Source organism: Sorghum bicolor, chromosome 7 (assembly GCF_000003195.3).
Source record: "Sorghum bicolor cultivar BTx623 chromosome 7, Sorghum_bicolor_NCBIv3, whole genome shotgun sequence".
In the NCBI taxonomy this organism is placed as follows: domain Eukaryota; kingdom Viridiplantae; phylum Streptophyta; class Magnoliopsida; order Poales; family Poaceae; genus Sorghum; species Sorghum bicolor.
Window position 1 is genome coordinate 49,224,946 of NC_012876.2, and position 72,089 is coordinate 49,297,034.

A 72,089-nucleotide genomic window follows, 5' to 3' on the forward strand; every position below is an offset into this window, starting at 1 on the left:
GGCCCGGTGGTTGTGGGGCCATCCGGTCCTCGTCGCTGTCGTACCGTCTGCTGCGGTGGGCGCTGTAACCGCGCTCCTCTGCATCCCCATGTCGACGGCGACGATACTTGTTGATGTCGTGTCATGCACTGTGTCGTCGTTGATTATCGACGGGGTGGTTTTGGACAGGGGCTGTTTTCTTTTCTCGAGGGGGTGGTTGCTGAAGGACCGACACCTCCCTTTCGTTTTGGACCGGCTCGTCACGCTTCTCTGACGCTGCCCCTCGACGTCGAGAGGCCGAGCTCTCGGCTTGCTGAGCTGCCGCCACTTGAAGCAGACTTTGCACCTCGTCTCGAATGCGTCGTGCTTAGGAGTTCTAGGATTCAGGCATGTTACGTAGCAGCATGGTCGTTGCCATGACGTTCTGGCCCGCTCGAGGGAAACGGCTGACGGGTTGTTCTAGTTCCCCGTCTCTGACAATCTGTCGGTGTACTTCTCGAGCCCGTCCGCGCGCACCTCCGCCATGCGGGTATTGTTGGTCCTGCTCGAGGACCCACTCGAGCTGGGCAAGGCGCTCACGATCTTCATCAAGCTTTGCTTTGAGCTCTCTTAACTGTGCAAGTTGCGCGGTTTTGTCTTCCTGAGGCGGAGGGTCGACCTGACCGCTGTTCCCAGGTGTCCTGGGGTCCTCCCTCGCTACAGGGGCTCGGCCGCCAACGACGGCGTCTTGTGTTTCGTCTGTGGTTTCTGCCTCTCCGTCGATATTGAAGCATTCCCTCGTAGGGTCGTAGCTATCGGACTCAGAGTCGGGATCTGGCTCTGCGGCGTCGAAACATCCGCGTCCTTCTTCCGACAGCCGTTGCCTGAGTGAGGTGATCGTGTATCGCCCATGTCCTAGGCGTCGAAGGCCTCATACCTGGGAGAAATCCGGCAGTTCAGCTGGTTGCCTCTGTGCTCCGGCGTCGCATGGAAGGACCATTGGTCGCTCCACGTACGTTCGGGCGTTCGGACATATCGTCCTGGCGAGCGATGCTGCGGCATTGTCCAGACCGAATGGGTGCGTTCTCCTAGGGGGCGAACATCCCATGCGGTAGTAGCATTGTCGAGGGCAGGAGCATGTAAAGAGCGTCGTTGCCCAACGTTGCCGTGCGGCCATCATGACGTGGGGCTGCCGTATACACGGTTTCGGCGTGCGGGGTTGTCGACTCCTGCACCACCATTCGCCTAGCACGAGCCAACGACCGTGAGGAGGCAGAGGCGTGGTGGCGGCGCTGTCCACGCCTCTTCTTGGACGGGGAGGCGTGGTGGCGAGGCCGTCTTGTAGCCCTCAATCGTGCGGGCGCAATGCGAGCTCCACCCAGTCCCTTGACCGAGAGCAGGATCATGTCATAGCCGAAACCGGTAGACATGAACTCGAGGCTCCCGAACCAAATCATCGTGGAACGCGGGATTGGTGAAACGAGAGTGGCAATCTGGAAAGAGGTGGGAAGTCGTCGAAAAAACACGTAGGACCCCTACCTGGCGCGCCAACTGTCTGTGTTTTTCCCACAAGGGGTCACACCAACGAGTAAAACTTGTGTGCGTGTTCCCTTTCCCAGATGGTGATGCAAGAAAGACGCAAAGATTTATCCTGGTTCGGGCAAGAGAAGGCCCTACGTCCAACGAGGGGAGATGTTTCTGTTATCTTGCACCTAAGTGCTTGTACGGAGGTGAATACAAGTCGGTGTTGTGAATTCTAAGTCCTAGACCGGGGTGATGTATCGTTGTTTTTCTCTGTATGTCCCGTGTCCCCTATCCCCTTCTATAGTTCCAAGGGGAGACCTAGGTTACATGGCGTAGGTGATAGAGTAGGGGTCAATAGGGGCGTGGTGCGCTGACCTACTCGAGGCTTCCATACCCAGTGCTTGGGTGATGATTACGCCTGCCTCTGAATCCTGCTCCTGCGCATCGTTCTAGATTGGCTTAACCGTGGGCACGCCTGTACGTCGTGGCTTCAGTCGCGTCAGAGTGGTTGAGGTGCTGTCTTTCACCGCCTGACACTTTTTTGGGAAGGAACATGTTCACTCGAGGGTCTGATGCTGCACAAAGCCCTGCTGACCGGAGCGCTGACTTTGGGCATCTCGAGGGGGGCCGTGACATGACGTTCCGACCGTCTTACCGTGCTCGGCCACACTCTGGCTCTTCTAGAGGGATAAAATTGCAAAAAGGGGCGATTGGATGGGTGCTTGCTCCCTATCACGTTTCTCGTGCCTGTCGGGTTAGGTGAGAACACGGCAGGCGCATTAAATGCCCTGGTTGCCATAACCGCGTCAGGCGGTGGACGGCGTCCTTGCGCTTGAGGCCTGTCGATTCGTACGAGCCAGTTCCGTATTCGACGGTCGCTGTTCAATTGAGCCTCGGTCGATTCGCATGACCTTTTATCCGTGTTCGAGGCTAGGGTCATCACCGTGTTTTGCGTGCGAACAGGGGGCGTCGAGTCGAGGGCCTCGATTTACATACGGGTCCTCTCATTATGTGCATCGGTTAGGGTACCCCTTACTGACACCCTCGACAAGATCCGGCTCCTCCTCCGCTCTCCTCTTCTCTCTCCCTATTTTCTAGATTACAACTAGAACTAACTAGAACTAGAACTAGATGAACTAGAACTATAACTATAACTAGATGAACTAGAGGGATCCTCTCTACTTGGATGAATAATTGAAACCCTAGCTTTGATTCTGTAGAAGACGTATGTTCTCCAGGGGCCAGGGGGCCTACTTATATAGCCCTTCCAAATGAACGTGGGTCGTCGGATCAAACTGACCTTAATCGCATGGTTTTCCTTGATCCTCAAAGGCGGTGGAGCACAATCCGCGAGACCTGCCCTGATTGGTCACCAGGGCAGGGCGGGCGCCCAAGGGGGTAGGGCGGGCGCCCTGCCCCCGGGCCCGCTCGGCCTCCCGTTCGTTCCCGAGGCTTCTGGAGTCTTCTAGATGATAGAAAATTGGCGCACACATTAATATCTCTATGTAAACCCGACCCGTGGGCCTTTCCTCCATATTTCCTGAGAACCCCCTGTAGAAATAGACAAACACCAAAACTCGTTGAATTCTGTCAGATAAGACCCTAGGTCTGGGTGTTGATTGCATTTGGATCCTTTTCCATGATTAGTTGACGGTTCAGTGTGATCATTAAGGACCGTCAACAAAGGCAAGTACATCAAAGACATGATCAATAAGTTTGGATTGCAAGAAGCTAAACCAATGAGCACACCTATGGGCACAAATGATCAATTAGGTAGTGATGCAAGTGCCAAGATGGTAGATCAAAAGCTATATCTATGTTTGGTAGTTTGCTCTATATTACCGAATCAAGGCCGGATGTGATGTTTAGTGTGTGCAAATGTGCAAGATACCAAGCTTCACCTAGAGAAAGTCACATAAAGGCAACCAAAAGAATATTAAGGTATGTCAAGGGCACTCATAATGCTGGATTATGGTATCCCAAGGGTCTAACTTTGAGTTGATTGGATATTCAGACTCCGATTATGGTGGATGCAAGATTGATAGAATGAGCACAAGTGGCACTTGTCAATTGCTAGGAAGGTGTGCAGAACCTCCTAAGTAGTTGGGCCCACCGACACCTATCATTGTCCCAAAGACCTCTGACGGTGATGCCGAGGATCCAGCTACTCTAGAAGTCCGATGAGCGTCGCAGGACACCCATTCCACTGCTACCTGTGTGTAACAATAGAATTCGTCCTGACCACTAGCAATGGTCAATTAACGAAAATTTCTTCTTCTCGCGCTTATAGGATAGCAAGTGACCACATTAACACCAAGATCATTCATGGCAAAGACATTGTAGTATCACAAACAGGAGGTAACCAAAGTAGTATTTTAGAGTAAAACAGTAGATGCATTATGTAACTTAATTTACAAATGTAGTTCATCAAAGTAAGACTTAGATAAAATGTTATTACAAGCCAGGTCCAGCGGAGCAACTGTAACCATATTACAAAGATTACAAATTTACAAACCCAGCCCACGGGTCACGCTCACTCTTCTTAGTCGTCAACCTCGACGACGGTCACACAACAGGGTCCGAAACAAGTCGGCTCCTAAACTTCACCTGCAACAGGGGTTATAAAACCCTAAGTAATGGAGTACTCAACAAGACTTACCTGACAGAAAAAGAGGATAAATTAGGAATGCAAGCCTATGGTAGACAAGGAGTGGCTGAGTAAGGAGCCAAGTTGTTTTGCATAAACGCTTACTAGTAGTGCATCCTTACTTTCGAGTTATAGCCACGAATTGCTCACCTCAAGAGTCCGAGGAATTCGAGGATAGTCTATCTAGTTGCTTTTCACAGACAAGTCTGTGAATTCTTAGTCCTTAAGAAAAGTGTTATTCATTCGACGGCCATAGCTTCATGTCACTCTGAGTCCGAGAATTGGGATCCGAACTCCATGGGACATTTCCCTTTTCCCCATTTCTTAATTCAGTTGCATTATTAACTACGATGAGGGTCGAAGGAATTGAGTCTCCCAATCGGGGAGCAACGACGATTCGAATCGCTTAGCAATCCAACTAGAGTTCCTAACCACCCGACATATGTAGAACTAAATCTTGCATATGTCAACCCAAATCTAGCTCTCCCAAGATCTGACCGGGTTTACGGCACCCGAGAGCACAGTACTCCACTGTCCAACCCATTTGCTAGGAGGGTACACGCTACTCTCGCCATCGCTCCACGCCCAGTGCGCGAGTAGCCGCTCTCGTCGAGGAATCACAAGACCGGGCTTACCGAGGGCAAGTGGCTTGTACTATAAATTCTCAACTCAGGAGGCAATCAACGGACCGGTCCTTAATCGACACAGTTGGAGACACTACTTTAAGACTCCATTCTTAAAGCAAGTCCACCGACCGGTCTCAAGTTGAAACATCATTGACCATAAGAGTATTCCACAACAACCCTTCAAACTTTCTTCTTTGAGAACCTATCTAGTAAGCAGGGCTAAGCATCACTACGCAGTTTTAAAATAAAACAGGTGCCAAGGACAAGATAACAAATATCAAGGTAGTAAATGCAACAAGTAGGTTAAACCCAATTCTTGAATACGTAATGTAGCATTTTTAATTCATAAGTGATAAAAGATTTAAAATATTCAAGGAGGGGTTAAATGTATCCGGGGCTTGCCTTGGTTGCAGAGCTGCGTGGGTTCCTCGGATACTTCCCAAGTCTTGGATCCAACTTCCTCAAATGGAATACCAACCTCGGGGTTCGGCTCAACGGCCGCTCCTTCAGTCACGTGCACTATACACAAAATGATGTATGCTCATGATATGCTTAAGACAATACATAAGAAGGATCGAGGTTAGTACAACCTTCCTTCTCGGTGCAAAGACAGGCTAAACAGTAATTAAAGTTGTTTATTACTTTAGTGTTTTTACCCAAGAGGTTGCATCAGTAAGCTAAGACCTTTCTTAATTTACAATTATTCTTAATTAACTTATTATTAATCCTTTTTATCTTAATTAATCTTTAATTATTTATTAATGAAAGTAATTAAGTATTAACACCAAACAATAATTAAATGCCAAAGGTCATTAAGGTTAATGACCTCAGGTCATCACACAATCCCAAAATCACTCAAACCTTGATTTAAGAAATTAAGCTAATTATTATCTAATTATTTTAGGGTCATTACTTAATTACTAATTAAGGGTATATTAATATTTTATGCAAACATTATCCAAATGCCACCAAATTTTGTGGGAAGCCAGGAAATAATATTCAGAGACATCTCACAAACTTTGGTGATTTTTGGACATATTAATAAATCCCCAAAATTTATGGAAGTTTTATTACTAAATAAAGGATACAATTTTTATACATGTTCAAATTATCAGAAAATGGAATTTAACATTTTTTCTATGTTCTACACACTGCATAGAACATACCCAAATATTTTCACTATTTTTGGATCAGCACATAATTTTCTATATAAATTCAAACATAAAACACTTTTAATGTAAAAAGAAAAAGGAGACTTTTAATGGAACCGGGACAGGCCCAGTGGCTCGGCCCGCAGGCCGGCCCACCCGTGCTGGTTCCCGCCCTCTTTTCCCTCTCTGCAGGTCGCTGACGGGGAGGTCCCACCCGTCAGTCCTTTCTTCCACCTCCCGCCACCGGCCCGGCCGAGCCCCGGCACGCCGTCAGCGAGCCTCCGGCCCTCGTGGCGGACCGGCCTAGCATCTCCAGCTCCTCGCGCATCCCTTGGGACACTCAGGCAACGCTCTACTCCCTTCTAAACCCTCCGGCCGCATCCATGGCGGACGGCAACGTCGGCCGTGTGAACACCGGCCGCTACAAGCAAGTAAAGCATCAACCAAAGGGCGCACAAGTATCAGTAGCTCACCGTGACTTCAACGGAGTAGACAGTGGCGGTAGAGAGGCTCGGAGAAGAGCTGGCCACGGTGAGGCGCTTGCGGCGGCGTTTATGCCGGAGTAGGTAAAGACGGGCTCGGTTGGAAGCTTCAGGGGGTTAGAGCGTGCGGTGAGGGGTCCAGGACGTAGCTGGGTCGCAGGCGAAGGACGCTGCACATTGGGGAGGTGAAAAGGGCGTGTCGGCGGCGAAATTCGCGGTGGCGCGGGCGCGGCTCATCGGTGCTCTCAGAGGCAAATGAAGGCGCGTGGGCCGGTGGAGCGGCTTTTAACATGAGTGGAGAAGACGAGGAGCTTCCACGTTAGCGGGTGACGTAGGCAGGCAGGCAGGTGCGTGGTGGCCAGGACGCAGCGACGCTGCACACGTGGCGGCCGCGCGGGACCGGAGCCTGTGATCCACCTCGGATCACTGTAGTAGGCCCTATCCATTCCTTTTTGTTTTTTTGCAAAGTACTTCCAAAATTATAACTGAAGTCAAAATTCTGATAAAACAAAAGTTGTTCAGAATTTTAAAAGCTACAAAATATCTTTAAGGGTCTAGAGTTGATTTTGAGTGGAAGAGCATGAATTTGAGGAAAACTGTTTGAAATTCAAAATTCCAATTTGGGGAGAATTCCAATTTGAATTGGGGCAAGTTAGAAATTCCAAAATTACTTTTGATTTTTTTCAATAACTTGAAAAATTCCCAAAATATATGTTGTTCAATTTTATGAGCTCTACAACTTTCATGTTGATCACTTTTCATGATTCCAAATAGATTTTGAATTAGGGATTCAAATTGGAAAAGGGGACAATTTCTAGAAATCTATATTTTCAAAATTACTTTGAATTTTGTATTGAAACTTCAAAAACTCAAAACACTAAAGCTGTACATCTTGACAAGATCTACAACTTTGCTTTTCAACTCATCCTCAAATTTTGCTTATTTTTTATGTTGCACAAAAAGGGGCAAAACTAGGGTCTTAAAATCAGGGTTTTCTCCCACCTTTCCCCGGAACCTTCGAATACTGGGTATTACACAACCACACAGGCATCATTTCATAACATAAGCACACTTTCGTTCCCTAAGCACAAGCAAACAAATTGAACTTGTTTTAAGTTGATGCATCAGAATGTGCTCAACAAATATGCTATGCAATGCTTATGATGACATTTATCCAGTTTAAGTGTCCGTAACATCAGGGATGTTACAGCCATTCCCCCTTAAAGAAATCTCGTCCCCTAGATTTAAAGCCTTAGGGTAATGGAAAAGGAAATGTGTCAAGCTAATCTATCATTAGACAAGCGGTTGGGGAAGAACATTTCATCACAAACAAATATGTACATTAGGTACATGGCTTCGGTTACCCTTTACCCACTCTAAAGTACACTTCTTCTTATTAGACGGTGTGTTAAAGAGAAGTGTGAAACTTAGGAAAGTTCTCCATCAGATAGTCTTTAGTTTCCCATGTGGCTTCTTCCTCAAAGTGCTGACTCCATTGCACCTTGTACCACTTGGTAGTTGTTCTTCGGGTAACTCTATCTTTTTGATCCAGTACGCGGATAGGATATTCTGCATAAGTCAGATCTGGTTCAACTTCCACATCTTCAAAATCTTGGACCCGGTCCGGTTCTCGAAGACACTTCTTCAATTGGGATACATGAAACACATTGTGTACCCCAGATAATCGTTCGGGCAAATTAAGGCGGTAAGCTACCTGTCCACACCAATCGATGATTGGAAATGGAGCAATGTAGCGAGGTGCTAACTTGCCTTTTACCCCGAAACGATTCACTCCTTTCGTTGGGGATACCTTTAAATACACATGGTCACCCTTAGTAAATCTCAAGGGTCGACGTCTTCTATTGGCATAGCTCTTTTGTCGAGATTGAGCAATTTACAAATTATTTTGAATCTGTCTGACTTTGTCTTCCGTTTCCTTCACCAAGTCAACCCCAAAGAACCATCTTTCACCGGGTTCAGACTAGTGTAATGGAGTTTGTCGACGAAAGCTAGTCGGCAGTCTACCTTGGGGTATACCCACGGTAGTAGTTTATCGGTAGGCGGTGCGCAAGCTACAAACTCGATGGTGACGCAAGACACGGACAAGATTTTTATCTAGGTTCGGCCGCCGTGTGGGCGTAATACCTACGTCCTGCTTCTGATTGTATTGCTATGGATTGTGTTGAGTTGAGATGAGATGTCCTAGGGAGGTCCCTTGCCTCTCCTTATATAGTCCAGAGGGTAGTGTAACACCCTAGGTGTTAAGCATGCACTTAGTCTCATCAAAGTCATGCATAAGCATTCCCATCAAGCATAAGCCTCATGAGCATGACACTCTTTTCAAATTATGATTTTATGTGCTTCACTTCATGAGTTATAAATATGTCAAAAATATGATGCTTGCTTCTAAAATTGTGAAATATTCAAACTAGGTTGATTTATGTGTAAGAGGAATTTAAAATATTTTTGTACAATTTTTTGGAGCCATGGAAATTGAGAAAAGGAATTTATACAAAATATCCAAAATAAATTTATTTAAAAACCTAGAACTAAGCTTTAATTTGTAATTCAAATTCTATTTAGAATTTGGTCTTACTTATTAAAGCAAAGTTGTAGAGTTTTTAGTTTGGAACAACTTTGCCTTTGGGGGAAAGTGGTGAAAATGATTTGAAAATGGCCAAAATGAATTTATAAGAGAATTTGAGAAAAGAAATTCAAAAAAAATAGGAAAGGGGAAAAGGGGGCGCTAGCAGGCCGCGGCCTCACTTCTGGCCCGCTGGCCGAAGCCGGCCTGGCCCGCCCGCGCCTTCCCCTTCCCCCTCCCCGCGCTCGTGCCCGCGTCCGCGCGCGCGGACGGCCTCGCCGTGCCGCCGTGGCGCGCCGGCAGAGCCTGGCCGCCGCGTGGCGGGCATGTGACGGCGAGGAGAAGCCCTGGTTGGCCACCAGAAGCCCCTGGTGGCGTCCGCCGAAGCCCACGCTCCCATTTGCGCCCTCCACCGCTCGCTCTCGCCTCTCTGCTCGCTCTCGCGCAGCGCTCGCCGCTCCGCCGCACGCCATAACCGCCGACGGCTCAGAGCTCCTCTCCCGGCCAGGTCCGGCCCTCTCCTTCCTCTTCGCGACCACCACCGACTCCGCCTCGTCCTTCCGCGTCGCGTGCTTGCGCTCTTCCACGCTCGGTAAGCCCTGCGTGCCCGCTAGAGCTCACCGGAGTGAGTCGGAGCTCCGGCGACCTCTCGGCTCGCACGGTTCTCCCTCTCCTCTCTGTCTCTGCTTGCGTTCGTAGGTGCTTTGGATCCGCCTTGGCCTCGCGCACCTTTTCCCGCCGCTAGCTTACGCTCTACCGCCGCGAAACGGCCGGACCACGGCGAGCAGCGCCGCCGCGTCCGCCATTCGCGACGGCGAGGTAGTTCCGGTGCTCGTCCGGTGCCAAAGAGGGTACGGTTGGACTCGTATCGTTCTCGTGAAGCCGTAGGTGCTCACGGTGTCGCCGGAAACCTCACCGGCGGCGAGATTCTGGCCGATCTTTGGCCGCGGGGTCACGGGGTGGATGACAGGTGGGGTCCCCTGACTCGCGTGTCCCGCCTGTCAGTGACTCCGAGGGTGTGAATCCGAGTGCGCTTAGCGTTTTAGGTGGCTTTCCGTTTTAAAAGTTTTTCCAGGAAATGATTTAAATGTTCAAAAATCCATATCTTGATGAATATAGCTCCAAAAATTGTAAAATAAATTTTGGTGTGTTCCCTGTTTCCAGATCTATAGCCTAGTATGTTTGCATGTCATGATTAAGTAACTTTTCTGTGTGAATATATTTAATCCATGATTTTGTTAAATTTGGAAAATGCATAGTAAATAGAATATGGCTCTGAAAAATGTGAAACTTGTTTTGTTAGCTTTGCATGAGTATTTACTCACTGGAAAAATATTACTACATATTATTTGGTGTAAAAATGAATTTATGGTAATTTAAATGCTTGCATGGCAGTGATTTATGATTTTTAATAATTAATTGGATCATGCAATAAATCTAGAAAATTTTGTGGGTGTTTCTTATGATATTAGACAAATTGTAAAAATATGAAATCTGTTGTTTGACACTTATATCACAGTAGGGTGATTATACTTACCTTATTAATTAATCTTGTGATTTTTTTTGTGGCTCAAAATAAGTAACCAAAAATTATGAAAAATTTACAGTAGACTTTATGCTTAGCTGGTAGTCTCCTGTAATTTTTGTGGAATTTATTAATGAACAGAATTGCATGTGATTTTTAATGGGCCTAGAAATGAATAAAGAAAATTATGAATGGTTGTGTATGTAGGTTGAATTGAATAAGTTGGGTTTGGTGTATCTTTGAAGCATCATGGGGGTTGCTGGTTGCATTTGAAAAATATTTGTAGAAGAGAATGCAATAGATGCTTGATTCAGTCAATTGTTCTTGGATGATGTTGACTACCTTGTATTAAGCATGACCAAGTACATCACCTATGCATCATGTCATGATTCCTTTAGTACTTTCTCATACAAGCATCCCTCGGGCATCTCGCACTCCACTCATGAGCACACATGGATCATACAGGCTCGCAGGAGAACGAGGTGGGACCCGAGGAGCCAGAGGAGATTCAGGAGCAGGAACCTCCGGAAGTACCGGAACCCGGAGAGGAACTGTAGGAGTGTCCAGATCACCGACCCAGCACCTTTGAGAAAGGCAAGCCCCGGAGCATTCTAAGTCTCCCTATTCTCGCTAACTTACAGGATACACTCTGCTTGCTCTACTATATTGCATTTAAGTGATAGGAGTTGGTTGATACCGTTGATGCATTGGTACTCCTTGATATCACCCCTCGTTTACCTACCTTGTCCTATGTAGCTAGGTGCGAAGTCTATGCTTAGCTTGCTTAGTCCGGTAAAAGTCGGGTGATTTCCTGTCACCTGCGAGATATAGGTGGATACTTACATATTTAAGCAGTGATTGCTTTGGGAAAAGAATAACCAAGTGTGGAATGAAATTGGAGACCGGGCAGGGTCTTGTGGTGGGTTGACCATAGTGCCCCTGCCTGTGTCGATTAAGGACCGATCGTTGACGGCCCTCTTGTCATGTTGAACGCATGCCCCACACTTAGCTGGAAGGATAAGTCGTTCTGACCGCGAAGCCTGAACACTATCCGGGCCAGGAATCGAGCCGCCATGCGCTGTATTGGTGATGGTTGAGGAGAACGACGAGGGCGCCGGAATGGTCCTCGGGTACTGGCGGTGCCTGCCGAACCCGCGATTTGGTCCTGGATAGTGTAATACGGTGATCTGTAGCTCACTTGATCAGTGGGTGTGGTTTGTGTGGGGAATACCTCGCCAGCTGGTTAGAAATCGAGTCGAATTGCGATCGCTCCTGGATAGTGAGCACTTGACATGAGCCCTGTCCACGTAGTAAGGACTATGGAACACTTGGGTTATAATGATGAATAGTTTTAAGAAATGCTATGATGAGGTACTATCATAGTCTCATACTTGCTTGTAATAGTGCAGGTGCAAACCTAGATAATAGGTAATGATACTTTCAACTTGAGCAGATTAAAAGAAGAGATACTTATGTAGGTTATGATAATGAAATACTGCGGTTTTGGCAAATGGTTGTCAGCTACCCCACTATATAGCCTTCATGATCCTTGATGAGTCTTTATTTTAAGTTTATGTCGGGTAAGTCTAGCTGAGTACCTTCTCGTACTCAGGGTTCTACTCCCATGTTGTTTTGCAGATGGTCAAATCTACTATGGTTATTGCATCCTCTGTCTGTACCCAGCCATGGGTGATGACTAGACCAAGGGTGATGGTCACTCCGTCTCTTCTTTTGCTTTTGTGGGAATGACCGAACTATGGCACTGTATCAGACTAAGCGTGGGTGTCGTATTTTCGAACTATGAAGCTTCCGCTACTTGAAGAACTTGGTTTGTAATAACTTTAAGCACTCCGATGTATTTTATGAATGTTGTAATCTGGATGTACTTGTGGATGGCGACCGCTAAACTTATTACGATCTTGGCTGTTATGCGATGTGTGGCTTGAAATCCTTCGAGATTTCACGGACTACCGGGATTATATGGGCTTAAGCCTGATGGTTTGACTATGCAAATGGTCGCAGTTAGGCTTAATCTCTTATAATTTGGTCGGTTCTGTTACAGCTGGCATCGGAGCAAGGTTTAGCGAGTTACTGTTCATAAGTACGTTCTAAACAAAATCTAACCGGTCTAATAAAGGATTTTATTAATTAATAATGATCAAGGTGTTAAACTAAGTTTTGGAAAACTATCTAGTGTGCCATGGTCATATCCTTTGTGCCCAGTTAAGGACTCTAAGGTGGCTAGTTAAGTACTGACTTGGGGGGTTAATGCATCATATTTCTATTTCGTCGCTCATACGACGTGCAATAGTATGAGTACCATTCATTTGAGTGGTAATGTATGGATCAATTTTTCCTCTACGCCACGGTAAGTGGGAGCTGTGAGAGCATGATCGGATACACTGCCGGTCTAGGGGAGTGTTGTTAGGTGCTGTGTCATGCACCCATGTTTTGGTGTGCCTTGGAAACAGTACCGCATGTTGGGAGTTCCGTCCTGAGAGGCGATGCCGTCATTAGGGCGATGATGTGGGTAGTAACACCTCACATGCATGGACGGGTGTCAGTGTATGTGAAGTGCATAGTTTTAAATTTTTGTTTTGCATTAGCATACTGTGGGTGGGCTGAAATGAGTTTTCTGCAGGTACCCTAACCACGTTCTCGCTTAGAACGCTAGTTACGTTATGAGAGAACGTTGTGTGCCACCGCATATACCGCTTAGTGTTAACCCTTATTTCTAAGTTTGTGAGATCGTAAGTTCGTGCATGCATCATGTTCATGTCATATCATTGCTTACTTTCCCCCTTAATTTAATCTATCCCAATTCTAAATAAAGTAACTAAAGATAATCCTTGCTCTTACCCACGGTATTTCATTTGCAGCAGATGGCACGCACTAGGCTCACCGCTCGCAAGTCCACTGGTGGGCGGGCCCCTCGCCATCCGTTGGCGGCCAGGAGCTCACGATATAAGAGCAAGTTCCTGGAGGAGTTCGGGATGCCCACTTTGCTTTGGAGAGTGCTTAGCTCGATGGGGTATCCTGAAGGAAGGGAGCCTCGCTACTATTGGGATAAGGAGCCACTTGGTGACGAGACCCTGGTGGGGATCGAGGCAGTTGTCCCTACCAGTGCAGGAGACCCTGCTTGGGGCGGCTGGGTGTACGAGTCCCGAGGTGCCACACCTTTCCACGGTGCCAGCAGGGCGGCTTTCGCAGTTCTGAGGGACCTCATGGAGAGGTTTCCACAGGAGCTGGCCCACGCCTTCGCTGGGGTGTTTCCCCGGGGTGACCCCTACACTTCGGTGTGGGATCAGTCCGAGGTGAATGCTCTAGAGAGGAGTGCGGATGAGGACCAGCACAGTGACAGTGCAGCTATGAGTGGCATGTACGCGTTGATGAAGACCTATGGAGGCCTAGAGCGTTGTTTGGGTCGCTTGTCCAGGTCTCTTCTCACCGTCCAGGATGAGAAGCGTCAGTTGCAGCGTGAGTTCGACTCTGAGGTTGAGAGGCTACAGGCAGAGTTGGCCCGTGTGACCAGGGAGAGAGACCAGGCAGTCCAGAAGAACAGTGAGCTGAGTCAGGACCTGCTTGCGGTACGGGAGCAGAAGGACAGGGTGACTACTGCTCACAGGAACTGCGAGCACATGCTAGTCCATGTGCTTGGACAGAGGAATGAAGCCTGGCACGAGGAGGACACTTTGAGGGCCCGACAGCTGGAGCTAGAGCAGCAGCTAGCTAATGCTGAGGAGTACAATGAGAACTTGCATGAGGAGATCCACCAGCTGCATAACCAGCTCCACCCTCACCACCTGCCTAGAGCAGCTGAACTAGACTCTGAGGACGAGATGGACGCGGATCCCGAGATAGGAGCAGCTGCTAGTGGTGATGAGGATGAGGATGGCTCCGGCATGGACAGTGACCATAGCGAGTAAATGCTAGGGGTCTAGAGCTAGTCCTTCTTCCTTTGTGATGTATGTTGCATGGCATGTCGTGTACTTTTGGACCTGGGCTATGTAAGACTTATGAGTTAATGCTGAAAGTCCAGTGTATGTATGCTGGCAAGTTGGATGTATGCGCACCTTGTTGCGTGAATGTTAAGTAATCTGTTAGTGATGTTGTGCGTGGATGATGAGTTGTTGTGCCTTTGTTTATTGTGTGAATTTACTTCCTCAGTAAATTCAGTACGGCACGATTTTCCGCATTTTCTACCGTTGATGGCAACTCCTAATGATTGCTTATCATTGGCGTATGCAGATGGTGCAAACACGTGGCGGGGGTAACAGCAATTCGGGCCTTGGAGCAGGTACATCCGGAGGTGGGGCTCAACGGAATGAGGACAGAGCACCAACACCGCGACCACCACCGCCTCCTCCGTACACTGCAGACGTGTTTTTCACGCAGTTTCTGGGGAGCCAACGCAACATGGAACAGATGCAGCGCAACATGGAAGAAGCTCTGCGCAACATACCTGACAACACCCGTCGTGGGGATAATCAGGGTGGCCGAGAGGTCAACCAGTACAGTTCGTTCAAGGACTTCATGGATACCAAGCCACCAATCTTCAAGGAGGCTTTGGAACCGCTCGAAGCAGATGAGTGGATCAACACCATGGAGCAGAAGTTTCGCCTTCTTCGGATGACCGAAGAACTTAAGGCTGTGTATGCGGCCCATCAATTGCAAGGACCTGCTGGGATTTGGTGGTCCCACCATCGTACCACCTACCCAGAGGGGACCCCAATCACCTGGAACCGCTTCACCACTGCCTTCCGGGGAAATTATATTCCTCCTGGTGTGGTTGAAATGAAGGTTGGGGAGTTCATGAGGCTGTCCCAGGGGACGAAATCTGTGAAGGAGTACCTACACGCTTTCAATAATCTCGCTCGCTATGCCCCCGAGTTTGTGAACACGGAGGCCAAGAAGATTGCTAGTTTCCAGAGGGGCTTGAATCCAAAAATGCTGAAGACCATGGGTACAGGGGCCAGGGCTACTTTCAATGCCTATATCAGTGACTGTCTGACCAAAGAGAACAATAACAACAACTACAGTGCATCCAAGTCTCGTAAGAGGGCTTTTGAAGCCGGATCATCCCAGTCCAGGGCACCAGTGGCAGGGCGACAGCCGTATCGTCCTCCTGCCCCAGGTGCTAGATTCCGACCGCCGCAGAGAAGGAACACCGGACATCCAACACAGCAGAAGCCGTACAAGGTGGCGATAGCCCCTGCCAAGCCGAAGGCAATCCAGGCCACAGCACCTGCCGCCAACAATGCGCCCAAGGGTCCATGCTACAACTGCCACAAGATGGGGCACTTTGCTAAGGAATGTCCCTACCCCAAGAGGCAGCAGCCAACCTATCCAACTCGTGTGCACCATACCTCGATCGAGGAGATCCCGAAAGGATAACCGGTAACAGCTGGTATGTTTCCTGTCAACCAACATCTCGCAGTTGTTTTGTTTGATTCTGGATCATCGCATTCATTCATGAGCCAAGCATTTGCACAAAAGCATAGTCAACCAGTTACAGATCTGGGTTATGGCTACCGCATCAGCTTAGCAGGGGCAGATGTGTTGACTAATAGAGTGGTCCGAGGGGCAACCCTGGATATAAGTGGCCGAGTTTTTTGGGTAAATCTAGTGGTCATGCCTGGGTTAGTTTTGGATGTTATCATGGGCATGAACTGGATGAGAGAATGGGATGCTGTCATAGATACTGGGAAGAGAATGTTATCCCTCAGAGAACCGCAGAGCAATCGCTCTTTTCAAGTGCCTCTGCCCCGTCGTCTTGACTTTGCTGGCATCTCTTGTGCTACGCACGTGGTTCCTTTACCACAGATCCCAGTAGTCTGTGAGTTCCCTGATGTTTTTCCTGAGGAATTACCAGGACTTCCTCCAGATAGGGAAGTAGAGTTTGCAATAGAATTGATACCAGGTACAGCACCAATATCTAGAAGGCTGTACCGGATGCCACCAAACGAACTCGTTGAGTTGAAGAATCAACTAAAAGAGTTACTAGATAAAGGGTTCATCCGGCCAAGCTCGTCGGAATGGGGTTGTCCAGCATTGTTTATGAAAAAGAAGGATCAGTCATTGCGCATGTGCGTGGACTATCGCCCACTCAATGCAGTGACAATCAAGAATAAGTATCCTTTGTCAAGGATCGATATCCTATTTGATCAGTTGTCCAAGGCAAAAGTGTTTTCCAAGATAGATTTGAGGACCGGGTATCACCAAATCAAGATTCGTCCGCAAGATATCCCAAAGACTGCTTTTTTCACCAGATATGGGTTGTATGAGTATCTTGTCATGTCCTTTGGGTTGACAAATGCTCCTGCATACTTTATGTATCTGATGAATTCAGTCTTTATGCCAGAATTGGATAAGTTTGTTGTGGTGTTCATCGATGATATCCTGATTTATTCAGAGAATGAGCAAGATCACGCCGAGCATCTGAGAATTGTGCTGACACGATTGCGAGAGCATCAGTTATATGCCAAGTTCAGCAAGTGTGAGTTCTGGTTGAAGAAGGTTCCTTTCCTAGGGCACATTCGGTCTGAAGAAGGGATTGCTGTGGATCCGTCAAAAGTGCAGGAAGTCATGGACTGGAAGGCACCAACTTCTGTCTCGGAAGTTAGAAGTTTTCTCGGTCTGGCCGGGTATTATCGTCGATTCATACCTGACTTCTCCAAGATTGCTAAGCCAATGACAAGTTTGCTACAAAAGGATCACAAGTTTGTCTGGACGGAAGGGTGTGAGTTAGCCTTCCGCACCTTGCGAAAGTTGCTAACCACTGCTCCCGTTCTGGCGCAACCTAACATCGAAAAGCCTTTTGATGTGTTTTGCGACGCGTCGAAAAGTGGCTTGGGGTGTGTGTTGATGCAAGATGGCAGAGTGATAGCTTATGCTTCCTGACAGTTGAGAAAGCACGAAGTCAACTACCCAACTCACGACCTTGAGTTAGCAGCAGTGGTACATGCCTTGAAGATTTGGAGACACTATCTGCTGGGGAATAAGTGTCACATTTACACCGATCATAAGAGTTTGAAGTACATCTTCACTCAGTCCGAGCTGAATATGAGGCAACGACGGTGGTTAGAGTTAATCAAGGACTATGATCTGGAAGTTCATTATCATCCGGGCAAGGCTAATGTAGTAGCAGATGCGTTGAGTCGGAAACCGCACTATCAAGTGGTTCAACCGTTGTTTGAAGATGGGTTCAATGTCATGCATCCTGAGGTCTTATGTCACATACAACTCAGTTGTTCACTCGAGAGTCAAGTCATTGAAGGATAGAAAACAGACAAGGGTATTTTCTACATCAAAGAGAAGATCAGAGATGACCCAAAGACTCAATTTCGAGTTGATGAAAAAGGGGTACTGTGGTTCCAACATCGGTTATTAGTTCCGAAGAATCGTGAATTGAAGAATCGTATCATGGATGAAGCCCATCTCTCAAAGCTTTCTATTCATCCCGGCAGCAGTAAAATGTATCAGGACTTAAGACCCCACTTTTGGTGGACCAAGATGAAGAAAGAAATAGCCGCATATGTAGCCCGTTGTGACACGTGTTGCAGAGTTAAGGCCATCCATATGAAGCCTGCAGGTCTGTTGCAACCGTTATCAATTCCAGATTGGAAATGGGAAGAGGTCAGTATGGACATTATCACGGGTTTGCCAATGACAAGGAAGGGGAATGACTCGATTTGGGTAATCATAGACCGATTGACCAAATCGCCCATTTCATTCCTGTGAAGACTCGTTACCGACCTCCTGAGTATGCCGATATATATATAGCTGAGATTGTCAAGTTGCATGGTATTCCCAAAACCATCATATCGGATAGAGGACCACAGTTCACCGCTCACTTCTGGGAGCGAATGCATAAGAGTTTGGGGACCAGTCTGATAAGAAGCACGGCGTATCATCCCCAGACTTCAGGTCAAACCGAAAGGTTAAATCAAGTGCTAGAAGATATGCTGAGGGCATGTGTGCTATCATCCAAGGGATCATGGGAATCATGGTTACCTCTGGCTGAATTCTCCTACAATAACAGTTATCAAGAGAGCATCAAGATGGCCCTGTTTGAAGCTTTGTATGGTCGAAGATGTAGAACTCCGTTAAACTGGGTTGAACCGGGTGAATGAAGATACTATGGTATCGACTTTGTGAATGATGCCGAGAAAAAGGTGCAGATCATATAGCAACATATGCAAGCGGCACAGTCACGACAAAAGAGTTATGCGGATAAGAGAAGAAGACCACTTGAATTCAACGTAGGTGATTATGTGTACCTCAAGGTTACGCCCATGAAGAAAGTTCAACGTTTCCGAGTTCGAAGCAAGCTTGCACCCAGATATGTGGGACCGTACCAAGTGCTAGAGAGGAAAGGCCCAGTGGCCTATAAGATTCAGTTACCTGAAGAGATGAGCTCGATCTTTCCGGTCTTCCATGTGTCGCAACTGCGGAAATGTTTGAAGGTGCCGGAGCAAAGAATTGAACCTAGGGGGATCAAATTAAAAGCAGACTTGGAGTATAAAGAGCAGCCAGTGGAAATTGTGGATACCAAGGAACGCGTAACCCGAAACAGAGTTGTTCGAACATACAAGGTGGTGTGGAGTCATCATGACGATAGGGATGCCACCTGGGAAACAGAGGATTACTTAAAAACAGTTTATCCAAAATTTCATAAGAAATGGTTAGTAACCCAAAATCTCGGGACGAGATTTCCCTAAGGGGGAAGGGCTGTAACACCCTAGGTGTTAAGCATGCACTTAGTCTCATCAAAGTCATGCATAAGCATTCCCATCAAGCATAAGCCTCATGAGCATGACACTCTTTTCAAATTATGATTTTATGTGCTTCACTTCATAAGTTATAAATATGTCAAAAATATGATGCTTGCTTCTAAAATTGTGAAATATTCAAACTAGGTTGATTTATGTGTAAGAAGAATTTAAAATATTTTTGTACAATTTTTTGGAGCCATGGAAATTGAGAAAAGGAATTTATACAAAATATCCAAAATAAATTTATTTAAAAACCTAGAACTAAGCTTTAATTTGTAATTCAAATTCTATTTAGAATTTGGTCTTACTTATTAAAGCAAAGTTGTAGAGTTTTTAGTTTGGAACAACTTTGCCTTTGGGGGAAAGTGGTGAAAATGATTTCAAAATGGCCAAAATGAATTTATAAGAGAATTTGAGAAAAGAAATTCAAAAAAAATAGGAAAGGGGAAAAGGGGGCGCTAGCAGGCCGCGGCCTCACTTCTGACCCGCTGGCCGAAGCCGGCCTGGCCCGCCCGCGCCTTCCCCTTCCCCCTCCCCGCGCTCGCGCCCGCGTCCGCGCGCGCGGACGGCCTCGCCGTGCCGCCGTGGCGCGCCGGCAGAGCCTGGCCGCCGCGTGGCGGGCATGTGACGGCGAGGAGAAGCCCTGGTCGGCCACCAGAAGCCCCTGGTCGCGTCCGCCGAAGCCCCCGCTCCCATTTGCGCCCTCCACCGCTCGCTCTCGCCTCTCTGCTCGCTCTCGCGCAGCGCTCGCCGCTCCGCCGCACGCCATAGCCGCCGACGGCTCGGAGCTCCTCTCCCGGCCAGCGCCGGCCCTCTCCTTCCTCTTCGCGACCACCACCGGCTCCGCCTCGTCCTTCCGCGTCGCGTGCTTGCGCTCTTCCGCGCTCGGTAAGCCCTGCGTGCCCGCTAGAGCTCACCGGAGTGAGACGGAGCTCCGGCGACCTCTCGGCTCGCACGGTTCTCCCTCTCCTCTCTGTCTCTGCTTGCGTTCGTAGGTGCTTTGGATCCGCCTTGGCCTCGCGCACCTTTTCCCGCGGCTAGCTTACGCTCTACCGCCGTGAAACGGCCGGACCACGGCGAGCAGCGCCGCCGCATCCGCCATTCGCGACGGCGAGGTAGTTCCGGTGCTCGTCCGGTGCCAAAGAGGGTACGGTTGGACTCGTATCGTTCTCGCGAAGCCGTAGGTGCTCACGGTGTCGCCGGAAACCTCACCGGCGGCGAGATTCCGGCCGATCTTTTGCCGCGGGGTCACGGGGTGGATGACAGGTGGGGTCCCCTGACTCGCGTGTCCCGCCTGTCAGTGACTCCGAGGGTGTGAATCCGAGTGCGCTTAGCGTTTTAGGTGGCTTTCCGTTTTAAAAGTTTTTCCAGGAAATGATTTAAATGTTCAAAATCCATATCTTGATGAATATAGCTCCAAAAATTGTAAAATAAATTTTGGTGTGTTCCCTGTTTCCAGATCTATAGCCTAGTATGTTTGCATGTCATGATTAAGTAACTTTTCTGTGTGAATATATTTAATCCATGATTTTGTTAAATTTGGAAAATGCATAGTAAATAGAATATGGCTCTGAAAAATGTGAAACTTGTTTTGTTAGCTTTGCATGAGTATTTACTCACTGGAAAAATATTACTACATATTATTTGGTGTATAAATGAATTTATGGTAATTTAAATGCTTGCATGGCAGTGATTTATGATTTTTAATAATTAATTGGATCATGCAATAAATCTAGAAAATTTTGTGGGTGTTTCTTATGATATTAGACAAATTGTAAAAATATGAAATCTGTTGTTTGACACTTATATCACAGTAGGGTGATTATACTTACCTTATTAATTAATCTTGTGATTTTTTTTGTGGCCCAAAATAAGTAACCAAAAATTATGAAAAATTTACAGTAGACTTTATGCTTAGCTGGTAGTCTCCTGTAATTTTTGTGGAATTTATTAATGAACAGAATTGCATGTGATTTTTAATGGGCCTAGAAATGAATAAAGAAAATTATGAATGGTTGTGTATGTAGGTTGAATGGAATAAGTTGGGTTTGGTGTATCTTTGAAGCATCATGGGGGTTGCTGGTTGCATTTGAAAAATATTTGTAGAAGAGAATGCAATAGATGCTTGATTCAGTCAATTGTTCTTGGATGATGTTGACTACCTCGTATTAAGCATGACCAAGTACATCACCTATGCATCATGTCATGATTCCTTTAGTACTTTCTCATACAAGCATCCCTCGGGCATCTCGCACTCCACTCATGGGCACACATGCATCATACAGGCTCGCAGGAGAACAAGGTGGGACCCGAGGATCTAGAGGAGATTCAGGAGCAGGAACCTCCGGAAGTACCGGAACCCGGAGAGGAACTCCAGGAGTGTCCAGATCACCGACCCAGCACCTTTGAGAAAGGCAAGCCCCGGAGCATTCTAAGTCTCCCTATTCTCGCTAACTTACAGGATACACTCTGCTTGTTCTACTATATTGCATTTAAGTGATAGGAGTTGGTTGATACCGTTGACGCATTGGTACTCCTTGATATCACCCCTCGTTTACCTACCTTGTCCTATGTAGCTAGGTGCGAAGTCTATGCTTAGCTTGCTTAGTCCGGTAAAAGTCGGGTGATTTCATGTCACCTGCGAGATATAGGTGGATACTTACATATTTAAGCAGTGATTGCTTTGGGAAAAGAATAACCAAGTGTGGAATGAAATTGGAGACCGGGCAGCGTCTTGTGGTGGGTTGACCATAGTGCCCCTGCCTGTGTCGATTAAGGACCGATCGTTGACGGCCCTCTTGTCATGTTGAACGCATGCCCCACACTTAGCTGGAAGGATAAGTCGTTCCGACCGCGAAGCCTGAACACTATCCGGGCCGGGAATCGAGCCGCCATGCGCTGTATTGGTGATGGTTGAGGAGAACGACGAGGGCGCGGCGCGCAACCTTGGTATACCTTGGATACCTCGGTCGCCGGAACGGTCCTCGGGTACTGGCGGTGCCTGCTGAACCCGCGATTTGGTCCTGGATAGTGTAATACGGTGATCTGTAGCTCACTTGATCAGTGGGTGTGGTTTGTGTGGGGAATACCTCGCCAGCTGGTTAGAAATCGATTCGAATCGCCATCGCTCCTGGATACACTACAAGAAGGGTGTGGCTTTTTGACGTTCTAATAGGTCACAATATATAGAATTTACGTCATTACTTCAATTTTTTGACATCTAGATGACGAAAATCCAAACGTCAAAAAGCCACAGTCACAAAATTATTATATGACATTTGTTTTGCTTAACGTCATAAGTATATGACGTCTCATTTCAGTGTCATATATTCGTATGACATTGGTTTAGTGTCATTACACTACAAGAAATGTGCAGGTTTATGACAATCAATTTAAGTCATAATATATAAAATTTGTGTCACATATGAAGATTTGTGACACCAGTATGATGAAAAAACATATGTCAAAAACCGTGCGCCTTAAACCATCTTATTGATTTTGATATAACCACTCACTCAACAATTACACAATCTTGACAAAATCCCAGGTTGCAAAAAAATATAGTCAAACTCATACATCCAGGTAGCAATATACATCACGCTACATCTAAGTCACAAATCCAAAATTACAAAGAACATAGCCCTTTCAACATCTTGAATATTCATCAAGCTAACTAAAAGAGTTGTAGCTACCCCTAAACATTAACTCCACTGAGACATTCTCCAGACCACATTATTAACCACTCTGAAAAATGCAAACTATAGCCAAATTAGTCAAAGATATAAAGATTAATGTTAGCTCTAGGTCCATGCATAGTCAAAGATATAAAGATTAAAGTTAGCTCTAGGTTCATGCATATCTATTGGACAGAACCAAGCTCCCTGGTCAACATATAACACTTAATGAAACAAATCTATCCACAAAAATAATACAACTACTAGGTTCATGCTCGTGCGTTGCAACGGGAGCTAAGAATTATTTTCATGGCAGCATTTGAGAGACGCAAACCAAATAATCAAAGGGCAACATGTAGCCTACGTGATCATTGATTATTAAAGACAAGCATACAATCATAAGATCTCTAAAGTCTATATACAAGAGAAGCAAGCTGAATCTCAAACCATCGTATCTGAAACAGTAGAACTCTCCAATTTACATAGCAAACTAAAAATTATGTAGTTTGATAATAAAAAATTATTTCTGATACAAATAGTCAAATACAGCTATGTTGCCATTTTTTCTCTTCTATAAGATTTCAAAGATAGAATGGCAAAGCACACACAGCAAAGGTATTAGATTATTCTTATGTCCAAAGCGATCCAGTCAATTGTGCTATTGCGGTTCAGGGAGCGCATGTCTGCTCCCTCCAGAGGTTAGCATGCCAATCAGCAAGCACTACTCACCTGTGGCCTGAAGAATAGGAGAGGTGTGCCCTGACCTTTCAAAGCAGCAATATGTTTTCATACGGTTTAAAGCCTATTTATCATAGAGGAGAGTTGGCTGAGATCTGAATGATATGTGGTTTAAGTCCTCATAAAAAAATCCAATTATATTCTGCAGCTTGGTTATGATACAAAAATAAGTGATCGCTAGAGCTGCATATGTCACAAGTTTCAATGTGTAAACTAAAGGCAAATTTTCACCATCATAAATCTTGTTTTGGCCAAGTGACAATTTTTTTAATAAAGTTTGTCGGGTATAGTTGTTTCCTACAGTATAACTTGCCAATCTCTTGACGGCAGCAAAGGGTTACTTAAGTTTCTGAAACCTTCAGGAACTACTTAAGGCTTTATATTTTACTGATGTATCATTGTTCAGAAGAAGCGTGTATGAACCTCACATTTCTCCTAGCCCAACATGATCTGAGTATGACCTGGCCTTGGACTGGATGCTTCATGGGGAAACAGAAAAGCAAGATGATTATTTCAGAATTCTTCACAAGGTAGGCACAATTCTATTGAAGATTTGTATCCATACTATTGCCTTATGTCCCAAATTCAGGCCTCAAGGAAGTCAGTAAAATTTGCAAGTCTAGGCCTCAAGGTTTTAGAAAAAGAAAAGTGTAGCTACAGTTCAATTTGGGTTTATGAAAGGGCTTATAAGAATTTCGTCCCTTTTGCAGGTCAGGCAAATTTATGCATATATGTATATCTATGCAATTTATATATCACACAACGATCCTAACAGAGGCAGAAAATATCCTTTTGTATCTAATAATTCAAATGTTTTGGTAGTTGGGCCTTTGCTCCTTCCATTTGAAAGATGGCACATATCAGGTAAGAGAACTGCCACTCACAAATTCAATAGCCATACCCATGCTTATATTAGTCATTATCTGGTTTTGCAGGATGTTAAATTAGGTGCTGGAAATTGCTACCATTGTTTATCTATTGCGTGAGACAACAATAGTCATTGTCAGGAAGAATCTGTTGCATATGTAAACTTCTTTGTTGTTGATCTGTTGTGTTGTGTATCTATTTACAGAAGCAAGAATAATAGAAAAACATAGATGAAAAACATAGATGTTTCTACGTATCCTATGCATCCAATTAAAAAAAACTTGATCAATTAGCAAATATGAGTTCAATAATCATCAACCCATCCTTCAGATTTGATCAAAAGCAAACAACAACCACAAGAGAAGACAGGGAGGAAACAGACACTCACCTCTCTTCTGACCTGCTGCCACTTAGTTCGTTGCCACAAAGGAGCCCAGATTGTTGTGCGGGCTGCACGTATACGGCCACTGGAGCCCATCCGCCTTGTGCGACCTTCCTGCTACCGCAAGCCGTGACGGCGGCCGCGCGTGGGTCAATGAACAGCGAGGTCGATGTGCTCTGCATCTGCATCTGGGCGCAGCGTGGATCTGCTCTGCCCCTGCACCCTGGGTGCGGCGCTGGCTGCTGCTATGTGCGGCCTGCCGCCGACCGGCCGAGCCTGCAACCACTGAGGGGAAGACTGGAGAGCCAAGCCGACGTGCGGTCGAGGGTCGCCGGTGCCTGCGCCGTGCCTCTACGAGCTCGTTGGGAAGCCGCAGTTGAGTGCAAGGTCATGCCACCGGAGGGGGCGCCCTTGCTATCGCAGATGCGCGCCGCTGGGGCCTCATCCCGTACCTGTCTGCGCCGCCAGAGGAAGGGAGCAGGAGTTGTGGAGGACTGCGAGACGGCGTGAGGGAGAAAAGAGAGAGTGAGGACCTAGGGTTTCGACTGCGAGAGTAGAAGAGCCTGGGTTTTATTCAGCATTTTGCGAATCTCAAGCCGTTCAAAGTCGATCCAACGGTAAAAAGCCGGTATACTTTGGCCTAAGCTGAAACAGGCCGAATCACTGATGGGCCAAATATAAAATAACTTCATCCTTTACTGCCTCATAATGATTTGTTATTTACTCTCTTTATTATCAAATAAATAGATAAGGCACCATACAAAACAACTTAAGAATATCTTTTACAATCTAATTTTTTTATAAGCAACAATCTATGTATACGTAGTGGGGTAGGAGTTTCAGAAATTTTCAAACAGATTTAATATTTTCTATAGCTTAAATTAATTTCTACATGTATGTTAAAACTAATTCCAAATTGAACTGCCTGTAGCTCCAAGTTAGATAAAATTTATAAAAATGTATTTTGGATCATACATTTCATTGAAGCCAATATCTTGGAGTTAGACAAAAAACACATTTGTTTGCTTGGAATAATTCATAGATCTATCTCAAAATTACCATAATATAATTGGTAGTGGCTTCTTTACCCAGGTGGCCCAACTAGAATGAACAAAAATAGTTGGACTAAAATAAACATCTAAAAAAATAAAAAAATCTGACGTGGCAACAAGGCATGCCAACATCAGAAATATTATTCAAAATAACTCAATAAATATTTTTGTGACACAAAATCTTTGTCAAAGACTCATAACACTACAAAATATGCCTGATGACGTAGAAAATAGTGTCACTAAATGAACGTGAAATAGGTGTATGACATATATTGTGACGTACAATTTTCAAAGGTCACTAAATTGAAATTCCTAGAAAATAACGTCAAAAAATAGATAATATAGTGACGTAATGACCATCGTCATACTAAATACGTCAAAAAGCCACACATCTCTTGTAGTGATAGTGAGCACTTGACATGAACCCTGTCCACGTAGTAAGGAGTATGGAACACTTGGGTTATAATGATGAATAGTTTTAAGAAATGCTATGATGAGGTACTATCATAGTCTCATACTTGCTTGTAATAGTGCAGGTGCAAACCTAGATAATAGGTAATGATACTTTCAACTTGAGCAGATTAAAAGAAGAGATACTTATGTAGGTTATGATAATGAAATACTGCGGTTTTGGCAAATGGTTGTCAGCTACCCCACTATATAGCCTTCATGATCCTTGATCAGTCTTTATTTTAAGTTTATGTCGGGTAAGTCTAGCTGAGTACCTTCTCGTACTCAGGGTTCTACTCCCATGTTGTTTTGCAGATGGTCAAATGTACTATGGTTATTGCATCCTCTGTCTGTACCCAGCCATGGGTGATGACTAGACCAAGGGCGATGGTCACTCCGTCTCTTCTTTTGCTTTTGTGGGAATGACCGAACTATGGCACTGTATCAGACTAAGCGTGTGTGTCGTATTTTCGAACTATGAAGCTTCCGCTACTTGAAGAACTTGGTTTGTAATAACTTTAAGCACTCCGATGTATTTTATGAATGTTGTAATCTGGATGTACTTGTGGATGGCGACCGCTAAACTTATTACGATCTTGGCTGTTATGCGATGTGTGGTTTGAAATCCTTCGAGATTTCACGGACTACCGGGATTATATGGGCTTAAGCCTGATGGTTTGACTATGCAAATGGTCGCAGTTAGGCTTAATCTCTTATAATTTGGTCGGTTCTGTTACAGGTAGGGTTACAGATATGGAAACTAATCCTAGCCAGTTACAATTGCCATAGATAGTACGATATCAATTCCTATTCTAACCGACTAGAATCCTGCTTGATCTCTACGGCTTGTTTCCTTGCACGAAACTCCGAGCAGTCGGATCAAGCCTCAAACTCGTCTCGTAATGGGCCAAGCCTCCTGGCCCAAGTCTAGCCGTAAGGGTATAGGGGTTTATACCCCCACAGCTAGTCCCCGAGCACCGTGTATTATGATGTAACACGTTGTCTTGAGCTTCTTCGACCAACATGAAAATTGCCCAAACAGTTGCAACGGTATTTTGTCCAACTCAAAAATCAGTTGACCAACCTCGATATCATCGAAGAAGCATGTTGTTCAAAGAATGCATGGTGCTCTCAAATAAAAAAGATTTCTTTCCTGGTGAAGTGTGCCCACTTTACTTTTCTGAAAAGTCCGGTTGTTCAAAAAGTAAGCATGTTCACCGCAAGGTGAAGTATGCCCACTTAGTCCCCGAGCTTGGTAGTAGGTGACGTAGACACGTGGTGTCAGGGTTTAAAAAGAAAATCATCTCTAAAGCTTTGATACTAAGATGCATCGTACCGATGTAGTCCCCGAGCATGCTGGAAGGCGAAGTATGAGCCTTGTAGCAAGGTCTAAAAAGAAAATTTAAATTACCGAGCTGAAGCTATACAATTGAATTTACCAGTCCCCGAGCACATCACGCTCGTCTATGGTAAAGCAGCCTGGTCAACCAATTCCCAAGCATATCATGATCAGTGATTGGTAGAGTCCCAAACTCTCAAACGGACAGACTGGCCGACCAGTCCCCAAGCATTTAACGATCGGTGGTCGGTGCAGTTCCCAGTATGTCAAATGGGTGAACTGGTCGACCAGTCCCTGAGCATATAATGCTCGGTGGTCGGTACAGTCCCCAGCATGTCAAACGAGCGAACTGGTCAACCAGTCCCCGAGCATATAATGCTCGGTGGTCAATACAGTCCCCAGCATGTCAAATGAGCGAACTGGTCGACCAGTCCCCGAGCATATAATCCTCGGTGGTCGGTACAGTTCCCAGCATGTCAAACAAGTGAACTGGTCGACTAGTCCCCGAGCATATAATGCTCGGTGGTCGGTACAGTCCCCAGCATGTCAAATGAGCGAACTGATCGACCAGTCCCCGAGCGTATAATGCTCGGTGGTCGGTACAGTTCCCCAGCATGCCAAACGAGCGAACTGGTCGACCAATCCCCGAGCATATAATGCTCGGTGGTCGGTTCGGTCCCCAGTCATATCTGTCTGACCAAAGATCTTTATTATTTTTTGAAAAAATTGTATCGCCATATTAATGTGAGATGTGACAGTGCATCCTGTCGTATTGTCAGGCATTTGTATAAAAAGGTGCGCCTAGTAACCGTGCAGCCGCTCTTTGCGCGGTCCTAGAAAGGAAACCATTAATCTGGTAGAAAAACCACCAAATTAACTGCGATAATCATTGAGAACCGAAACATCGCGGCCGCCGCAGGATCCGCCCACTTCCCCAGAATGCGGGAAGTGGGAGAGGCAAGGCTGTTGTTATAAAAACCCAAGGTTGTATCCTTGTTTTTTACCCGGCAGCTGCATACCATTGCCAAACCTCCATCTTTCTCATCACCATCACACCTCAAAACTGAGCTCGAGACTTTTCAGGTGTTGAAATGGCGAAGAGCGACGCCAAGAAGAGGGCCGAGATGATGGCCAAAGAATGGAAGAAGTCCCGGAGCAACACAAGGTCCCTCAACGACCTTGTCAGAAAGGGGCTCCTGCACAACCAGGAACTCGGAGGGTGGAGGGCACCGGAGGGGGAGAGCTCCCCCGACCCCCGCGCCGGTGAGATTGTAGTTTTCGAGGATTTCTTTAAGAGGCATTTTGGGTTTCCCGTTCATCCTTTTCTCCAGGGTCTTCTCCTCTATTATGAGATCGGGATTTGCAATTTGCACCCGAACTCTATTCTTCTTATCTCCACATTCATCCATCTGTGCGAGGCCTATGTTGGAATAGAGCCGCACTTCGATCTCTTCCTCTATCTTTTCTGTCTGAGGAAAAAAGGAGCAGTTGGAGGCACCAAGATTGCAGGTGGAGTATACCTCAATCTGCGCGATGGGATGAAGAACCGGTACCTCAGCTGCCCATGGAACACTTCCCTCACCGAATGGTACAAGAAGTGGTTCTACGTCAGGGAAGAACCGGGCCGCGCCACGTTCTGCGACGTGGGCTACATCCCCGAGAAGAGTGTCAGCTGGACAGACCGCCCAGAATACACTGGTCAAGTGGCAGATCTGATGAGCCTAATCGACTGGTCCCGCTTAGACAGACTAGGAGTGGTCGGGAACTTCCTTGTGCGTCGGGTGATGCCTTGCCAAAGGAGGATACACTCAGCGTATGAGTACGCGGGGAGCCAAGACCCGACCAGTATGTGCCCGGATGGTCTAGAGAAGGCAGAGGTCCAGCAGCAGATGAACGAGTTATTCAACTTGTCTGATGATAACTTCGTTCGAAGTGACGACCGGATGCATGCCTTTAAGCTAGGATGACCAGCTCCTAAGGTAAACAAGTACCTTTATTGATTTGTATTGTTATGTGAATACTGTAGTCTCTTGATTGATAACTTGCCGTTTATTTTATTATAGAGAGGAGACGTAGACCGGTGCGTAGTGTATGTGTCACTGGCACTTGGTATGGAGAATCCCACGGGGATGGACCCGCCGGAGGGCGATGCTGCTCGGTGTCCTCAATACACCAGCAGGGAGGAGGAACAAAGCCGCCCTGCCCCGACCATCGAGGACAGGGTGGCGAGGAAAAGGCCAGTGGCAGTGGAGTCGTCCCCTACAGAGGCACTGCCGGCGGAGACCAGCCAAGCTCCGAAGCGTCGTCGGCTCGTGAGGATCGCCGATGACGATGACGAGGAGGAGGAGGCTGCACCCTCTTTGGTCCGAAGGCCACGCAGTCGTCCAAATGTCGTGCCGATCACCACTGGTCGGGTGACCAGTGACCCTCCTGCCCCACACGCCGAGCCGACGCGACTTGGGGGGACAGAGGTAGCAGTGGCGACTGGTAGGACCAGGAGGAGGTTCTTCGCAGCGACGCACAGGCGCTCCGACCTGTGAGTTGTATAATTTCACTTCTGCAGTTCCTCCTATTCATTTTTTTTGCTGTGAATTTTGACATTGGCATAATGTCGTCATTTGTAAGTGCGGCGTCCGACGTTGATCCGGACAATGTCGCTGGCCAGAAAACGGCCGAGCCGGCGGTTGTCGTTGAAAACGCCACCGAGCAGACCACCTAGGGGAGGTTGAAGAGCAGCCCGCGGTTGTGACCGCGGCAGAGGTTGTCGAGGAAGTCTCGGCCCAGGCGAGGGTCGGGAGGAGCACCCCAACTAGGGCCGATGATGCTACGAGGATGCCTCCCCCGAGCAATGTCACGGAGGAGGGAGATGGAGCCCCAACTCCCCCTCCTGCTGAAGTAAGGAGGGCCCCAACTCCACCCCGAGCAGAGGCGTCTCCGCCGAAGGGCTCCCCTGGTCGAGGTAGGGAGCCTTTAATACCTGTTACCCCGGCCGGAGGTAGCGCTGAGGGCAAGGAAGCCCCGGCGGCCTCCGACGATGAAGTGGACAAGATCCAAGGGCGCCCTAATGATGGTCGTGAACACATTTACGTGTGGCGCCAACGTGGGGACCATTTTATCGGTCACGAAGAAATCGCCTAGACCGAGTAGTCGGCAAGGGTAGATCGCGCTGCCAAGCGGCTTGTTGATGATGTCAAGGTAGGTGGTATTATGTTTCGCCCAAATGTTTATATTTTGTTGTTTGTTTGTTTCACAATACATGTAATTCTCGCAGGGCGCCATGAAAACGGCGAAGTACCAAAAAAGGTGCTTCGACCAAATTGAAGGGATCGTGGCCGAGAATAAGGCCCTGACTACGGAAGTGGACCGCCTTTGGTCGGATGCCGAGGAAAAGGCAGCCGAGAGGGCGGTGCAAGAAGAGCGCCTGCTCGATCTCAATCGGCAGCTAGCCGACAAGGATCGGGAAAAGAAAGGTAAGTTGTGCGTTCCGAGCAGTTGTATTTAACTGTGTGGTTAGTTTTGTTGACCAGCGATTACTTCTGCAGATCCGGAGGAGGAGGTTGAGCGCCTCCTACAAGAAAGGGAGCGGCTCGACCAGGAGGTTGCTGGCGCACTGGAGGCCGGGCGCCAGGCTGGCGAGGAGTTAAAAAACAAGAATCTGGAGTTGGCTGGTAAGAGCAGTCTCGCCCTTTTGACTACATAACACTGCTTTTCCCGTGTTTATACTGACTCCTGGCTTGGTTTTCTTTAAAAAATTCTGTCATAGTGCTTAAGGTCAACACCAAGAAGCACCTCGACGAGCTGGTCAGGGACCGGGACTCCTGGAAGACCAATTGTATCAAGATCTAGAAAGGAGTGGCCCCGGTGCTTGACTTGATCAGTCCTGAGCTCCCCGAAGACCAGCCCCGCGCACCGAGGATGACCCCGGTCGAGAAGGCGCAACAAGCGTGGGGTTGGCTTTAGTAGTTCGTCAAGGACGCCGGAGAGTTTGCCGGAGCGCACGTCCTCAGCATGGTACGTGCCCACTACCCTCTGGTCGACTTGTCCCGGCTGGAGACGGGGTATCCCATGGAGGTCGGTCCGCAGGAGGCGGATCAACTTCGTGTCGGCCTGCTTGACTTGTCGTCGACAGTGATCGGCGACATAAACCTCTGTGGGACGTCAACTCCACTCAACCAGCCCGGATCAGACAGGTCGGCCAGAGAGTTGTCGGGGGCGTCCATTGCGGTAGATGGGCGGTCGACGCCTGCGGTCTCGATCAGCCAGACGCCGGTGGCCCCGACCACTTCGGCGGTATAGCAGCAGAGCCTTGCGGGTGATCAGCCCGATCAGTAGGCTTTGTAAAGTAGTCTGTAGGAGTAGACTAGTGACCGCCCAGAGGGGTGTTTTATTGTAAACTTTGTGTATAAAGTTTGTAATAAAGCATAATTTATCAAAACCATGGTTTTGAGCGCTGTAAATTTGTTTGAGTGATGTATCACTAAGTGGAGTTGATGGCCCTTGAGGACCTTTTCCCTGGGATGTTGTTGTGGTACTTGTCAAGTAATCTGCGTATGAAAAAGTATGTAGTGAGAAAAATCACATTTTATTACTCATCAAGAAAGGATTTACAAATGAAATATATTTAAGGGTAGAAACGGCATAGTTTGTCTATGTGCCAGGAGTTGGGCAAGCGCGTGCCATCCGAATACGCTAGTCTGTTAGAAGTAGGGCGTGTAACTTCGGCGACCACAAAGGGTCCTTCCCAAGGTCTGGATAACTTATGCATTCCTTCCTGGCTTGTTTTCCACTTGAGTACCAGATCACCGACCACCAAGGAGCGGTCTTTGACGTTCCTGTTGTGGTATCGCCTAACAGCCTCAAGGTATTTCGCTGTTCGAAGGCACGAATTTAGGCGCTTTTCTTCTGTGCAATTGATCTCGAGCTCTCCGGCGAGGTCGGCTGAAGACTGGTCAAAATGCTCGACCCTTGGAGATCCAAAGGCCACATCTGAAGGAAGCACGACTTCAGCGCCGTACACCATAAAGTAGGGCGATACACCCGTGTTGCGACTAGTCTGTGTTCGGAGGCCCCAGACCACAGTCGGTAACTCTTTCATACATCGACCTGGTGCTCTGTCATTTTCTGTGTATAGCCTTTTCTTTAGAGCATCGATAATCATTCGATTTGCTCGCTCCACTTGACCGTTGGCCCGTGGGTGGGCTACCGACACGTACTTTATGACTATGCCTTCGTCATCGCAGAAGTCCCAGAATGTGGTGCCGGTGAACTGAGTGCCCAGGTCAGTAATTATACTGTTGGGAACCCTGAATCTGTGTATGGTTTGATTGAGGAACTCCACGGCCTTCTCGGAAGTTGCTTTGACCAGTGGCATCTACTCGATCCACTTTGAGAACTTATCGATTAGCACGAACACGAATTTGAAGTTGCCGGGGGCAGGCTTAAATGGCCCGATCATGTTGAGGCCCCAACAAGCGAAAGGCCAGGACAACGGTATCGTCTGGATCACGTGAGCAGGTACGTGGATTCATTTGGTGAAGAACTGGCATCCTTCACAATGTCGGACAAGTTTCTCGGCGTCGGCAACTGCTGTTGGCCAGTAAAAGCCTCCTCGGAAAGCCTTCCCGACTAAAGTTCTGGATGCGGCGTGGTTGCCACAGGACCCGGCATGTATGTCATCCAGTAGCTTGATGCCATCATCTTGGGATATGCATTTCAGCAGTACCTCTGAGCTTGCATTCTTACACATAAGTTTGCCATCGACCAGTATGTAATTTTTAGATCGCCGGATAAGGCGCTCGTTGTCCGTTTTATCTTGAAATCCCGAACCGTCCGATAGGTACTTGATGAAGGGAGTGCGCCAGTCGTGGTTGCTAGTTGTTAGAGTGGCGTCGTCTATGAGCATTGCCTCGTTGGGTGGCTTGTCGACCAGGTCTGTACCGTGTTGGGTATTTTAAACGCAAACAGAAAAATCCGCAAGCGCACGGATACCGATGTAGCCTTCACCCGGGAGTATTCTAGAGTATCGATTTTCCACAGGGAACGTGAGTGTACTAATTAAGAATCAAGATCGCCCAAGGACAACTATATAATTATTTTTTTGGTGGGAAGAGAGGAAGTTTCCTGAGAGTTCTCTAGTTGATCTAAGAATCAAGAATTACTTCAAGATTATCTATTTCGAGACATCAGAACACTAACCACAGAAAGAGATGAGAAGGGGGCTAGGAAGCTCCAACTACGGTCCTACAAACACCGATCCGAACGAGGTGGAATACATCGACCGTTAGGGCTGTCACTACCCTAAGGCTACCACAACAATCCGTGGGATTGGGTGCAATTCCAGGTAATCGCAAGACTAAACACCACGTCTAATCTATTAATTACTACTCTAGCGTTATAAAGACTAGAGCACTTGATGCAAGCGGGAATCCAATAAATAACTTGAATGTAAATAAAAGTAATTAAAGAACTCAGGAATTATGAATTGAAGAACCTAGAGACCGATGAAGAACGAACCAGATGCTGCAAAAGTATAATGTTGAGGAAGATCCGACAGATCCGGCTCCTCCTCCGCTCTCCTCTTCTCTCTCCCTATTTTCTAGATTACAACTAGAACTAACTAGAACTAGAACTAGAGGAACTAGAACTAGAACTAGATGAACTAGAGGGATCCTCTCTACTTGGATGAAGAATTGAAACCCTAGCTTTGATTCTGTAGAAGAGGTATGATCTCCAGGGGCCAGGGGGGTCTGGTTTTATAGTCCCTTCAAGTGAATCTGGGCCGTCGGATCAAACCGACATTGATCGTGTGGTTTTCCTTGAAGTATTAGGTCGGTGGAGCATGATCCCCGAACTTCACCCTGATTGGTCCATGGGGGAGGGCGGGCGCCCAGTAAGGGAGGGCGGGCGCCCAGTGCCCGGCTCCGTTACGTCTCCCGTTCGGTCCCGTGGCTTCTGGAGTCTTCTAGATGATAGAAAATTGCGCGGCACGTTAATATCTCTATATAAACCCGACGTGTGGGCCTTTCTTCCGTATTTCCTGATAACCCCCTGCAAAAATAGACAAACACCAAAACTCGTGGAATTCTGTCAGATAAAACCCTAAGTCTAGGTGTTGGTTGCATTTGGATCCTTTTCCATGTTTAATTGATGGTTAAATATGAGCATTAAGGACCGTCAACATACCGACGCTCGGTGTGTGAATATCTTGGATGAAAACGCTTTGCGGGATCTGAGCCCGGGATGATCCTATCTTTGATAACGCATCTGCTGCGTGTTTCGTATCCTGGACCACGTGGATGTATTCTATGCCGTAAAAATTGGATTCCCATTTTCGGATTTCTTTGTAGTAGAGGTCCATCTTCTCGTGAGTTGTGAGTCGCCGTGGACGTAAAGACGCTTGACTCCCAGTTCGACAACCAGTCGGATGCCATACAAGCATGCTTCTTATTCAGCGATGTTGTTAGATGCCGGAAAGAGGATCCTAAGGACATAGCAGAGTTTGTCCTTGTTTGGCGAAACAAAAAATATTCCAGCACCGGCGCCATTGATGTTTAGGGACCCGTCGAAGAACATTGACTAGTGGTCGGAGGCGTCCGGAGGGGGGCTCATTGAGATCCGTCCATTCTGCGATGAAGTCGACTAGGGCTTGGAACTTGACGGTAGTGCAACTCTGGAAATCCATGGAGAATGGGCATAATTCCATTGCCCATTTTAATTCTGCCGTTGGCGTCCTTGTTGCGCAAAATGTCCCCAGAGGAAAACTGGTAGTTACTAAGACTCGATGGCCGTCGAATTAATGCTTCAGCTTCCATGAGGATATCAGGATGGCATAGATTAACTTCTGTATCTGAGGATGCCTGGTCTTGGATTCATTCAGGACTTCGCTTATGAAGTAAACAGGACTCTGGTTTTTGTAGACGTGGCCTGGTTCGTCCCGCTCGACCACCATTGCCGTGGAGACAACCCAATCGGTTGCTGCTATGTTAAGGAGCAGGTCCTCGTTAGGTTGAGGTGCTGTGAGGACAGGTGGTGTGGTGAGGAAAGTTTTGAGTTGGGTGAATGCAGCGTGAGCTTCCTCTGTCTAGGAGAATTTTTCCGACGCCTTTAGAAGTTTGAAGAAGGGAAGGCCTTTTTCTCCCAGCCTGGAGATAAACCGGCTGAGAGCGGCCATACATCCGGTGAGCTTTTGAATATCCTTGACATTCTTGGGTGGTCGCATATCGAGTACCGCCTTAACCTTTGAATGATTCGGCTGTATGCCGTCGCGGCTGACGACGTTGCCGAGTAGTAGTCCAGAGGGAACCCCAAAGATACACTTTTTGGGGTTAATCTTCCACTTGTATTTATTCAGTGCCTTAAAAGTTCGGTCTAGGTTGTCGATTAAAGTGCTCGCGTCCCTTGTTTTGACGACAACGTCGTCTACGTAAGCCTTAACGAGGTCATCACGAATCTCGTCATGGAGGCATTGCTGAATGGCTCATTGATAAGTGGCTCCAGCATTTTTGAGTCCGAAGGACATGGTGGTATAGCAATATGCATCGAAAAGAGTAATAAAGGATGTTTTGATCTGTTTGTCTTCCTTTAGTGAAATCTGGTGGTAACCCGAGTAGCAGTCTAGAAAAGAGAGGAGTTAGCATTTGGCCGTTGAGTCGACCACCTCGTCAATACGAGGCAGACCGAAAGGGTCTTTAGGACAGTGTTTATTGAGATCAGTGTAATCAACGCACATTCTCCATTCATTATTCTTTTTCCTTACAAGAACCGGATTGGCGAGCCAATCGGGATGATAATGAATACGGCTGCTAGAAGCCGCGTTATTTCTGTCCTAATAGCCTCATTTTTGTCACGAGCGAACCGTCATAGTTTCTGCTTGATGGGTCTTGCGGTCTTCGAGACGTTTAAGGAGTGCTCGATCAGGTTTCGTGGGACGCCGGGCATGTCTGCGGGTTTCCATGCGAAAACGCTTACGTTGTCCCTTAGAAACCTGACAAGCGCGTCTTCCTATTTAGGGTCCAGGTTGGCGTCGATGAGAGCCGTCTTCTCGGGGCTACCGTCGACTAGTTGTACCTCCTTATGCTCTTTGGACTTTGAGTTTTTCCTTGGAGTCTCCTGCTTGGGTAGTCGAAGCTGGTCGGGTGGAACTTGCGTGGCTTGGGCTACGGTTTCTGCCATGTGAATCGAGAGATCGATTGCCTCAGTGATCTTGAAGATTTCTTCCTCGCAAGTGTATGCGGTGTGGACGTTGCCTCTGACGGTTAGGACGCCATTCTCAGTTGTCATCTTGAGGACCAGGTATGAGTAATGTGGAACTGCCATGAACTTTGTCAGCGATGGTCGGCCTAGGATTGCATGATAGGTGCCGTCAAAATTGGCGACCACAAAGTTGACGAACTCTGTGTGGAAGTGGTCCGGCATTCCAAACTGGACGGGCAGCGTTATCTGCCCGAGGGGTACTGAACTTTGGCCTGGTAGGACGCCCCAAAATTGAGCATCCTACAGCTTTAGTTGCGCCGGGGTTAGCCTGAGGGCAGGCAAGCTGTTGCGGAAAAGGATGTCAATGGAGCTGCCCCCGTCGACGAGCACACGCTCGAATCTGACGCTGTTGATGCAAGGGTCCAGGATTAGAGGAAAACGTCATGGTTCTGGGATGGCGGCCCATTGGTCCTTCCTGTTGAAGGAGATCTCCCTGTGCGACCAGGGAGGAAATTTCGGGTCGGCGACCAGGCCGTCTGCGCTGTCCACATTGAGGTAGGCTCTCTTCAGGAGTTTTCTCTCTCGTTTAGACTCAATGGAAACTTTGCCACCAAAGATGGAGTGCACCACGTCAGTGGGACTGACATACTGGTGTCGTGGGTCCCTATCCTGGTCGTCGTCTTCTTCTTCGTGACCATGTCTGTCCTATTTCCCGTTTTTCTTGACGGAATCCCCTTGAGCGACCCGCTGTGTGTAGATGCTTTTATGGACATGGCATTCTTCCATCGTGTGATTGGACTTGGGATGGAGTTGGCATGGTCCTTTCTGAGTCTTGTTGTAGTCTTCCTGGTAGTCTCGGCGCCCATTGGGGCGCTTGACTGTGTTCACCTCGTAGTCGTGGTCACGAGGTCGCTTGCCCCTGAAATCATCACGATTGTCACGTCGCCTGTCCCAACCTTCTCGGTGGTCGCTGTTGTCACCGTGACGAGGGTTCCGATTGTCGAGGCGTCCACGACTGTTGTCTCGTCGGGGAGGCTGGTCGGCGCCTCTCGCATCTTCTCGAATGAGTTTTTCTGCGTCGTCGGCATCGGCATAGTTTCTTGCTGTGGCGAGGAGCTCGGCAACCGTGGTCGGCCGTTTGCGCAGTAGCTTATTCCTTAGTGCTTCATGGAAGCATAGACCTTTGATGAAGGCTGATATGGCCTCATCGTGAGAAATTTTTGGAATCTTAAGGCGCATATCCGAGAGCCATCGGATGTAATCGCGCAAGGGCTCGTTCTTCCTGTCCCTTATTCTCTCGAGATCGTATTTGTTCCCAGGCTGTTCGCAGGTAGCGATGAAATTGTCAATAAACACCTAGCGGAGCTCTTCCCAGGAGTCAAAGGAGTCCTCGGGCAAGCCGAGGAGGCATTGATGGCCAGCCTGGTCAAGGACAACTGGGAAGTAATTTGCCATGACGTGCTCGTCTCCTGCTGCTGACCGGACTGCGATCTCATAGAGAGTGATCCAGTTTTCAGGGTTTTCCTTGCCGTCATATTTCTTAAGCTTCTCGAGCTTAAAGTTGTGGGGCCATACGACTTGGCGGAGGTGTCAAGAGAACTGTCTTAGGCTAGGGGGCCGTGTGCTGCATCGTACTCAATGCGTCGCAGGTTTTCATGTACCGCTCTTTCCGTAGTGCGCCTGTTGATGCGGTCGCAGGCATCCTTGGGAGGGATGTTGTAGCACAGATCCCTATCCTGGTTTACTTCCTGACCACGCCAACGCCTCTGCTTGCGGTAACCACACGTGTCCTGACCACGATTGTCGCGTTCAGCGACCTTCCTGCGACCGTTGGGGGAGCGGCTATGATGGCGCCCGCTGGGTCATGGTGAAGTCCGGCTGCGATGAGTCTGGTCGAAAGAAACCTCCGTATAGGAGACGACTTGGACCCTTTTGAGCAAGGTGGCTGTCTGTCCCATTGCGGCGATCAGATGTGGTCGTTTACTGGATCGGACGCCCTGGCACTCTGGGGTATCGGGGAGTCGGTCTAGGTTTGCCATGGCAACAGCCATGCTAGTGCTTGGCGTCTTGTAGACTGGCTGATCTCCGACAATGTCGAAAGCATCACTGAGATTGTGTGGCGCAAGTTGCCATTCCTCATCCGCGCGCCGCCGAGCACGATCAGTATTTTGCTGCTCGCGCAGTTGCTTCTGCTCGTCTATTTTGCCGTCGACAACCGGTTCGTCATTGCTGACGTTGAAGATAAGATCGCCTCGCCGAGGTGCAAAGACTGGGAAACAAGAAAAACCCGGAGGATATGGTGGTAAATCCAGGTGTAATCTTCGTCCTCAGAGTGTAAAACCTCGGTAGGGACAGATCCTGTGCTGGAGTTCGTACTGGTAGCCTTATCGTCCGGCAAGACTCGGATGGATACCATGTTGACGTAATGGCGAGCTGCTCGACTGCTCTGGTTCGCAGATAATCCCTCCCTACTGAAAAGAGATCGGGTATGCTGCGAATACTGGTCGGCCGCGTTGTTCAGACCATAAGGGCAATTTTGGTCTGGGGAAGCTGTCTTGAGCATGACAGATCGTCCCGTGGGGGTCGACGTTATTGTCAGGGACGTCTCCACTGTTCGTGCGTGGTGACACGAGTTGGCCGGCAGGAGTCGGAATAATTTGTTAACGCCACCTCATCAGATTTGTGCGAGATCGAAAGATTTCTTTCCTGGTGAAGTGTGCCCACTTTACTTTTTTGAAAGGTATAACCATCAAAAAAGCAAGCATATTCACCGCAAGGTGAAGTGTGCCCACTTAGTCCCCGAGCCTGGTAGTGGGTGACGTAGGCACATGGTGCCAGGGTCAAAATAAAAGTCCTCAAAGAAATTCTATAACTGAGATGCATCGCCAGATGCATCGTACCGATGTAGTCCCCGAGCTTGCTGGAAGGCGAAGTATGAGCCTTGTAGCAAGGTCTAAAAAATTGAATTTACCAGTCCATCTGCAATTGAATAGACTAATCGACCAGTCCCCGGGTGTATAATAGTATGACGACCAGTCCCCAAGTACCAAGTGCGCTCCTTAGAATTCTGCGTTGCTATACTGTACGACCAGTCCCCGAGCATCGAGTGCTCGGTGGCCGGTGCAGTCTTTGAAGTTCCGAGCTGATAGACTGGGCGACCAGTCCCCGAGCGTCGAGTGCTCGGTGGTCGGTGCAGTCCTTGAAGTTCCGAGCTGATAGACTGGGCGACCAGTCCCCGAGCGTCGAGTGCTCGGTGGTCGGTGCAGTCCCCGGACTGTTGACTCTCTGGCATATTTGTCTTCTTTTTATTGAAACGATCTTTTCAGTTAAAGTTGACATGACGAGACCTCCTGGTGGGTTGTCAGATGGACGCATGAAAAGTTGCGCCTGGCAACTGTACAGCCGCCCTTTGCGTGGTTTGAGAAAAAGGGAACCATCAATTGGTACGAAAACTCCGCCACATTAATTGTCTATAATCATTATAAACCGAAACGCCGCATCCGCCGCATGGCCCGCCCACTTCCCGAGAATACGGGAAGTGGGAGAGGTGGAATTGCGGGTTATAAAAGCCTGACAGTTCCGCCTGTGCTCCTTACCTTGCCATTGCCCTCAAGCCTTCCATTTTCGCCTCCTTCAATCACCTGCGTCTTCGTAACCCAAGTCCACTTCTCACCTCCAATGGCGAAGAGCGACGCCAAGAAGAGGGCTGAACTGATGGCCAAGGAGTGGAAGAAATCCCGCAGCACCACCAAATCCCTCGGTGACCTCGTCGACATGGGACTCCTGCACAGCTCGGAGCTCGGCGGCTGGAGAGCACCGGAAGGAGAAAGCTTCCCCGACCCTCGTGCCGGTGAGATCGTCGTGTTTGAAGATTTCGTTAAGAGGGGCTTTGGGGTTCCGATTCATCCTTTTCTCCAAGGTCTTCTTCTGTATTATGAGATCGGGATTTGCAATCTGCACCCGAACTCAATTCTCCTTATTTCCACGTTTATTCATCTGTGCGAGGCCTATGTTGGCATAGAGCCGCACTTCGATCTTTTTCGTTACCTTTTCTGCTTGAGGAAGAAGGGAGCAGTTGGAGGCTCCAAGGTTGCAGGTGGAGTGTACCTCAACCTTCGTGATGGAATGAAGAATCACTACCTGCACTGTCCATGGAACACTTCCTTGACCGAATGGTATAGGAAGTGGTTCTACGTGAGGGAGGAACCGGGCAGCTCCACGTTCTGCGACGTGGGGTACATTCCCGAGAAGAGGGTAAGCTGGACCGACCGCCCGGAGTTCGACGGTCAAGTGGCAGATCTGATGAAGCTGATCGACTGGTCGCGCCTGGACGGACTTGGCGTGGTCGGCAACTTCATTTGTCGTCGGGTGATGCCCTGCCAGAAGCGGGTGCACTCGGCGTACGAGTATTCCGGAAGCGTGGACCCGACCAGGATGCGACCGGAGATCTTGGAGAAGGCGGAGGTACAGCGGCTGTTGAACGAGCTGTTCAACTTTGCGGACGGAGGCTTCATCCGCGGCAGTGATCGGGTGCAAGCCTTCAAATTAGGCCGACCAGCACCAAAGGTATGTTGCAGAGTATTTTGTTTTAGCATTCGTATATCGTATGTAGCTGACTCATCTTTGTTGCTTTGGCAGATCGGCGACGTCGACCGGTGCACAGTGTATGTATCACTGGCACCGGGGATGGAGAATCCTGCGGGAGAAGACTTGCCAGAAGGCAATGCTGCTAGGTGTACTCGTTACACCAGCAGCGAGGAGGAACAAGCCCGCCCCGTCCCGACCACCGAGGAGAGGGTAGCGGGGAAAAGGCCATTGCCGGCAGATCCCTTGCCGACACCGATGTTGCCGGCAGATCTACCGGCGGAGAGCAGCCGAGCGCCGAAGCGTCGTCGGCTCGTGCGGATCGTTGACGACGACGACGGCGACGAGGAGGCTGCGCCGTCGTTAGTCCGACGGCCTCGGAGCCGCCCAGATGATGCGCCGGCCGCTGCTGATCGAGTGGCCAGCGACCCCCCTGCACCACAAGTTGTCGAGATGGGGGCGCAGGTGCCGACCGGCCGGGCGAGGAGGAGGTTCACCGCGACCCACCGTCGATCAGACCTGTAAGTGTTCGACTTATGTATTTTGGACTCCTCTTTGCCCTTTTTTTATTATACTTTCGCTCCTGTAGTGCGGCGTCGGATGTCGACCCCGGCCAGGCTGCCAGCCAGGGGACGGGCGAGCCTGTCCGCGCTGCCGAAGATACGGCCCCCCTGACCACAGAGCAGCCTACAGCTGCAGCCGCGCCTGGGAGGACCGAGGGGCTCCCGACCGCGGTACCGACTACGACAGGCAGCCCGACCAGGGGTAAAGAGGCTCCCCCAGCTGGCTCCGCAGAAGAGGAGGGGAGGTCCCCGACCCCTCCTCCTGCCGGGGGGAGTGAAGTCCCCACGCCGCCCCGAGCAGGATCCTCTTCGGCTGCAGGCTCCCCAGGTCTGGTCCGAGGGCCAGTAATGCCTGGGACCACCACCGGAGGTGACGCAGCACAGGAGGAGGAAACCCGGGCGGCCTCCGATGACGAGGTGGAAGAGATTGAGGGTCGTCCCCGTGATGGCCGCCAACACGTGTATGTGTGGCGCCAACGCGGGGATCACTTTATCGGGCATGAGGAGCTCGCCGAGACCGAGGAGGCTGCCAGGGTGGAGCGCGCGGCCAAGCGCCTCGTCGACGAAGTCAAGGTAAGCGACTTTTTGTACTGCTGTACATTCTATGCCTTGTCTTGCATGGTTGTTATATGCTCGCTTTGTAGGGCGCGATGAGAACGGCAAAGTACCGGAAACGGTGCTTTGACCAGATAGAAGGCGTCGTGGCCGAGAACAAGGCCCTTGCCGCGGAGGTAGACCGGCTGCGGTCGGAAGTCGGGGAGAAGGTGGCCGAGATGAGTGCCCAAGAGGAGCGTCGTCTCAACCTCACTCGCCGCTTGGCCGACCAGTTCCGGCAGCGAGAAGGTTAGTTACACGCTCCGAGCAGCTCTGCGTACTTGTGTGGTTTGCTTTACTGACCAGTTTACGATTCACGCAGACTTGGAGGAGGAGGTGGCGCGCCTCCGACAAGAGAAGGAGCAGCTCAGTCAACAGCTCGCCGGTGCGCTGGAGTCCGGGCGGCGAGCGGGAGAGGAGTTGAGTCGAAAGGACCAGGAATTATCTGGTAATGGGTGCCGCCTTGTTAGCTACTGCTTGTCGCCCCTTTGTTTGTTTGGTATGCCGAAAATGACGCTTTGTTTCGTTTGCAGTGCTCAAGGTGAACGCCAAGAAGCACCTGGATGATCTGATTAAGGACCGGGACTCCTGGAAGGTCAACTGTTGCAGGATCTGGAAAGGAGTGTCCCCAGTCCTAGACCTGATCAGTCCCGAGCTCCCAAAGAGCCAGCCACGCGCGCCGCAGTTGACCCCGGTCGAGAAGGCGCAACGGGCGTGGGACTGGCTCCAGCAGTTCGTGAAGGACGCCGGGGAATTTGCCGGCGCGCACGTCCTCAGCATGGTGCGCGCCCACTACCCCCTGGTCGACTTGAGCAGGCTGGAGAAGGGGTACCCGAAGGAGGTCGGCCCACAGGAAGCGGACGAGCTTCGGGGTAGTCTGCTGGACTTGTCGTCGACAGTGATCGGCGACATCAATCTGTGCGGAACGGCCACTCCCCCAGACCAGCCGAGTTCCGATAAGTCGGCCAGGGAGTTGTCGGGCGCGTCTGTTGCAGGAGATGGGCGGTCGACGCCTGCGGTCTCGACCAGCCAGGCGCCGGTGGCCCCGACCCCTTCGTCCGGGCAGCAGGGCTAGGCGGGTGATCAGCCCGAGCAGCTAGGCCAATAGAGTAGTCTGTAGGAATAGACTAGTGTCTGCCCGTCAAGGTATTTATTGTAAACTTTGTATGTAAAGTTTGTAATAAAGTTTGCTTTTTGTCATGACTGTTGTTTTTGAGCGCTGTAAGATTATCTGAGTGATGTGTCACCGTATTCGTCTTGGTAGTCGTTAAGAGCATCCATTGCAGGAGTTTTGCCGAGTGCTGTGTGCGACAAGGTATAGACAAAACATAGAGAATTTCATTATCAACATTTATAAGATACTTACAGAGGAAAGTTATTAAAATTTTATGGATAGAAACGTCGCAGTTTGTCTATGTGCCAAGAGTTAGGCACTCGTGTTCCGTCTGGGTATGCCAATCTGTAGGATGTAGGTCGTGTGACCTTGGTCACCATGAAGGGTCCTTCCCAGGGAGTGGATAGCTTGTGCATTCCCTCCTGGCTTGTTTTCCATCGAAGTACCAGATCGCCGACCACGAAGGAACGGTCCTTGACGTTCCTGTTGTAGTATCGCCTGACTGCCGCGAGATATTTTGCTGTTCGGAGACAAGAATCTAGACGCTTTTCCTCCATGCAATTGATTTCGAGTTCTCTGGCATTGTCGGCGGTCGCCTGGTCGAAGTGTTCGATTCTTGGAGATCCGAAGTGTATGTCAAATGGCAGGACCGCCTCTGCACCGTACACCATGAAGTAGGGAGACACCCCTGTGTTTCGACTGGTCTGAGTTCGGAGGCCCCAGACCACTGCCGGCAATTCTTTCATCCATCGACCGGGTGCTCTGTCGTTTTCGGTGTACAACCTTTTCTTTAGGGCGTCAACGATCATTTCGTTAGCACGTTCAACTTGACCGTTGGCACGTGGATGTGCCACTGACACGTATTTTATGACTATGCCTCTGTCATCGCAGAAGTCCCAAAAAGTGGTGCCAGTAAACTGAGTGCCCAGGTCGGTGATTATGCTGTTCGGGATGCCGAATCTGTGTATAATTTGATTGAGGAACTCCACAGCCTTCTCGGAGGTTGCCTTGACCAGAGGCATGTATTCAGTCCACTTGGAGAACTTGTCGATTAACACGAAAACAAACTTGAAATTGCCCGGGGCTGGTTTAAATGGCCCGATCATGTCGAGCCCCCAGCAAGCAAAGGGCCAGGACGACGGGATGGTTTGAATTTCGTGGGCAGGTACGTGGGTCCTCTTAGCGAAAAACTGACATCCTTCGCAATGTCGAACCAGTTTTTCTGCGTCGCCGACCGCGGTTGGCCAATAAAAACCTGCTCGGAAAGCCTTTCCGACCAGCGTTCTGGATGCGGCGTGATTGCTGCAGGATCCAGCATGTATGTCCTCTAAGAGCTTGATACCATCATCTTGGGGTATGCACTTGAGCAGTACTTCGGAGCTTGCGTTTTTCCGCATGAGTTTGCCGTCGACCAGGATGTAGTTTTTTGATCGTCGAATGAGGCGCTCGTTCTCTGTTTTGTCCTGAAGGCCTGTCCCGTCTGATATGTATTTGATGAATGGGGTACGCCAGTCACGCCCACCGGTTATCGGAGTGGCGTCGTCTATGAGCATTGCCTCGGTGGGTTGCTTGTCGCCCAGGGAGGAGCCTACGCTCGGCTCGCGGACGTCCTGGACGAAAATACCCCGCGGGATCTGGGCCCGAGATGAGCCTAACTTCGACAACGCATCTGCTGCTTGGTTCTTATCTCGGACCACGTGGATGTACTCTATGCCGTAGAAGTTGGTTTCCCATTTGCGAATTTCTTTGCAGTAGAGATCCATCTTCTCGTGGGTTGCGTCCCACTCCTTGTTGAGCTGGTTGATGACCAAAGCGGAGTCGCCATAGACATAGAGGCGCTTGACTCCCAGTTCAATGGCTAGTCGTATGCCATGCAAGCATGCTTCCTATTCGGCGACGTTGTTTGACGCCGGAAAAAGGATCCGAAGGACGTAACGCAGTTTGTCCTTGTTGGGTGATACGAACAGTATCCCAGTGCCGGCACCGTTGATGTTCAAGGACCCGTCAAAGAACATTGACCAGTGGTCTGAGACATCGGGAACGGAAGGCTCGTTGAGATCTGTCCATTCGGCAATGAAATCGACCAGGGCCTGAGACTTGACAGTGGTGCGACTCTGGAACTCCAGGGAAAATGGACATAATTCCATTGCCCATTTCACGATCCTACCATTGGCGTCTTTATTGCGCAGGATGTCCCCGAGAGGGAAACTGGTTGTCACCAGGACTCGATGGCCGTCGAAGTAGTGCTTCAGCTTTCTTGACGTTATCAGAATGGCGTATATAAGCTTCTGTATTTGTGGATACCTGGCCTTGGACTCGTTTAAGACTTCACTTATGAAGTAAACGGGTCTCTGGACCTTGTAGGCGTGACCTGGTTCGTCTCGCTCGACCACTATTGCCGTGGAAACAACCCTGTCGGTTGCAGCAATGTAAAGAAGTAGGTCTTCATTGGGCTGAGGCGCTGTGAGGACAGGTGGTGAAGTGAGGAAGGTCTTAAGCTGAGTGAACGCAGCGTCGGCTTCCTCTGTCCAAGAAAATTTTTCTGACGCTTTCAATAGTTTGAAGAAAGGGAGGCCTTTTTCTCCCAGCCTTGAGATGAAACGACTGAGGGCGGCCATACATCCGGTTAGCTTCTGAATATCCTTGACGTTCTTCGGTGGTCGCATGTCGAGTACGGCTTTGACTTTTGAAGGGTTTGGTCGTATGCCGTCGCGACTGACAACGTTGCCGAGCAGTAGACCGGAAGGAACGCCGAAAACGCATTTCTTGGGGTTGAGCTTCCACTTGTACCTATTGAGTGCCTTGAAGGTTCGGTCTAAGTTGTCGATTAGGGTGCTCACGTCCCTTGTTTTTACGACCACGTCGTCCACATAGGCCTCGACGAGGTCATCGCGAATCTCGTCGTCGAGGCATTGCTGGATGGCCCTCTAATAAGTGGCTCCGGCGTTTTTGAGTCCGAAAGACATGGTCGTGTAGCAGTATGCGCCGAAAGGTGTGATAAAGGATGTTTTGATCTGATCTTCTTCCTTTAACGAAATCTGGTGATAACCAGAGTAGCAGTCTAGAAAGGAGAGGAGTTCGCATCCGGCCGTTGAGTCGACCACCTCGTCGATGCGAGGGAGACCAAAAGGATCTTTAGGACAGTGTTTATTGAGATCAGTGTAATCAACGCACATTCTCCATTCATTATTCTTTTTGCGTACAAGAACCGGATTGGCGAGCCAATCGGGGTGATACACTTCTTTTATGAATCCGGCTGCTAGAAGCCGTGTGATTTCTGTCCTAATAGCCTCCTTTTTGTCGCGAGCGAACCGTCGCAGCTTTTGCTTGATTGGTCTTGCGGTCTTCGAGACATTTAAGGAGTGCTCGATCAGGTTTCGTGGGACGCCGGGCATGTCTGCGGGTTTCCATGCGAAAACGCTTACGTTGTCCCTTAGAAACCTGACGAGCGCGTCTTCCTATTTTGGATCCAGGTTGGCCCCGATGAGGGCCGTCTTCTCGGGGCTTCCGTCGACCAGCTGAACTTCCTTGTGCTCCTTGGATTTTGAGTTCTTTCTGGCTGTCTCCTGCTCAGGTAATCGGAGCTGGTCGGGAAGCAGCTGCGCGGCTTGAGTTGCTGTTTCTGCCATGCGGGTTGAGAGGTCGATTGCTTCGGTGATCTTGAAGCTCTCCTCTTCGCAGGTATATGCAGTGTAAACATTGCCTCTGACGGTTAGGACACCCTTCTCCGTAGGCATCTTAAGGACCAGGTATGAGTAGTGCGGGACTGCCATGAACTTTGTCAGCGATGGTCGGCCCAGTATAGCGTGATAGGTCCCGTCGAAATCGGCGACCACGAAGTTGATGAACTCCGTCCGGAAGTGGTCGGGTGTGCCGAATTGGACAGGCAACGTTATCTGTCCGAGAGGCACTGAGCTTTGACCCGGCAAAACCCCCCAGAATTGGGCGTCGTAAGGTTTTAGTTGTGCAGGAGATATCTTGAGGGCGGGCAGGCTGTTGCGAAAGAGGATGTCAATGGAGCTTCCCCCGTCCACGAGCACGCGCTCGAATCTGATGCTGTTGATGCAAGGGTCCAGAATCAAGGGGAAACGACCCGGCTCTGGGATAGCGGCCCACTGGTCCTTCCTGCTGAACGAGATCTCCCTGTGGGACCACGGGGGGAATTTTGGGTCTGCGATCAGCCCGTCCGTGCTGTCTATGTTGAGGCAAGCTCTCTTTAACAGCTTTCTTTCTCGCTTAGATTCAATGGAGACCTTGCCCCCGAAAATGGAGTGGACCACGTCGGTGGGGCTGACGTTCTGGTGTCGGGGGTCCCTATCTTGGTCCTCGTCCTCATCTTCGTGGTCGTGCCCGTCTCGCTTGTTGTTTTTCTTGGCGGAGTCGTCTTGGGCGGCCCGCCGTGTATAGATGCTTTTGAGGACGCGGCACTCTTCCATGGTATGATTAGACTTTGGGTGCAGTTGGCATGGTCCCTTCAACGTTTTGTTGTAGTCTTCTTGGTAGTCCCGTCGTCCGTTGGGACGCTTGACCGTGTTTACTTCGTGATCGTAGTCGCGAGGGCGCTTTCCTCTGAAATCGTCGCGGTTGTCGCGCCGCCGATCCCAACCCTCTCGGTGATCGCGGTTGTCGGAGCGGCGGTGGCTTCTGCTGTCGTAGCGACCACGACCATCATCTCGCCGGGAAGGCTGGTCGGGACCTCTCGCATCGTCTCGGATTAGTTTTTCTGCGTCGTCGGCATCGGCGTAATTTTTGGCCGTGGCGAGGAGCTCTGCTACCGTTGTTGGACGTTTACGCAGCAGCTTGTTCCTCAGCGCTTCGTGGAAACGCAGGCCCTTGATGAAGGCTGAGATGGCCTCGTCGTGGGAAATCTTCGGGATTTTGAGGCGCATATCCGAGAATCGTCGGATGTAATCGCGCAGGGGTTCGTTCTTCCTGTCCCTTATCCTTTCGAGGTCATACTTGTTGCCGGGCTGCTCGCATGTGGCGATGAAGTTGTCGATGAAAGCCTGACGTAGCTCTTCCCAAGAGTCGAAGGAGTCCTCGGGCAAGCCAAGAAGCCACTGATGACCAGCCTGGTCGAGGACTACGGGGAAGTAGTTAGCCATGACGTGCTCATCCCCTGCCGCTGATCGGACGGCGATTTCATAGAGGGTGATCCAGTTCTCTGGATTTTCCTTGCCGTCGTATTTTTTAAGTTTTTCGAGCTTAAAATTGCGGGGCCACACGACCTGGCGGAGGTGTGAGGAGAATTGTCTTAGGCCCGGAGGACCGTGCGTTGCATCGTACTCGATGCGGCGCAGGTTTTCGTGGACTGCTCTCTCTGCGGCGCGCCTGTTGATGCGGTCCCGGGCATCTTTGGGAGGGATGTCGTGGCGGAGATCCCTGTGCTGGTTTACTTCTTGGCCGCGTACGTGGTTCTGCTTGCGGCGACCGTCGGCGTCCCGACCACCATCGTCGCGCCGTGAGTCCCCCCGACGGTTGTCGGGGGAGCGGCTGCGGTGACGCCTGCCGGGAGGCGGTGAGGCCCGGCTACGATTAGTCTGGTCAGAGGCGGCTCCCGTATAAGAGACGTCCTGGACTCTCTTGAGCAGAGTGGCTGTCTGTCCCATTGCAGCGATCAGGTGTGCTCGGATGCTGGTCCGGACTCCCTGGCATTCGGGGGTATCAGGAAGCCGATCTAAGTTAGCCATGGCGACAGCCACATTGGCGCTTGGCGTTTTGTAGACTGGCTGGTCCCCGACCATGTCAAAGGCATCGTTGAGATTATTTGGTGGCATTTGTTGTTGCTCGTCTGCGCGTCATCGGGCGCGATCGGCGTTGCGCTGTTCGCGGAGTTGCCTCTGGTCATCTGTTTCTCCATCAACGACCGGTTCGTCGGCGCTGACATTGAACACAATATCCTCTCGCCGGGGGGGAAATATCGGGAATCGGTCGAAACCCGGAGGGTGTGAAGGAAAATCCAGGTCGTAGTCCTCGTCCTCGGTGTTTATAACCTCGGTGGGGATGGAACCGGTGCTTGAGTTGGTGCTGGAAACCTGGCCGTCCCGTAGTTCTCGGATTGTCACCATGTTGACGTAGTGACGATCGCTCCTTGTCGGCAACCAACCCGCCTTGCTGAAAACGGATTGGGTGTGCTGTGAGTAAACAGAGGCCGAGTTGTTCAGGCCGCAAGGATAATCTTCCTTCTTGAGCTCGACGGATCGTCCTGAGGGGGTTGAGGTTATCGTCAGAGACGTTCCCAGCCGTTCGTGTGTGGCGACACGAGTTGGCCGGCGGGATTTGAAAAAATCCGCTGCAGCAGCTTGGTCGGGCAGACGCAGAACTCCGTCTACTAGTTGGGAAACTTCGAGTAGCTTGGAGTCAGCGCGATCAAGCGCTTGGAGAAGGTCCGAGCAGTCGATCTTATTTCCCTTGTAGAGTGGGAACGGTGGTCGGGCGCTCGGTGCCGTCACGCGTGTGGTCGGAGACGGCGTGATCTCAGATTGGATCTGGATCTCTTTCGAAACCGTGGTCGTGAGGCCGCCGCTGCACGTTGTCCACGTGATCTGGCCGACGGTGAACGTGAGGCCTTCGGGCACGGTCGCGGAAGCTGGGATCGTGACCATCTTGTTCGCCGGAAAAGTTGCACGCACACCCCCTACCTGGCGCGCCACTGTCGACGAAAGCTGGTCGGCAGTCTACCTTGGGGTATACCCACGGTAGTAGTTTATCGGTAGACGGTGCGCAAACTACGAACTCGATGGTGACGCAAGACACGGACAAGCTTTTTATCCAGGTTCGGCCGCCGCGTTGGCGTAATACCTACGTCTTGCGTCTGGTTGTATTGATTTGTGTTGAGAGAATATGATGTGTCCTAGGGGGGTCCCTTGCCCCTCCTTATATAGTCTGGAGGGCAGGGTTACAGATCTGGAAACTAATCCTAGTCGGTTACAATTGCCATGGATAATTCGATATCAATTCCTATTCTAACCGACTAGAATCCTGCTTGATCTCCACATCTTGTTTCCTTGCGCGAAACTCCAGGTTGTCGGATCAAGCCTTGAACTCGTCTCATAATGGGCCAAGCCTCCTGGCCAAAGTCTAGCCGTAAGGGTATAGGGGTTTATACCCCCACAGTTGTGGACGGGGGATGGCCTGACCCTGCGCAGGCGCTGGAGGGGTGTCAGCGCGAGAACGGCGTGGAGAAGACTCCCCCTGTTGGCTATCGCGAGACCCACTCGACGCTCCCTTAGGGTCTCCCGTCCGTGGGACGGCGATGTCGGCTTGCAGCGGACCCTCGAGGATCCTGTCAAGGCGGGACGCCATCCCCTTAGAATCGTCACTGCCGTCGTCGCCCTAATCACCATCGTCCTCGTCGGGAGAGTCCTCCTCAGGCTCCCCGCTTTGCCTGGACTTCTCCCGACGTGTGCTTGACGCTCGAGATTCTTCTTCTTTTCCTTCTTATTTTTTAAGTCCTTTGCGGACTTCTGCTTTTCCACAGACTCGTGCCGCTTGTCATGATCGACCTCATCCTCCTTTACCGGAGGCTTCGAGGATCGAGCGTCGATCGGTCCCTACACAAGCAAAGATAAGTCTTAAGAAGGACTGAAGAAAATCGAGAATCGAAGCCATAAATGGGAAAAGGACTTACCAGATCAATCGACCCCTTGTCAGGCCTCATAGGGAAGCCGTTGACATGCTCAGGCTGAAAGTCGCCTACAACGGTCGCCCTGACTCTAGCTGCAACCTCTTCATCCGCAAGAGCCTCGTTGGACATCCGACATGCCTCAAGATCCCGGGACGAAACGCCGGGACCCATCTCGTCCGTCCTCAGTGGTCGAGACATCAACAGGAGAATCCTCTGGTGATGGACGGCTGAGAGGACGAGCGCAGCTGTCAGGCCCTCCTCGCGTAGCTTCTTCAAGGCATTGAGGATGGGGTCGAGCCGCGGTTGGTGGGTCTGGACAAGGCCGTACCTCCAGTGGTCCGGGCGCTCCGAGATCAAGCGCCCGGTGTAGGCGGGGAGGAGGTCGTCGTTGTTCCGCAGGTAGAACCATTGGGAGTCCCACCTAGCGTGGTTCGACGTCAACCCCACTAGGATGTACTCACGTGGCTTCTCCGACTTGCCGGTTTTGAGCACCAGGTTGAGGCACCCGGCCCGTACCGGCTTCCTCACCCCTATGGTTCCACTGGGGCATCGAAGAGCTCGCCCCGGTACAAGTGGAGCCACAGGTCCCAATGCGGCATCATCCCCAGGTAGCCCTCACACACCGCGGCGAAAACCACCGCGGCGGTGATGGCGTTTCGCGAAAAGTGTTGAATCTCCACGCCGTAGTGGTGGTAGAGCGCCCACATAAAGCGGCTCGGAGGGGAGCCCAAGCCGTGAGGATGGAACTTGGCAAAAGAAACCACATAGCCCTTGGGCGGCCTTGGCTCCCGGTGATCCGCCGTCGGCGCAACCCACTCCGGCCGCAACGAGGAAACGCGGGGACGCAGGAGCCCCTCCCTCTCAAGCTCAACCAGCCGGCGCTCCGTCATCGACGACGGGCGCCAGTCGTTGGCGGCGATGAGTCTCACCGGCATCTACAGGAGGAAGGGAAGCGACTTTGCTACTGCTCGAGGGTGCACGCGCGTGAGGTGGCAAGGAGGCAGAGGCAAGAACAGGGTCGAAAGGCAGAAGAAGAGACGGCAAGGAGACCCAGGGATATTTATAGACAAATGACCGCAAACGGACAGATCCGACGGATACGGTAACTCCCTTAGTAAATGCGCCACCTAACGGTCCTTAACTCTCTCACAGACGGGACGCTATGAATTCCACGCCAGTACAGTGCCGCGACGGCTCTCGCCTAAAAAGGCGCGCCCAACGGGCAAAAAGGCGAACCACCGCGACTTCTTCCTTCCCCTGTAAGCTAAGGTACGTGTTCGTTACGGAGAAAATCTCGAGAGGTCGTGGGCTGACCCACCGAATGGGTTCGACAGCCGATCTCGAGTACCAGAGTTAGGGATGCTCAGCGAGTGGTCGAAAAACGAGGCCCGCCTCGAGAACTCGCGGGGGATATCCAAGGCTAGGACGAAACGGTCGAGAGGAATCCCCCCGAAGGGAGGCATCGAGCCGCTGGACTCTATCGAATGAGACCAGTAACCCCGACCACGTCGACCCCGCTTTATGAGAACGCCTCTGGGCTACAACTGACCCCCTCAAACGGGGCACAGGTTCTCACTTGGATTACCCGCTAGGAGCTCAATCTGGGGTAGATGGCGCTCGCTCCGCCGGGAGTACGACACAACCCCGACGCGAAACCAACCAATCGAAGCCTTTGGCTCACCTACCATGACGAACATCAAGAGCACTTCCACAGATTGGGCAACATAACCCTCGAAGGAGTCAAAAACTCCTCCAAGGGCTCGGGGGCTACCCCCGCGGGGTCGCTCGCGCGCCCCACGGAATCTCGACAAATAAGAAGAGCCTCTACCCGAGCGCAAGCGCCCAAATAGAGACTCGGGGGCTACTGTCGATCAAGGGCCCCCAACTCGACGCCCCCCGGTCGCACGCACAGTTATCGACGTCCGTAGCCTTGAACACGGAAAGAGCGTCGTGCGAATCGACTAGGGCTCGAGCGTCGGCGACCATCGAATACGGAAACAGGCTCGTACGAATCGAAAGGCCTCGAGCGCAAGGACGCCGCCCGCCGCCTGACGCGGGCATGGGAACCAGGGCATTTAATGCGCCTACCGCGTTCTCACCTAACCCGTCAGTCACGGGAAGCGTGATAGGAAACCAGCACCCATCCAATCATTCTTTTTGCAGCCTTGCCCACCAAACGAGCCAGAGCATGGCAGGGAGCAGCGAGGTGGTCGAAACGTCCCGTCAAGACCCCTCGAGACGCCCAAAGTCAGCGCTCTGCTCAGCAAGGCTTTGAGCGGCACTTGACCCTCGAGCAGGCGTTTTCCTTCCCAGAGAATGGTCGGGCAACGGAGGACGGCACCTCAACCACTCTGACGCGGCCGCAGTCACGACGTACAAGCGTGCAATGGATAAACCGGTCCAGGACGGCGCGCAGGAGCAGGATTCAGGGGCACGCGTAATCATCATCAAGGTACCAAGACAAGATGGTTCGAGGCCACGCCGGTACAGAGGCCTCGAGTAGGTCAGCGCGCCACACCCCTATCGACCCCTACTCTGTCGCCTATGCATGTAACCTAGGCCTCCCCTTGGAACTATAAAAGGGGAAGCTCAGGAGCGGACACAGGGGACAGGAGATACGTAGAAGAGCGACCATACTCCATCTGCATCCATACCACACTTGTATTCACCCCTGTACAAGCACTTAGGTGCAAGATAATACAAACACTCCCCCCGCTGGACGTAGGGCCTTCTCTTGCCCGAACCAGGATAAATCTTTGTGTCTTTTCTTGCATCACCATCTGGAAAGGGGAACACGCACTAGTTTTACTAGTTGGTGACCCCCCAGGGGGAAAACACCGACACTATGCTAGCTTTGGTTGTTGGCATGTTCGCTAAAGCATCAAAGTGCTTAAAGTAGCATCCTAAGCTAAAGTCATGAGCATTGGACCATCTCACCTCGAATTCTGGCTAGTGTGGTGAGCATAGGATCCTTTGCCATCAATATTGGGAGGTAGCAGGATGCATGGTGGCACAAAGGCCAGGTTGGTCGACCTGCCTTTTTGACACCCAGTGTATCCAATGCCCTTCCTAGGATTCCTACTTCTAGCCAGAGTGGAGGGAGAGGTGGGGACCCACAAAGCCAGGTCGGTCGACCTGGCAATGGTGGCCCCACCAGCTCACCTTTTCTCTAATAACTCTTCTCAAGTTTTATTGTTTATATCTAAGTTATTTGGTTGAAAATAAAAAAATTGCATTTTTTTAAGTAAGCATGCAATTGAAAAGCAAAATTTAAATGCAGAAAATAAATATGAGATAACTACTGACATACCTAGTCAGCGGAGGGCTCCGTGTTTTAGGTCCATAGAGCAGGACCTCTCCGTCGGGTTTCATTCTTTGGACGCCTCAGTTGGTCCCGAAGACGGGGACCGTGCGGGCATCTCCTTCTCTCGCCATTCCTTTTTAGAATGTTCCGCATGCTTGGCGGGTTCCTCCTTTAGTTCGGCCTTTTTGGCCGACTTGCCTTTGTTGTACCTCCGGCGGGATTTGCCGCGAGGTTCTCCTCCGGTTTCGTGTCCTTCAGCTGCATGTTAGTTTTATAGCCATTGAAAGGACATTCGATCCTCTTACCTGTGAACTATAGATGGATCTGGCCAGACCCGACGTAGATGACGGCGTTCACCTTCGTCAGGAATGGTCGTCCTAGGATGACGGGGACATCGATGTTCAACCCTATGTCGAGGATGACGAAATCGGCTGGGGCATATTCATCTTGGATTTTAACCAAGATGTCCTTAGCGACTCCCTCTGGGAACTGAATGGTTTGGTCCGCCATCTGCAATCTCATAAAGGTAGGGACCAAAACACCCCCTAACAGATTTTCATAAATTACCTTGGACATGATGTTGACGCTTGATCCAAGGTCGCAGAAGACGTTGTGGAAGAGCTGTGCTCTGATCTCGTAGGTGATGGTCGGCATGCCTGGGTCGTCCTTCTTTGTGATGAATAGGGGATCAAGGAGATATCCCCAATTTGAACGGACCGGAGGCCTACCATACCTCGTAGAGACTATTTTAACAGACTCAAGTGGGTCCTCAGGTTTCCCTGGGATCCTACCTTGCTCATATGATGGGACAGCTGCAGCTAATTGAGCTAACTGTATTTCTAACATTTTATTAAAGCTCAATTGATTCTTAATGGTAGAATTAAAGCTGTCCATTTTCTCATTGAGGCTTTCTAGGATCTTGTCATTGGGCACAATTCTCTTATTGATACTAACATTAATTTTAGATTGGCCTAGCACAAGATCTTTAAGAGATGGTTGGTTACCAAAGGAATTACTAGAATTATTATTGTAACCCATACCTTGGCCTTGGTAGAAGGGGCGTGAACTCCATTGTTGTTGTTGGGCCGGTTCCCATTTTTGAAGTTGTTGTTGATGTAGTTCACCTCCTCCTGGGTCTCGGGGAAGTTATTGCCTGAGTGATCATCTCCTCTGCATACCTCGCACAATGGATCAGTTTCCATAGCACGAATAGCGTCAGGGGTCTGGTTGGCCTCAATTCCCTTTTTAGAGGAAGATTCCTCTATTTTCTTCAAAAGGAGGTCCATCTTGGCAGAGATCATGTCCACCTCATTGAGGGCGTGGACACCTCTCTTCTTGCGCTGGAAGCGCTCCTCATTCCATCCTTGGTTGATGACCATCTTTTCAATGAGATCCTTGGCATCCTTGACATTTTTCTACAAGAATGCCCCTCCAGCTGAGGCATCAAGGTGACTACGGGCCATGCCGGTCAGCCCGTAGTAGAAACCTTAAATAATGAGCCATTCGTCTATCCTAGGATGAGGACAAGCGCGAATGTACTCATTAAGACGTTCGCATGCTTCAGGAATCATCTCCTCGGACTATTGTTGGAAGCTCAAAATCTTCCCAGGTAGGGCACTTGTGGGGGTATAAACCCCTATACCCTTACGGCTAGACTTGGGCCAGGAGGCTTGGCCAATCACAAGACAGTTTGAGGCTTGATCCAACTACTCGGGGTCTCACGCAAGGAAACAAGATGCGGAGATCAAGCCAGATTCTAGTCGGTTAGAATAGGAATCGATATCGTGTTATCTATGGCAATTGTAACCGACTAGGATTAGTTTCCAGATCTGTAACCCTACCCTCTGGACTATATAAAGAGAGGCAAGGGACCCCCCTAGCACATCTCATTTATGCTCAACACAATCCAATACAATCAGACACAGGACGTAGGTATTACGCCCACACGGCGGCTGAACCTGGATAAAAACCTTGTCCGTGTCTTGCGTCACCATCGAGTTCGTACCTTGCGCACCTGTCTGCCGACAAACAACTACCGTGGGTATACCCCAAGGTAGACTGCCGACTAGCTTTCGTCGACAGTGGCGCGCCAGGTAGGGGGTGTGCGTACAGCTTCCCAGATGAACAAGATGGTCATCGTCCCAGCTTTCGCGGCCGTAGCTGAAGGTCTCACGTTCACCGTCGGGCAGATCACATGGACAACTTGCGGCGATGGCCTTACGACCACGAGTCTAGAAGAAACCCAGATCCAATCTGGGACAGCAGAGGTGTCGACTCCGATCAAGCTGACTCCGAGGACTCGACCTCCACTCCCTCGCTACAGGGCAAAGCGGGTCGACAACTCAGATCTTCTTCAAGCCCTCGATCGCACCGACCACAAACTTCTCGAAGCCTCCAACTTGGTGGATTCGATTTCACGCAAGCCCGATCAGGCGCCAACATCAAACTTTTTTGACTCCCATCGACCAACTCGTGTCGCCACACAAGAACGACTGGAGACATCCCTGACGATAACATCGATCGCCGCGGGACGGACTGTCAAGCTCAAGACAGCCTCCCCAAACCGAAACTTCCCTCATGGTCTGAGCAACGTGGCCAATCAGTTTTCGCGGCACACCCAATCCCTATTCGGGAATATGGGCTTGTCGCCGAGCCAAAACAGGCCAGCAGCCCGTCACTTCGTCAATTTGGTCTCCATCTGCACTTTGCCACAAGACAATTCCAGCAGTACAAACTCCAGCACAGGGTCTGTCCCTACCGAGGTTTTACACCCCGAGGACGAAGACTACGACTTAGATCTGCCGCCATACCCTCCGGGGTTTTCCCGCTTCCCAGTGTTTCCACCCTGACGAGGTGACCTGGTTCTCAACGTCAGCAATGACGAACCAGTTGTCGAAGGCGAAACCGACGAGCAAAGACAGCAGCGAGAGCAGCGCAACGCTGACCGAGCCCAACGACGAGCAGACGAGGAGCGACAACTCGCCCCAAACAACCTCGGCGATGCTTTCGACATGGTCGGAAATCAGCAGGTCTACAAGACACCAAGTGCTAATGTGGTCGTCGCCATGGCAAACCTAGGTCGCCTTCCCGACACTCCGGAATATCAGGACGTTCGAACCAACATACGAGCGCATCTAATCGCGGCCATGGGTCAGACCACTACTCTACTCAAAAGGGTCCAAGCCGTCTCCTATACAGAGGTCACCTCTGACCAGACTCATCGCAGCCGCACCTCACCGCAATCTGATGGGCACCATCGTAGTCGTTCACCTATCAACAATCGAAGGAGGGACACCCATCGCAACAATCGTGGTCGAGAAGCTGGCAGTTACCATGAACAAAGACGCGGACGTGGTCAGGAGGTGAACCAAGACCGGGACCTACGGAATGAGCAGTACATGAAAATGTGTGACGCATCAACAGGCGCATTACAGAATGAGCAGTACATGAAAATGTGCGATGCATCGAGTACGATGCAGCACATGGCCCCCCCCAGCCTAAGACAGTTCTCCTCACACCTTCGCCAAGTCGTATGGCCTCGCAACTTCAAGCTTGAGAAGCTTAAAAAGTACGATGGCAAGGAGAATCCCGAGAACTGGATCACTCAGATTACAGTGCGATCAGTTGTAGGGGACGAGCACGTCATGGCCAACTACTTCCCAGTCGTCCTCGACCAAGCTGGCCACCAATGGCTCCTCGGTCTACCCGAGGACTCTTTCGATTCATGGGAAGAATTGCGCCAGGTGTTTATTGATAATTTCATTGCTACCTGTGAGCAGCCTGGAAACAAATACGACCTCGAAAGGATAAGGGACAGGAAGAATGAGCCCTTGCACGATTACATCCGACACTTCTCGGATATGCGCCTCAAGATTCCGAAGATTTCTCACGACGAGGCTATATCAGCCTTCATTAAGGGCCTACGCTTCCACGAAGCATCAAGAAGCAAGCTACTACGCAAAAGGCCAACCATGGTCACTGAGCTCCTCGCCACGGCCAAAAACTACGCCGATGCCGACGACGCAGAAAAGCTCATCCGCGAAGATGTAAGAGGACCCGAGCAGCCTCCCCGACGAGACGACAGCCATGGGCGTTTCGACAACCGGAGTGCCCGCCGCGGCGACAACCGTGACCACCGAGAAGGATGGGACAGGCATCGTGACAATCGCGATGATTTCAGAGACAAGCGACCTCGCGACAACGATCACAAGGAGAACACAGTCAAGCGTCCCAATGGACGGCAATACTACCAGGAAGACTATAACAAGACGCTGAAAGGACCATGCCAACTCCATCCTAAGTTCAACCACATGATGGAAGAATGCCGTGTCCTCAAAAGTATCTACACACAGGGGGCCGCTCAGGGGGATACCGCCAAGAAAAACAGGAAAGAGGACAGACGTGGTCAGGAAGACGAAGACGACGACCAGGATAGGGAACCACGACACCAATATGTCGGTCCCAGTGACGTGGTACACTCCATCTTTGGAGGTAAAGTCTCCATCGAGTCAAAATGAGAAAGAAAGCTCTTGAAGAGGGCTTGCCTTAATGTGGACAGCACTGATGGCTAGATCGCTGATCCTAAATTCCCTCCCTGGTCGCACCGAGAGATTTCCTTCAATAGGCAAGACCAGTGGGCCGCCATCCTAGAACCAGGGCGCTTCCCATTGATCTTGGACCCGTGCATCAACAGCGTCAGGTTCGAATGCGTGCCCGTTGACGGGGGCAGCTCCATCGATATCCTTCTTCGCAACAGCTTGCCTGCTCTCAAGCTAACTCCAGCGCAGCTGAAACCGTATGACGCTCAGTTCTGGGGCATCTTACCAGGTCAAAGTTCAGTACCCCTTGGCCAGATAACGCTGCTCGTCCAGTTCGGAACGCCAAACCACTTCCGCACAGAGTTCGTCAACTTTGTGGTCACTGACTTCGATGGGACTTACCACGCAATTCTAGGCCGTCCTTCGCTTACAAAATTCATGGCAGTTCTGCACTACTCGTACCTGGTCCTCAAGATTCCAATCGAGAAGGGCATCTTAACCAATAGAGGCAACGTCTACACCGTGTAACAGAGGAAATTGATCTCTCGATTCGCATGGCAGAAACTGTAGCACAAGCCGAGCAAGTTCCACCGGACCAGCTCCAACTACCCGAGCAGGAGACCCCAAGAAAAAGCTGCAAGTCCAAAGAGCACAAGGAAGTACAACTGGTCGACGGCAGCCCAGAGAAGACAGCTCTCATCAGGGCTAACCTGGACGCCAAATAGGAAGACGCGCTCGTTAGGTTTCTAAGGGACAACGTAAGCATTTTCGCATGGAAACCCACAGACATGCCCGGCGTCCCACGAAGCCTGATCGAGCACTCCTTAAACGTCTCGAAGACCGCAAGACCTATCAAGTAGAAGCTATGACGGTTCGCTCGTGACAAAAAGGAGGCTATTAGGTCAGGGATTACACGGCTTTTAGCAGCCGGATTCATTAAAAAAGTGTATCACCCCGATTGGCTCGCCAATCCAGTCCTTATAAGAAAAAAGAATAATGAGTGGAGAATGTGCGTTGATTACACTAATCTCAATAAACACTGTCCTAAAGATCCTTTTGGTCTTCCCCGTATCGATGAGGTGGTCGATTCAACGGCCGGATGCGAACTACTCTCTTTTCTCGACTGTTACTCTGGTTACCACCAGATCTCGCTAAAGGAAGACAACCAGATCAAAACTTCCTTCATCACTCATTTCGGTAGTATTGCTACACCACCATGTCCTTTAGACACAAAAACGCTGGAGCCACCTATCAACGCGCTATTCAGCAATGCCTCCACAACAAGATACGTGATGACCTCATCGAGGCTTACATCGATGACGTTGTCATCAAAACCAGGGATGCAAGCACCCTGATCGACAACATAGACCGCACTTTTAAAGCGCCGAATAAATACAAGTGGAAGCTTAACCCCAAAAAATGCATCTTCGGGGTTCCATCTGGTATACTGCTCGGTAACGTCGTCAGTCGCGACGGCATACGGCCAAACCCGTCAAAAGTCAAGGCGGTGCTCGATATGCGACCACCCAGGAACGTCAAAGACGTTCAAAAGCTCACGGGGTGCATGGCTGCTCTCAGCCGGTTTATCTCCAGGCTGGGGGAAAAAGGGCTTCCTTTCTTTAGACTTCTGAAAGCATCGGAAAAATTCTCCTGGACAGAAGAGGCCAACACGGCGTTCACTCCGCTCAAAACTTTTGTCACCTCACCACCCGTCCTCATCGCACCTCAACCTAATGAGGATCTGCTCCTCTATATAGCAGCAACTGATCGGGTCGTTTCCACGGTGCTTGTGGTCGAGCGGGACGAACCAGGCCACGTCTACAAAGTCCAGAGGCTAGTATACTTCATAAGCGAAGTCCTTAACAAATCCAAGACCAAGTATCCTCAGATACAAAAGCTAATCTATGCCATCTTAATCACCTCAAGAAATCTGAAGCACTATTTCGACGGCCATCGGGTTTTAGTTACTACCAGTTTTCTATTGGGGGACATTTTGCGCAACAAGGACGCCAACGGTAGAATTGTAAAGTGGGCAATGGAATTATACCCATTTTCTTTGGATTTCCAGAGTCGCACTACCGTCAAGTCTCAAGCCCTGGTCGACTTCATCGCGGAATGGATGGATCTCAACGCACCACCCTCTCCAGATGTCTTCGATCACTGGTCAATGTTCTTCGACGGGTCCTTAAACATCAATGGAGCCAGTGCCGGAATACTTTTTATTTCACCAAACAAGGACAAACTTCGCTATGTCCTTAGGATCCTCTTTCCAGCATCCAACAACGTCACGGAATATGAAGCTTGCCTGCATGGCATCCGATTGGCTGTCAAACTGGGAGTCAAACGCCTTTACGTCTACGGCGACTCTGCCCTGGTCATCAACCAGCTAAATAAGGAGTGAGACACAACTCACGAGAAGATGGACCTCTACTACAAAGAAATTCGGAGGTGGGAATCAGATTTTTACGGCATAGAGTACATCCACGTGGTCCGGGACAGGAATCAAGTAGCAGATGCGATGTCAAAGATAGGATCATCCCGGGCCCAGATTCCGCAAGGTGTTTTTGTTCAGGACATTTGTAACACCCCAGTGTCATGGTTGCATCATTCACATACATAACATGAGCATCATCATCTTCATAAGCATACCATGATCATCATTTGCCTTGGGTCATGTCAATTTATGCAAAAGTGTGAATTAACTTGCTTAATTATGCTTCCTATGCTTGTGTTTGCTTGTGCCATGCTCATGTTTGTGCTCTATGCCTTGGTAATTAGTTTATCTGTGCTTAATTTGACTTTTGCAACAATGTTCATGTTGATCACATCTCCAAATTAAGCTCTTAAGTCATACTTCCTAGTATAAACCCTAGAAACCTCTTTTGCTTAGGCTTTTAAAAAGTGCTTCATAAAATGTTTGCATGTAAAACTTTCTACAGCAAAGTTGTAGCAAAGTTTATAAGGAACAAAAGTTGTTTTATGGCCATCTCATGAAAATGATCATATCTAGCTCAAAAGTGGACCACAAGGCAGATTTGGGGCTGTTTCCAACACTTAGAAAATTTTCTAAGTCTGGGATCACACCAGTTTGCTCGAGGGTGTTTTGTTTAGCTCCTAGTTTGAAATCTAGGCCGAATCAAGTCTTGATCTGGTAAGCAATGTTGGAGTCCTCATGTAGCTCTACAACATGGAGCAATTAGCCAGCAAAATCTTCGATCGATTTAGGAGTTAGTCGAAGCCAAAGTTCGGGTTTCAGTCGGGATCAGAGTCTGAATGGAGACGGCATCAGTAGAGGGGGAGCTCGCCGGTGACGCCGCATGTCTAGACTTGTGGCGTCCGTACGTCGCTGTTGGTCCCGCTCGTCAGTCCCCAGCGTGTCCTACAGGTCGCCATGGCGCCCCCGGTCGCGTGGACAACGCCATTTCCACTCTAGTTCCCTCTCTCTCGCGCCCGTCGTCTTCTCCGCGTCGCCGCCGCTGCTTCGGCGAGCTCGCGCGCTCGCATCTCAGATTCTCCAGCCAAACGACTCTGTCCAGTGCTCCATCAGCTTCCTCGCTTCCCCGTCGTCGAGTTGGCTGCGGCTGCCGAGGCTAGGTAAGTCCGCATTGTCTTCTCCGTCACGAGCTTACCTCGCCGGAGCTCCGCCGTGGTCACCGGTGTCGTGGCCAGGGCTCTGTAGTCCACCATTTCTCCTCGTTCTTGTTGTTGACGGTCCTTAATGCTCACATTTAACCGTCAACTAATCATTTATCAGGAAATACGGAAGAAAGGCCCACACGTCGGGTTTACATAGAGATATTAATGTGCCGTGCAATTTTCTATCATCTAGAAGACTCCAGAAGCCACGGGAAGGAAGCGGAGGCCGAGAGGGCTCAGGGACAGGGCGCCCGCCCAAGTCCTGAGGGCGCCCGCCTTGGAGTTCTGCCCAATCACATCCAAACTCGCGGATCGTGCTCCACCGACCTAAGGGATCAAGGATAACCATTCAATCAATGTCGGTTTGATCCAACGGCCCATATTCACTTGAAGGGACTATAAAACCAGACCCCCTGGCCCCTGGAGATCATACCTCTTCTACAGAATCAAAGGTAGGGTTTCAATTCTTCATCCAAGTAGAGAGGATCCCTCTAGTTCTTCTAGTTCTACCTCTAGTTCATCTAGATCTAGTTCTTGTTCATCTAGTTCTAGTTCTAGTTCATCTAGTTCTAGTTCTAGTTAGTTCTAGTTGTAATCTAGAAAGTCAGGAGAGAGAAGAGGAGAGCGGAGGAGGAGCTGGATCTGTCGGATCTTCCTCAACATTGTACTTTTGCAGCAACTGGTTCATTCTTCATCGTTCTCCAGGTTCTTCAATTCATAATTCCTGAGTTCTCTAATTACTTTTATTTACATTCAAGTTATTTATTGGATTCCCGCTTGCATCAAGTGCTCTAGTCTTTATAATGTTAGAGTAGTAATTAATAGATTAGACGTGGTGTTTAGTCTTCCAATTACCTGGAATTGCACCCAATCCTGCGGATTGTTGTGGTAGCCCTAGGGTAGTGACAGCCCTAATGGTCGACGTATTCCACCTCGTTCGGATCGGTGTTTGTAGGACCGTAGTCAGACATTCCTAGCCCCCTTCTCATCTCTTTCTGTGGTTAGTGCTCTGATGTCCCGAAATAGATAATCTTGAAGTAATTCTTGATTCTTAGATCAACTAGAGAACTATCGGGAAACTTCCTCTCTTCCCACCAAAAACAATTATATAGTTATCCTTGGGCGATCTTGATTCTTAATTAGTACACTCACGTTCCCTGTGGAAAATCGATACTCTGGAATACTCCCAGGTGAAGGCTACATCGGTATCCGTGCGCTTGCGGATTTTTCTATTTGCGTTTAAAATACCCAACAAGCTTTCTAGCGCTGTTGCCGGGGAACGGTAGCTGTGCTAGTTTCGAACCAAGTCGTCCGTGTATCCTTTTTCTTTTCCTTTTTTACCACACTCACCTTACCATTTTCACCACACCACATGGACTTCACTCTAAGCATTAATGAGCATGGAATTTATTTCATAGCCACTTCATTTGCTCCATGCTCATATGCAACATCTTCCCAATCCATTGGTTTTTCCAACATCACCACATTTGAGATCTCCAACCCCCACATCCTTTCTATTTATAAAAACTTTAAAAGGGCGGTTGTCGATGCATATGTCTATATTAAATATTGCAGATCTTGTTGAGTTGATCTTGATATAGGTCAGCGTTGGAGGGGAAACCACTTCACCGACATAAATTGATGGTTTCCCAAGGACAAGCTTAGTGTCCTAAAACAAGCACTGATCAGATTGTAACATGAGCTTTTAATTATTTGCAACATTAACTTGTGTATTGATCATATAAGGATAATTGTAAAAATATTCCTTCGGGTATTCTTGTCACTAACCTTTCCAGGATTGGAGCAAGAAGATCGGATGAATGACAAGCACAAGGTATGTCCAACCAATCATCATACAACAGTGAATTAAATTCATCCAAACTTGAATTTTGCAAAATTCAAGCTTGGGGGAGTACTTTACATTAAAAACATCCTTCGCCATGTTGCTATGTTGGTTGTCCCTACCTTTAAGACATGCTCAATTTTGTTAAATACTAATCACACTACTTCATCTCCACTTGAGTAGAACTCTATAAATGCTCTCATTCTACCTTTATTTGCTTTAGTATATGTCTAGGTTTGGAGTAGTTTCATTTATCTCTTAATTAAGCATGGTGCTTAGTTTAGGGCTGATGATCTTACTTCCAAAGGACTTTAAATTAAGCATGGTGCTTAGGTTAAAATGCCCTCCTAAATCAAATTAGACATGGTGTCTAGGTTGATCTTTGAGCCGATAGTATGCTATAGTAGATATTGGATATTTTGTTGGACTAACCCCTGCAGGAAAACTTTCAATATCAACCTAGGAAGTCCTAAGATAAACTCACATTGGAGACAAAGAGAGAGACGCATGAAGTTTAACAATTTACACAAGGAAGACATAGCTCACAAGAGATGATCCATGGAGGGTGCTACAAACACGATGCACAACCACTAAGAAAAGAAAGCTTCCACAAGGTGATACTGTACCATCACTCTTCAAGTAAGGTAACATCTTAAGGTACTTGACTATCACTTTTATAAGTTTCTCCTTGGTTCTAGCGTTCACATGAATAAAGAGACAAACATGTATGATTTACAACTCTAGATTAACCAACCCAGTCAATTCAATATGTTTAGTCCGTCCACCTTTGTGATCCCACACTCCTAATCATATGAACTAAAATGTTGCACACTCAATCTTTGGGAAAATGATAGTCATGTAAAGAAAAAAACATTTACTTAGATAGATTATCTTTCCATAAGGTTGAGTGATCTGATCTGACAAATGTTTTAAATGCTACACTCATGATCTTATTATCCATCAACTTTGTCTTGCTCACTATGCTTAAGATTAGAGAAGAACAAATACACTTTTGGTTCTGTTGGTGTTTTCCACCAACAGGGCCCATGCACTTGATCTCTGCCTTGTCTCTATGAGCAGATACACTTCGAGCAAAATATGAAGGACTTTTACAACTCCCAGACTCCACCAAGTGAAGAACCTAGATCTACGAGCACAAACACACTGGAGAGACAGGACACTCAGGCAATCACTGCCCTGAGATGCTTGAGGACGTAACTACTGGAGTAACCCGTGGAAGTAATTACTGACCTTCTGTCGGTCAAGAGAGGCAATCCAGGATGCCCCATCATCCCGATCTCCATCGGCATGGTGGACTTCCTAGAAGCACTCTACGACTTTGGCTCCAGTGTCAACATTATGCCCAGGGTACTCTATGAAAAATTCTTTACACAACCTTTATGAGAAACAACCATGTATTCGCAGCTTGCAGATCAGACACTAAGTTTCCCAAAGGGAATATTGAAGAACCTCTACGTCCGAGTTGGTACCTTGTACGCCCCAGCAGACTTCGTGGTGATAGAGACTGGTACTGATGAGAGGGCACCCATCATCCTAGGGAGGCCATTCCTGAACACCTCGGGAGCTCTCATTTATGCTAGTGCTGCCAAGATCAGTTTCTACAACAAGGGGAGGAAGGAGACATTTTCCTTTAAGAATAAGACTACACAAATCATAGAGGAATCCTGACATGAACCAAGGAAAGGACCAACAGGAGGAACAGGAACAAGCAAATGTGGACCGAGTTAGCTAAGATGGTCACTGCAGTTCAAGGAGGTCAAGATCGTCGATTTAAGTCACCGTTCCTGACTAAAACCGACATACATTCAGCTCCAGATGGCAGATCAGACATTCTGAAAGGTTGAAGGTTATTGACATGGGAGAAGACGAGTACAATCCACCCATCATCCTTGGAAGACCATTCCTCAGCACCGTTAAAGCAATCATCTACATTGGAACTAGAGAAGTCCACATGCACTTCACCTATGAGAAGGTACGCCGCTGTTTTACTGACCCTAAATATATAGTTGAAGACTCTAAGAAGGTCAGAACAAGAAGAAGACGACGCAACCGCAACCAGAGAAGACAAATCATCAAGGACGGATGAGCGGACTACGAAGGAGAAGTGGTAATGTCTGAAGACATAGAGCTTGAACAGAATTGTCCTGAGGAGACCGTAGCACCGAGCCAGGTGTGGACAGAGAAGATAGTTATACACGAAGAGCAGGCTCTGCCGGAACCACCGACTACGCCATCCAGTGAATCCTAGGACGACTGAGAAAGCAGAGAGTCCCGTTCGGAGGACTTAAAAACACCGAACGCCTTGCCAAGAGGTAAACTTGGTAGTTATCTTTTTCCTTTCAACTATTTAAAATACTTTGCTTAGTTAATCAGGTTCATAACATCTTGAAAAGAAAATAAAAAGTTAAAAATAGTAAGCCCCACGTGAGTATGCTCATGGCATAAAACCCATAGGTACATTCACTGTGGTGGCATAAAAATAAAATAAATATATTCCTGTCATATAAAAATGAAAATATAAAAATAAATTTATGATCCTACCAAAGAGTGTAACATTTATTGAGGAGGCGCAACATGATAAAGGCTAGATATTTATGCTAACACTTAACCAGTTCCACAAAGCTTTGTTGTCTATTTGAGCTCCACAGAATTCAAGGATCAAAGAAGACTAGCAGATGGAAGACATCCTAATTGCTGTCAGGGTGCTGCCGACATTCAAATACACCTCCGCCACCTGCTAGCTACATCAGGAGAAATTACATCAAAATCCAGCTTGGGGGAGAGCACCCCCATTTATCCAGCTAAGTGTTCTACTCACGTTTATATTTTTCTCAAATAATAAAAAGATGCATAATCATAAAAACCCAAATAAAGATTTTGTACTTATATATATCTTTGCTTAGCTTGCTAAATAAATAAATAAATCAAGTTTGTTATGAACCCTCAAGATAAGCTCTCACATGAAAATGATGGATAGTTGCTCTGCCATGACTAGTTCTCAAAATTGAAATCTCTCTCAAGTTTAGGCATGACTGTTATTAATTAAGCTTTGCTCTAAACCTGAACTTGTGGGAAGAGTACTTGATCTAAAGTCTAAGTCGTTAACGGATACGATATGGGAAGGTTGAGCTGCTGTTTATCTGTTCCTAGAGATGCTAGAATTCTGGAGAATTTTATCTTTGAAAATCTTTAAAATATCACATGATGAGTTCCTGTATGATGAGAGTTTAAATTCCTTCCACAGCCATATATACATGCTTGCAAGACTTTGAGCCACACATTTACTTTTTACTGCTTATGAGCATTGAGTGTGGTCAAGCTGTGTAGACCCTTAGGAGCTTGTCATGTGGTTAAATCAAGATTCACTTGCACGTTCACTTACACATGTTGCTTCTACTCCGGAAGTACGCATCCACATATATCCAACCATTTCCATCTCCAGAACCACCCAAAAATATTCTACTCCTAATCCGGGAGAGAATAGCCAAAAATATTCCTATTTTTCCCCTGTGAAATAAATGCTCAAGTTATCTTGTTACTACCACTTGCTATATTATCTCATGAGATGAGTGCTCTAAAAAAAGAAAAAAAAGTATACGAGGAAATAAAAAGGGTCAAGTGCCCGGAACCTCGAAGAAAAGAAAAAGTGAGACGAGAGATAAAAATGGACAAGTGTCCGACAGTAGAATTAGGGGTACAAGATACCCACCTGAGAGAAAAGAAAAAAAAATATAGAGCATCTCATTCTCCTCAAAAAGCCTCAAGTGCAAGAAAGGTATGTATCCCGTCAAAAGAGCAAAAGTAGAATTAGACTTTCACCATTATTTTTACCATTATCACATTCATTCGCCACACATGCACATCTTGATTTGACTTATTGACTTGGTCTTCTGGATCCATGGTTTGACTATGCAATAAATGTCTTGTAAGTATGTATTAGCTGTCTCCCACCTATGAGCTCCAGATATCAAAACCTTATTAGAGTATGGTGAGAGAGAAGGCAATGCCACTATGCCTCATACTAAAAATACCACATCTTTGAGAGAAGGCATACACCATTACTGCCTTGGTAAGGATCCAGAAATACCACAAAAGAGAGACTAGAGAGAGTCATACAAGGAATCTCTGAGTTTTATTTGAAAATCTACAAAAACTACAGAGCTATAGTTAATCAAAGAACAAGAGACATGGCGCTTGACTAGACCGTTCTATCTTTTAACTACTCAAGACATAAGTGACGGTTGCAAGCCCCATGGTGAAAGGAGAAATGAGTAAGTTTAAATCTTAACAGCTTACCCTAACCCAGAGATGAGATCTTGTTTGAACGCATGTGTATCTTTAAGGCATGAAACAACTGCAGAAACTTTTGAGTTTATCTTTGCTCAGGGACGAGCAAAGGTTAAGCTTGGGGGAGCTTATTGACGGTCCTTAATGCTCACATTTAACCGTCAACTAATCATGGAAAAGGATCCAAATGCAACCAACACCCAGACTTAGGGTTTTATCTGACAGAATTGCACGAGTTTTGGTGTTTGTCTATTTCTGTAGGGGGTTATCCGGAAATACGGAAGAAAGGCCCACACGCCGGGTTTACATAGAGATATTAACGTGCCATGCAATTTTCTATCATCTAGAAGACTCCAGAAGCCACGGGAAGGAAGCGGAGGCCGAGAGGGCTCAGGGACAGGGCGCCCGCCCAAGTCCTGAGGGCGCCCGCCCTGGAGTTCTGCCCAATCACGTCCAAACTCGCGGATCGTGCTCCACCGACCTAAGAGATCAAGGATAACCGTTCAATCAATGTCGGTTTGATCCAACGGCCCATATTCACTTGAAGGGACTATAAAACTAGACGCCCTGGCCCCTGGAGATCATACCTCTTCTACAGAATCAAAGCTAGGGTTTCAATTCTTCATCCAAGTAGAGAGGATGCCTCTAGTTCTTCTAGTTCTACCTCTAGTTCATCTAGATCTAGCTCTAGTTCATCTAGTTCTAGTTCTAGTTTATCTAGTTCTAGTTCTAGTTAGTTCTAGTTGTAATCTAGAAAGTAGGGAGAGAGAAGAGGAGAGCGGAGGAGGAGCCGGATCTGTCGGATCTTCCTCAACATTGTACTTTTGTAGCAACTGGTTCGTTCTTCATCGTTCTCCAGGTTCTTCAATTCATAATTCCTGAGTTCTCTAATTACTTTTATTTACATTCAAGTTATTTATTGGATTCCCACTTGCATCAAGTGCTCTAGTCTTTATAACGCTAGAGTAGTAATTAATAGATTAGACGTGGTGTTTAGTCTTGCAATTACCTGGAATTGCACCCAATCCTGCGGATTGTTGTGGTAGCCCTAAGGTAGTGACAGCCCTAACGGTCGACGTATTCCACCTCATTCGGATCGGTGTTTGTAGGACCGTAGTCAGACCTTCCTAGCCCCCTTCTCATCTCTTTCTGTGGTTAGTGCTCTGATGTCCCGAAATAGATAATCTTGAAGTAATTCTTGATTCTTAGATCAACTAGAGAACTCTCAGGAAACTTCCTCTCTTCCCACCAAAAACAATTATATAGTTATCCTTGGGCGATCTTGATTCTTAATTAGTACACTCACGTTCCCTGTGGAAAATCGATACTCTGGAATACTCCTGAGTGAAGGCTACATCGGTATCCGTGTGCTTGCGGATTTTTTCTGTTTGCGTTTAAAATACCCAACACTTGTCCCAAAAGCTCCGTTGAGTCGTGCTGGTGCTCGTCCGAGTCCTCTTTCGCCCGGTCTCTGACCAGAGACGCCGACGGTCGGCCGCACACCACCGCCGTGCCGCCATTCGCGAGGGCGAGGTCCCTAGGGTGTGGTAGAGTTAGGGTTTCTGGTACCAATCGGTGCGGAGTGGAGCGAGGAGCACGATGGTACTCTTGGCCGTCGCCGAGATCTCCGGCGGTCAAGTCTCGCCTCTGCTCTCGGGTCACTGATGTGTGGGGTCCGTTGACTTGCGGGGTCCCCCTGTGAGTCTCTCTTTCTACTCTATTTGAAAAGAGGGTTTGTGCTGTTTTTGTAAAAATCATATCTCTAGTTCCTATGATCCAAAATTTGTGAAATAAACTTTGTGATGATCCTTGAGATGGCTAGTTTTTAATAAAAATATAACATGCACCATGTTTTCTGGGAAAAATAATTGTTATGATTTAATCTTGATTATTTAAGTATAAATTCATATCTTTTGGTACACTGGTCCTTTTGCTATGAAATTTTTATGGTAAGCTCTGTGTAGTATTAGAATGCTATGATAAATATTTCATGGTTTTTGGAGTGCTCTATCTTTGATATGAAATTTATGTTGATTCTATGGCTTGTTTTCTTATGTAAATCATAATAAATGATTTATGCTTATGCTGGTGTTCTACTTTGGTGTCAAGTTTGATTTTGGTAATAGCAACATGTAAATATTCTGAAATATGTTGTTTGACACTGTCTAAGCCATGTTTCTTAATTTATGAAATAAGCACCTTGTTACATGTTAAATATTTATCTTAAGATTGGCATGTGCAATTGCTCTGAAACTTTTATGGCGATGTCTAGATGCCATGCTTGTGCTTCTGTAAGTTTTGTAGCTTTTTCTGAGCACCTTTGCTAGTATCTTGTAATTATGTCCTTCTATGGAAATAAATTAATAAATGCCTTGTTATTAAAGGTTTTGGGGTTAACATATGATGCTCTGCAAATCTTATGGTATGCTTGGGCTTATAAGCCATTTGGTTGGCACTAAACATGTTTTGGCTATGTCATCAAATAATTAATTAAGGGTTTATAAGTTGTTCTGGACAGCAAGAGAGTAATCTAACCTTTGCTGGATGATAACTTGGTTTTATGGAAGATTTGTCTAAATCAACGATGTTGTAAACTTTATGAACTAGCTGTAGTTCAAATTTGGGATCATTTGGTCCAGTAGTTTTGAAGTTATGGATTTTCCAAATTGGGTTCCAGAAATAGGTGTTCTCTGTTTTTTCTGGGACAGAACCTGGAACTTTGTTTAATTGACCTGTGTAATTTGTGAATCTTGCTGTGATGTCTAAAGATGAAATATAGACAATTTCATAAGCTTTCCAGAATATCCTCATTCATGTTTGTTGGATCTGTATAGTAATAGATATGGTTTGTTTACTGAGCTGCACTATTATTTGGTTGTTGCTGTTTACCTCATTCATGGTTGTTGCTGTTTACTGAGCCGGACACGAGGAGCCCGAAGAGGAGGTCGAGTGCCCTAATCACGAGCCAGCCTCGTTCGTGAAAGGCAGGCCCCAGAGCATCTTAAGTCTCCCA

At 48.7% G+C, this 72,089-nt stretch overlaps 1 long non-coding RNA gene across 1 annotated transcript; it reads right to left on the minus strand.

The window, feature by feature from the left end:
• Window positions 22,733-25,486, minus strand: LOC110436737. Its single transcript, XR_002454554.1, has 2 exons — window positions 24,939-25,486; window positions 22,733-23,015 (listed from the first exon to the last, which is right to left on the minus strand). It is a non-coding gene; the product is annotated as an uncharacterized LOC110436737 (long non-coding RNA).